Here is a 58,622-nt window from a genome sequence, read left to right on the forward strand (position 1 = left end):
CAGCGTTAGTATTCTTTCAGAACAGGATGTCATATGTCACATAAGCTGGCCTGGAACCCTGTGGTAGAATATTATTTTAAGGTGCTTTACTTTTGTTTATGCTGCATTTGTTTAACTCTGTGAAGCTCTGAGTCTTTGCCTGTCTAAAACACCTGATGGTCTAATAAAGACTAATGGCCAGGAGTGAGGCAGGAGCGAGGATAGGCAGGGCTGGCAGGCAGAGAATGGGCACAAGGAGAACAGAGGGAGAGGAGCAAAGAGAGAGCAAGAGGGAGGAGGACCACAGGGCTCAGCCACCCAGGCACCCAGCCACCAGCCAGCCGCAGAGTAAGAGTGGAAGAAAGAAGAAAAGGGAAAATCTCAGAGACAGAAACGTAGTCAGGATAACTTTAGAAAAGCTGGCAAGAAAAAAGCCAAACTTATGCCAGGCATTCATAACTAAGAATAAGCCTTCATGTGTGATTTATTTGGGAGCTCAGTGGTGGGTACCTCAAAAAGAGCAAAACAGTAAAAAACATCACACTACCACAACAGAACCCCAATCTTCCTGCCTTACCTCCCCAGTGCTGGAGTGGTTGCAGGTATTCGCAACCAAGCCTAACTAACTGAAGTACCGACCTTTCCTTAAAAATCATCTTGTAGCTCATGGAAGCAGAAGCAGACACCCACAGCTAAGCACTGAGCCGAACTCTGGAATCCAGTTGCAGAGAGGGAGGAGTGATAAGCAATGGGGTCAAGACCAGGCTGGAGAAACCCACAGAAACAGCTCACCTGAACAAGAGAGAGCTCAAGGACCCCAGACTGATAGCTGGGAAACCAGCATAGGACTGACCCAGACCCCCTGAACGTGGGTGTCGTTTAGGAGGCCTGGGAAGTCTACGGGGCCTCTGGTAGTGGATCAGTGTTTATTTCTAGTGTATGAATGGACTGTGGGAGCCCACTCTACATAGAGGGCTACTTTCTCAGCCTAGACACACAGGGGAGGGTCTAGGCCCTGCTCCAAATGAAGATTCCCCCATGAAAGGCCTCATCCTCCCTGGGGAGCAGAAAGGGGAAGGGAGGGGGCAGGGGTGGAGGGGAGGGAGAGGGAACTGGGAATGACATGTAAAACAAGATTTTTTCTAATTTAAATTTAAAAATTGTATAAAAAATCATCTTGCAGTGTGCCACTCAGGTGGTTCAGTCAGCAAAGGCACTTTTGGTTAGTCCTCCTTGTTGGAACCCGGCATTATGCCATAGAAACCTCAAAATGTTCCCTCTCAGCACTGACCAATGAAAATAATTGGTACACAGGTATTTCATGTCAAAATATGACTTTGAAAAATCCTCCTAATTGTTCCCAAATGTCAACCAATCAGAAACCAACCCGTACCTACTGATGTAATCCTGTAACTTTTGTCTTTAAAACCCAGCAGTAGACAGGGTACTTCACTCCCTCTGGAGGCTGCTGCCTCAGCTTGCTAGACGGGGGTCCCTGTCATGGTTGGATGAACAATCAATACAATTCAAACGTTGCTTTTATAGTTTGGTGGGTCTGTCTTCCTGGTGGTCTCTGTGGATCTTTGCAACTTGGGCACAACATTTGGCTACTCAGTAATATTAAGCAAATATTGTTGACTTTGGAGTATGATAATATTGTGGTATGTTTAGAAAAATAATTCTTGTTTTAAATGGACAGTGTTCTATATTCAGATGCAAAGGTATTGTTACATACAGGGGGACCCACCCATAGATAACTCTCCCATCCCTTAAATCCCTTTTCTGTTCTATAAAATCCCAAGGTCTCTATGCCTTTTGCATAGTCTCACTTCCAGAGAGAGACTGCAGTCCTTCAGTTGTTCTGATTAAAGATCAATTCTCCTTCTGGAGTTGCCCCTCTTCCCTATATTTCCACGTCGCCCCCATCAATCCCTATTTGTATTTGTATTTGTATTTGCAATCAGCCAGACAACTCAAGGCCAGTGCTTAACATCCAGATGTTCACGCTGTCAAGAGTTTGCTCTTTGAGATGTGGTTTGGTGAAGAGTTTGAATGCCTTTATGTGCCAGTGAGCGATGTCAAATTCACCTTAATTATTTTCCTGCATAATTGTGCACTAAGCACACTACGACTACCGTTTCATTAATGTCTATGTACTAAAGGTCTATGTATTTTGACGGTATTCTGCTAACAGTAACCCATGAAAATTATTTGAGTACATGTACATTTTTAGCAAGGGCTTATCACTTTTTCCTTTTCATACCAAAATATTTTGGGAGACATTTCCGTTAGATAGCATTATGTTACACCTAGCAGTTTAAGTTCACATTTAGACCTTCTACTGTTGTTAATCCTACAATTGCACGGTTTAAATGAAACCTTATGTCATTAGTGTGCCCGACAGCTAGGATGTAATTGTTCATGCAATAAAGTCTATTTCACCATGAATTCTGGATTCCAGCCAAGAATCTAAATCGTTCTTCCAAGATGGAACCACACCCCTCCCTTTGACCCTAGCTCTACCAACAATCGAGACTCTACTTTCCAAAGTGATTCCTCTGGATTGGCAATATAGCTCAACGGGTGGAGTGCTTATCTAGATGTATGAGTCCCTGGGTTCAACCTCAACACCACAAGCCTGGAATTCCAGAACTTGGGAGTGGAGGCAGGAGGATCAGAAGTTCAAAGTCATCCTCAGTTACCTAGGGAGTTTGAGGTCAGCCAAGGCTACAGCCTGTCTCAAAAACACCACCACCAAAAGAAAAAAAAAATGTTTCTCTCCAAATGTGTGTCTGTCCTAGTGTGCTTTCTGCTGTTGCCATAATCAAAAAAGCAGATTGAGCCAGGAGGCGGTGGGGCATGCCTTTAATCCCAGCAGAGGCAGGCTGATCTCTGAGTTCCAGGTCTACAAAGTGATTTCTGAGATCTCTGGCCTACAAATCAAGTTCCAGGACAGCTAGAGCTGTTACACAGAGAAATCATCCCTGTCTTGAAAAGCCAAAAGAAAAGAAAGGAAAAAAAAAACCTACTTGGGGGATGGAAGGACTTAACTTGGCTGCTTATAGGCTATAAACATCACCCCCAAAGCCGAGGACAGTAACATGATGCAGGAGTCTGGAGTCAGGAACTGAAATAGAAGTCACTGAAGAGAACAAATGACAGCTTGCTCTCTGCCTCAAGTTCAGCTACCTCAAGAAAGCCAATGCTCACATGACCAGAGGCAGTAGGGTGCACAGTAGGCTGGTCCCTTTTATATCAGTTAGTAGCCAAGAAAATGCTTCACACATATGGCCACAAGCCCACCTGAACTGGGCAGTGTTTTTCAGTTTGAGGGTTTCTCTTCTTAGATATGTCAAGTTGATAACCAATACTGAATTTAAAACGTGAACACACTTGACATTTAATGCCAAATAAATTCTAGCACACACAATACAATTGTTACATATAAAAAAACAGACAGGCAAAACCAGAACAAAGAACTTTACAGGGAGCCGGGCGTTGGTGGTGCACGCCTTTAATCCCAGCACTCGGGAGGCAGAGGCAGGCGGATCCCTGTGAGTTTGAGGCCAGCCTGGTCTACCGAGTGAGTTCCAGGACAGCCTCCAAAACAATACAGAGAAACCCTGTCTCGAAAAACAAAACAAAACAAAACAAAAAAAAAAAAGAAAAAGAAAAAGAAAAAGAAAAAAAGAACTTTACAGGGACAGGGCTGGTTTTCAATCACCTTGAGTTCCTTATGATGGCATTCAAATTAAGGAAATGTCGGACCACAGAATTCTCTGAGTTCTTTGCAAAGACAAGACAATAGTTATCTAAGAGTGTTAAAACTTGACACATTTCAGCAGGGCGTTGGTGGTGCACGCCTTTAATCCCAGCACTCGGGAGGCAGAGGCAGGCGGATCTCTGTGAGTTCGAGGCCAGCCTGGTCTACAGAGCAGCCTCCAAAACAATACAGAGAAACCCTGTCTCAAAAAACAAACAAAAAACTTGACACATTCCATCAGGACACATTTATAAACATTTAGCTAAGTCTTTAATACAACATGATACCTTATGCCTTACAAATTATTCTCCCTAATTTATTTTCCTTCTTGGACCTTCAAACCATATTGTGGTAAATGTGAAAAAATTTAAGTGCAAAACTGGGTCATGCATGATTTTAACACTTTGGAGACAGAAATCAGAAATAAGTAAATATTTTCTTGTGACTTAAAAAAATTGTCAGTCTTGTATATTTCTGGCTTTAGCCCATAACAAATATATTGTAGCATATTTTTACCTTATTTTGAAAGCATCATATATAGTTGTCCAAAATCTATTTTCCCCCCTGGAGACAGGGTTTCTCTGAGTAGTTTTGTAGACCAGGCTGGCCTCGAACTCAGGATCTGCCTCCCTCTGCCTCCAGAGTGCTGGGATTAAAGATGTGCGCCACCAATGCCCAGTTTGCAGTAAATTATCTGTTAAGCCCAGAGCTGACTTGATGGAAGTTTGGTCTCTGGCATTCAGAAAATGGCTGACCTAGTGACTACTGAGTTGTGCTGTGAGCCCTGGGGCCTGAGCTTCTGAAAAGCAGTGACTACTGTTGCTTTAGACTCCTGGCTCTGTAGACCATGTAGGAAAAAACAAAGAGCTATAAACTATAGCTTGGACTTAGAATTTCCTAATGTGAATACTTTTGATGGGTTACATTGGAGTCAGGAGGACTACTGAAAATTGTTGCACTGGATTGTTTTAAGACTCCAAGTTTTCTTTACTGAATAGTAGAATCAGATTTACTTTTCTCTGATCATAAAGAACAAACGTATCTCCTATGCTGGTGGGAAAAAAGGAGTTAATGCAAATAAACTTCACAATATTAAAAAAGTGTTAAAACTACTAGTGAGTCAGGCTGCAGGTTATCATTGGAACAGATGATCATGCTCTGTGAATTCCAGTTTCCTTCAGGCTAGATTCCTTCCTTCTTCCTTTCCTGACCCCATCCCTCCATTGCTTATTCTTTTTGAGACAGGGTCTCATGTAGGACAGGCTGCAACTCTGGTGTATTACATATATGTATTTTCCTTAGGCTGCATGCATGGCTTGGCATATTTAAGGGTCAAATAAAGTTTTTCCTTTTTCTTTTTTAAGATAGGATCTCACTATGTAGCTCTGGCTGGCCTGGAATTGAGAGATCTGCCTGTCACTCATTTAAGGAGTGCACCACACCACTAAGCTCAATTTCAAATTTAGGTCTGAACCCCAACTGGAGGCCCACATCCTGTCTGTGTAAACCGGCAACAAACCATTATAAACCCCTTATATAACACTGAACTATGAAAAACACTTGATGGTAAATCACAAAGTGGCAGCTATCAACTATATGTATTTTCTGGTTAATATGGCAATATGAATCTAACCATTTCACCATCAGTTCTATTCTTAACACATAAACTGGTTCAATGTATTGGAAATGACCGTATTTTTACTTTTCTTTCAATATTTAATGTAGTTACCCAAAAGGTAATGCACAAACATTAAGTGTCAGACACTTAAAGCAGTCTTTAATTTTCAGTTTAGGTTTTAAGATGACACATACCCACACACACACAAGTTCAAGGAAATCAACAATGTGGAGCATAAACGTGTACAGTAGGTACTACTTTTTGTATTTTACCCTTTTGTTTACAAAAAAAAAAAAAGTCACTTCCAATTGAAGCATTTTTACCAGAAACATTTCCTGGAACTTCAACACAAGATTGTTACTGGTAAGGGCTATGATCATTACTGTAGAATCTGGCAATACTATGAAGTCCTCTTAATTGTGTAGAGTAGCCATTTGCCAGATGAATGTAACAAAACAGACCCTGAACTTGAGATTACAGCTAGGCTCTGGAACCACAGTACTTACTATTCACAATATACTGGGACTTGATCACATACATGCCTTGGCAATGAGTGAGGACGGATGTTAAGTGTGGATAGTGAAGCATTGCCCTCAGTGGGCACAAAGAGCAAAATGAAGGCTGTGGGCTACTGCAAATGACTGGTGGCACCTACTTTTAAGGTTTTCTTCCAGTAGCCTGCATTTTTCCTGATTCAGTAACCACATTACTTCTATCAGGAACATGATTTCTATAGTACAGGAGTGGTACTCACTATTATCTACTTAGATACCAAAGCTCAAGCAAGCAAATAGCGTCTTTTTTCTTTTTTTTTGGTTTTTCCAAGGCAGGGTTTCTCTGTATTGTTTTGGAGGCTGTCCTGGAACTCGCTCGGTAGACCAGGCTGGCCTCGAACTCACAGAGATCCGCCTGCCTCTGCCTCCCGAGTGCTGGGATTAAAGGCGTGCGCCACCAACGCCCGGCGCAAATAGTGTCTTTAGACACAGCATTTCACATACAACAGGCTGGCTAAGTTAGTTACATAACTGAGGATGACCTTAGATCTCTGATCTCTCTATACCACTATGCCTGCTGTGCTGGGGAGCAAACTCAGGGCTTTCTGTTTGCTAGGCAAGTACTCTACTCATTGAACTGTATTCCCAGTCTCCTCCCTCCCCACACAAGTAAATTTTATAACACATCTGCCAACTTCTTGCATTGAAGAACTCAGCTTAAAATTCTTTAAATTCTTCTTAGATGGATTTTTTGGATGTTATCACAGGTATTGCTGTATTTACAGATGCAACATACTTGACTAAAGAGCAGTATCAGTTTATATGCACAGGTAAATTTATAAAGCAAAGTGACTTTTGGCACCATACATACAACCTCAATAGATGCAGTTTTTCAGTAATTTATGGAATTTTGACAGCACCTTTCCTCTCCCCAAAAGAACAAATACATATTTATGGACTATGTGGTAGTAAAGAGTGCTGTTTAGTAAGAACCAAGGACCTACAGATCTGTACTCTTCAAGTGCTAGACTGGCATGAAAAGACAGTAAACTTTTAAAGCATAAAGTGGAATGTCATTTTTCAAAGTTTCAACTTCCATTTATAACATTTTAAAACAAAGCCTGTTCATCTGACATGAGCATGAACTAGGGAAATGAAACATTTCAGATTATTGAAAGTTAAAATTTATTAAGCCATGTGCCAAATACTCAGGTTCAAATTAATTTCAAAATATATACAGGCATGTAATTAACTTAAAAATGAGAAAAATGGATCAGAAACTGCACAAAACTACTAATGACTGATGAAACCAAGCATTAAAAATCAAGGTCATCATCTATTACAAACTATTTTCCCTCAGTACCAACATTCAATTGGTTCAAAATTATCTTGACTTTTAAAGAGAAAAAATTATAATAAAAAGCACTTGGTATTCAACAGTGCTCATAACCCTAACAAATTTGTTCATAAATTGAAACATTAACCGAATCCATTGTTTTCTACAAAATAAGTTAATTTTAAGCAAAATAACCTCAGTGACAAACGCATTTCATTCTTTATTTAGATGTTGAAGCTCTTGCACTAAGTTTTTACAAGCTGGTGAACACTGACAAATTATTTCTCCCACAGAACTATAACCACACATTCCCAGACAGTATAAATATATGGTTGAACTAACATTAACACACATCACCATTTTATCGATTACATAATAAAACAAATGATCAAGTATCCAATTATTAAGTTACATAGCTGAAAAGGCATATAAAATATGTCTGCTCAGTTTGTCAGCAGATCCACGTCTTTTTTTTTTCAAGGTTGGGAAGAGAAGGGGAAAACCATAATTCAAGCAAGTTGGAAAACAACTTCTGATAGGTATGAAAAAAAAAAAACAAGAATTTCAGAAATTTTGATTAAGAATTGGTTAGCTACAACAATGTATCTCTACCTTTAAAAAATTTTACTAAATCAAAGAGCATATTCTACATGTTCTGCACAAGACAAAGACAACATTATACTAAAAATATTTAATAGCCTCCTCCCATTCTTTTATCAGGCCCTCCCTGTTAAGTTGCACCTTTGAGTGCAAACATTAAATTAACTATAAGGCTTTTTGTCTGGAGACATTATTGAAGATATGTGCTTCTGTAACAAAGTCGATTTTCAAATGGAGGTTTCCCATAACAGCACAAAACAATATAGACATTAAATAATCCACACAAGACTTGCTAAATAAAAAAAGTTGATGGCTAATCAAACCTGATGTTTACTGGTATGTGTGGGAGATGTAAACATAGAGTGAGCAGGCAGATAACGACAAAAGCCCTGCAGTGTTTGAAATGATTGAAGGAATACACCATGGAAGGTCTAGAGTGTTCTTAGTTCCTGGAATTTTGGTTCTGTACGATGCTAAAAATATATAGGTATTGTGCTGGGTATTTTGGCACCTAAATCATTCTAAATTCCTTATACACTAATACTCTGGCACAGGAGTATATTTAAGGACATAACTCAATACCGTGTTTTAGGAAAGGTCAATTGGTACAAGTAAAAGCACATTTTAAATGCTGGCCAGCAAAGATCTTTTGCTAAGTATCCAAACGTGTTGATCATAACTCAAATATAAGGTTTCAATTCTGTCAAGCTTGTGGCCTGGTAAAACAGGTTTTTCAATATTACTGCAGAAGCTTCAGTAGACTTATACAATAAGCCGCCATGTTGGCTAGCAAATTATGTATGACAAATCAGGTCCCATCTGAGTTCCACTCCCAAGGCGATGGTATCAGGCACCCCAGTTTTATTGAATACAACAGTTGTTTCTATGCCCATTGGAATCCTTGAAGCGCAGCCGCATTTTAGGACGGTACTTCTCCAGATACAAAAGTTGCTTGCTGTTAAAAGCTCCTCGCCGCTTTCTGGAAGGAAAAAGACAATAATTTAATTGAAGGATGTTCTTTCTGGTAGCAACAAAGATGCCAACAAAGACCAAAGCACCTATATAGAGCACTGAGATTTCTAAATATGCCAGGTTTTTGTTTTATTTAACTTTTATTCTATGAATGATATGAGACTACCACCACCCACCAACTGGGCGGGCGTTGGTGATGCATGCCGACATCTGAGTTCGAGGCCAGCATGGTCTACAAGAACCAGTTCCGGACGGCCTCCAAAGCTACAGAGAAACCCTGTCTTGAAAAGCCAAAAGTCGGGCATTGGTGGCTCATGCCTTTTATATCTCAGCAAAATACAAATTAACGGCACACTGAGTCAACAAAGCAGAACAAATCATCCAGCAATTATTTGCATAAATGCAGAAAGGTTGGATAATGTCCTTTTTTCCTGACCTCAATATAATATTTCAAAAATACAACAGGATGGGGGTAAAGGTAAGAGCACTTGTGGCTCTTCCAGAGGACCTGGGTTCAGTTCCCAACACTGACATGGTGGTTTATATAACCACCTATAACTTCAGTTCCAGGGTTCTAATGCCTTCTTCTGACCTCTAAGGACAACAGGCACACACAGTCAGACAATACCAAAGCAAACAAAGCAAAGACATGATCTGGATTTTACTTAATTCAGATATTGAATAAGAAAATACAAGCAGGCATGAAACAGAAGAGTGCATTACTTACTGTCTTATGAATTGTACTGCATCTTCATATTTCATTCCACCTTCAATTAATGCTAGGGCAACAAGCACTGGAGCTCTGGCAAGGTAAAAATTTTGATAACTCACTATTTTTATAAATTAAACCCTGTAAAATTCATTATTCAAATATCCCCTAGACCCAAAAATATAATTATAAATCATCCTGTAATATCACCAAACCAATATTGGCTTTTCACTAAAAATTGTAGGACAGAGTTTTCCAGCTATCTGGAAAGCTGAGGCATGAAGGTTACAATTTCAAAGCCTGCCAGAAAGTGAGGTCAGGACCAGATGGGGCAACTCAAGTGAGGTTCTGCCTCAAAACTGATGCCCAAGAATCAATCAACAGTATTGTGTTAGAGTACATGTCTAGTATGCAGAAGGGTCCAGGTTCAATCCCCCCAAAAAGAGACTCTAGTACTTTCAATTCAAACCTTTAGCTAGAACAGTAGTTCTCAACCTGTGGACTGAGACCTCTTTGGAGGTCACTTACCAGATACACAATCAGATCATGATTCCTAATAGTAGCAAAATGAATTATGCAGTAGAAGTGAAAAACAATTTTATGGATGGAGGTCACCACAACATGAGGAATTGTATTAAAGGGTGGCAGCATTAGGAAGGTTGAGAACCACTGGTCTAGAAAGTGATTTTCTTACCTGCCAAGGCCTGCAACACAATGGACAGCAATACAGCAGCCAGGTTCTTCACGAAATTTGATCTTTACAAGACTTAACCAGTCATCTACAATCTGGTTGGATGGTGGTGCACCATCATCAAAAGGCCAGTCCTGAATCAAAAGAAGAACTATTTTAGACCTTTAAATTAACTAGGTACACTGTTCTAGTCCTGTATTCTCAAAAACCCAGGAGGAAGGGAGTGGACTGATGAGTTCACAGCTAGCTACAGGCTAGCTTAAAATTGAACTTTTTTTTTGTTTTTTGTTTTTTTTTTTTTTGAGACAGGGAGGGTTTCCCTGTACCTTTGGAGGCTGGCCTCAAACTCACAGAGATCCACCTGCCTCTGCCTCCTGAATGCTGAGATTAAAGGCGTGCACTACCACCACCCAGAAAAATTGAACTTGAAGTTGGATTTGAATTAACTTCCATAGCATAACAGAAATGCATAAAAATTCAAGTACTTACAAGAACATGAATGCCTTCTTTCTCCACAAGAGTAGTGTCGTAAGTTGCTTCACATACTCTTACTATTGTGGTAACTCCATACTTCTTAAGTTCCTAGAAAAAAAATACATATATAAAAAAATTCAGGAAGTCCTCAGAACCATATTATTATTGCTGTATCATTTGTCATTTTCACAACTTTTGATCACGACAGTAATTGGAAGAATGGCAGAACTTGTTATGTATATTTAACACAAGAGCAAATCAAATCTGGTTGTCAATAGAACAGTGTGAGAAGAAATGCTTGCGGCTGGAGAGATGGCTCAGCGGTTAAGAGCATGACTGTTCTTCGAGAGGTACAGAGTTCAACTCCCAGCAACCACATGGTGGCTCACAACCATCTGTAATGAGATTTGGTGCCCTCTTCTGCACTGCAGACAGAACACTCTCTACTCATAATAACTAAATAAAAAAAATGCATTTTTACTTAAGTTAGGGTGAAAAAACAAACCCTTAAAACCTGTTTCCACGGATACTTGGGTGCATATAGAGATAAGAGGTCAACTTCTGGTCCTATTTACTCCATTTTGAGAAATGATCTCTCACTGTCTAAAACTTGCCAAGAAGGCTAGGCTGGCTGACAGTGAGTCCAAAGTGTCCCTGCTTCCCCATTGCTGGGCTTTCAAGCATGTGTCACTGCTTATGGCTTTTTAAATGTGGATTCTGAGGGAGACTTGGGTCTGCATACTTGAGCAATAAAGTAATTTATAGACTGATCTACCTCCCCAGGCTAAAAGTCTTAGAAATAATTTCAAAAGTTCAAATTCAGGCTTCAATTTAAAAAAGCCATTTACCATAAAAAACCCCAAAACCAACCAACCAAAACGCCCCAAAAACCTACAGGCTTGAGAATAATTATAATTCAACTCTGCATTAAAAAAAAGTCATTGGAAATAAAAAAAAAAATCATGAGTGGCAGTCTCAGAAAGTACATAGTTCCCAAAGTGTAACACCATAAAGACATTTCATTTCTGAGTACCAAAACTATAGTTAACAACATCTTTCAAGTTAGCCCCACCATTAACTGCAAATTAGGATCTTTAAAAAATGTTACTTACCTCTATAAATTTGTTTAAGGTCGCATTGGTTGGATTGTGTGTAATAAGGAATCTCATGTTCTTGTATGTGACTTCCACAGGAGCAGGGCGGTTCATTCGAGCCATGTTAAGTTAGTTTTTAAAAAACACCCAGTAGGGTTATGAAAGAATTAAAAAATTGAATACAGAAATGACGCAAAAAAAAAAAAATCAAAAACAAACAAAAAAACCTCCAAACAACCTGAAGTCTACTTCAATATTCAATATATACTCCACTTGAAATTCTCAGTGCTTTGAGTATGAAATTGGGAGAAATGGGCAATGAAATGAACCTCCTAACAAGAAGCAGTGATTCTTCAATCCAGTAATACTGAGGCAATACAAAGGAAGTGCACTGAGGTTTACCCCATCCAGGTCTGAGCTCTTGTAAAATGCTCTTGCAGATTTCAATTCAACACGTCTGTGTCCAGGTTATCCACTCTTATGGGGGCTTCTTGGTGGAGTAGTAAAGAATTTCTACAGTTCACTTGTCTGCATAGAGGTCGTGCTGTGCCTGGCAGTAATCTCCACTGCCCTTCAGAAACTCCATAAATGTGTGACCAAGAACACCACAGAACTGCTGTTTAGAAGAAAAAGGAAGAAAGAGAGAAGAAAGTTATTTTCTAATTCAAAAGGAACATGTCATGCTTTCCCAGTAAAGTACACAACTATGCTCATCAAATTGACATCAACTTTTACTAGAATTATAAAATTCAAGGTGACTGCATTTTAAAAATCAATAGGCCTCCAGCATGCAGTCACAAGCGCATTAAAGTTGCTAATCAATCATTAAAAAATGTAAAAAGTCACTGCTACATTTGAAAGAATTCCCATATACACATTTATATACACATACATTTCATTAATTACTCCTCCTTTTAAGTTATTTTTAATGCTTGCTCAACCTATATACATTATTTTCTATATTGACTTACTGTTTACACACTAAATATAAACTTCATGTAGTTTGAAATTCTCAGTTTTTGCATAATTTACTGAACTCATTCAGAAACATTTATTTTAGCTGCTCACTAGTTCTGATTTTATATTGACTGCTTAAGCTACTGTGATAGAAGTAAGGAGATACCTGTTATATGGTCTTTCTACAAAGATAGTATAGGTATTTTTAATGCTATTATTTCAATAATTAGTCTTTACATTTTAGTCACTAATGAAGCCATGCCCACATTTCCCTTCTGTATTTTTTATCATCTCCTTGACATTTAAAAATAACTCATATACAATTATAGCTTTACAAGGCTACACCAGGTTCTAAGTGTAAGTAACCAAGTACTTCTCACAGTATGGAAAGGGACATGTCATTAAACTCTGGTGAAGTGTGTGTGAGGGTGTGATTCTATCCTGATGGGACTCATCTATCTCTAGGAATGCCAGGCCATCTTGTTTCCACAAACCATATCGCACTGAATTGTTGCTCTCTAAGTGAAACCATAAGAAACTTCTTGCTTAAAAACTAGTAACTCCTAAGAGCATTTATTTATACCTTTGTGTCATCTCTCAGGTTTCTAACTAAATTAGCTGTTATAAATACAATTTACTTAAGGGGGTCCTCAACCATAGTCATAAGACAAACTGTTTTCATATAAACACACATTTACCTTCTTCCTATTTTAAACTCCAATTTCGCTTATCTGCTCTAAAACTAAAACCCAGCTCAGATATGAAAAAGGGATTAGAAGAATTTGTTTGGGCTTTTTATAACGGTCTCAAACACAAGGTGACTCTTATTACCGACATAAGTACATTTCATTTTCCCTAAGTTCCTTTCTAAAAATTAAACCAGTTCCATATTGGCACCAAACAGTAAAGCAAATATTCACAGGGCATTTTTCTCAGAGTACGTGCATAAAAGCTTTTCAGAGACACTGATTAGAGACAGATGAACATTAACCAAATGCAGGTCCATCTACTCCAGGCAGTCTGGGTAGGCACTAAGGAATGCGCAAGAACAAGAGCACTCAACGCCAACCACTGACCCAAACATGTAATATGTATCTTTGAGAACAAACTGCCCAAGTAAAATCTTCAGACAAAATCCAAAATCCCAGTCTGTTTTTCTGGAAAAACAAAGAACTAATGCTAAAATTGTATTCCAATCAAGACAACCTACTTCCATGTTTTCTGAAATGTGCCCTCACAAGATACTTAATCTGCCCGGTGGGTTTAAAAACCTGGTGTCTAAATTACCATTAAAGACATTACTTCAGAATGTAGACTTCCAATCATTTGAAATTATTGATAATACATCTTTTTCAGGTATGGTTTCTTGCTCTAAACATTTTTTTGGGGGCATACATAGGACTTAAACAAAGCTTTTCAAGAGTTCCATTGGGAAGCTGAAAAGCAGAAAGAAAACAAAAAACAAAAACAACAAATCTGAATTGGTTTGAAATGAGTGGAGCCACCCAGTGGCTGGAGGACACGTCTATTAAGAGTGGTGACCACGGACATCCTTCCAATATGCCCCTATCCCCTCACAGGAAAAAACAAAACAAAACTGATTAAGATCCGTAGCTCAGACCCACGAGAGATCTCCCTATTTTAACTGCACAAACTAACAGCATGCAAACATAAGAGAAACGAGAGTGTGTATGTGTGTGGCATTTAAGCCAGTTTGTCAGCTTGCAGAAATCAAGCCAATCCATAGAACCATCTACTTTATGCACTTCTGTTCCAAATTACACTCGGATTTCAGGTAACGCAGCCCCATCGAGCGCGTGTCAAACGCGGTTTCTTTCTGGGAAAGGTCTAGCTTTCATGGTTTTCAAACCATTAGCCGGCACGCAGCAAACAGGGGAAGGGGAAGGAGGAAAAAAAAAAAAAAAAAGGCAAGCCAGGAAGCACGATCCCAGAAGCTAGGTGTCCAGTGCACGCACACAACACACACACATATCGTTCCAACACCGAGGGAATCACAGCGCTACAGCAGCGGGCAGGGCCGCTCACTCAACAGGAACCTCGCGGTTCTGGCCAGCTCGCTCCTGTTGCTCCCGGCCCAGGAGCAGGCAGCCCCAGGCGCAGCCCGCCGCGGGGACCCGGGGTAGGGATCCCCCTCCGGCATCCCGCTCGCCCCTACCGACGCCTGGAGGAGGTCGGGCAAGCCCGGGCTTGAGCGGCGCCGCCGCACAGCCGCGAGGTCCGCAATCACGGGTTCGCGGTGGCGAGCGCGGGCGGCCACCGAGGCCATCTTGGGGAGGCCCCGGGCGCCGGGTCCCGGTCCCCGGCGCCCCGCCCCGGCCACGTCCACGACGGCCGCGCGGCTTCTCGGAACAAAGGCCGCAGGGGTCGCACGCGCTCAAGGCGGCTTGTCGGCCCCGCCGACCGCTCCCGGTCCGGGTCCCGTTGCCGGCGCCCCCGCCCGCCCGCCTCCGTCTCCGTCTCTCTCCCTCCCTCCCCACACAGCCGCCCCGCTCTAACAAAGGCCCGGGCCGCGGTACTCACAGGAATATGTCTACTCATTGAAGATTGTGGCCTAATCATACAGCCGGTCCCGAGGCGGCGCAGGCGGCGGCGGCAGGGCAGGCGGCGGTGGGCGTCGCGGGGCGGCGGCGGCGGCGGCGATGCAGGCGGCGGGGGCACCAGACGACCATGCAGTGAGCTGCCCGAGGAGCGTCGCCGAGCCGGCCGCAGCCCAGAGCCAATGCGCGCGCCCAGGCGCCCTTGCGTCACAAGCCCGCCTCTTTATAGCCGGCGCGACGTGCGCACCGGCGGCGGCCAATCACGGGGCGGGACGCCAGCGGCGCGGGGCGGGGCCCGGGGCGCCGACGTCACTCGCGGCGGCTGCCGCCGGTGCGAACCGGTTGATGAATGGCGCGCCGTGCGCGCTGGTCGTCGCTCACTAAAACGCGCTCGCCGCTGTGGCTCCTCGAGTTCGCTTCAACTTGGAACGCGGCTCCGGCAGGCGGAGCCCCCTCCCACCCTCCCCGCACCCCCCCCCCCCCCCCCCGGTCGCCCGAAGCCGTAGCTCGGTCGCGCCGGCCAACGGTTTACCTTGGCACCTGCGCCCCAGGATCTCCGTCATCACCCCATATTGATGTCGCATGACCGCCGGGCGGGTGACTCACCGCTCCAGTGCCCGGCCCGCCCGGCCCCAGGCTGGGATGAGGGATTCTGGTCACCACCCTCCCTCCACGTGGGAAGGCTCTCCGCAGAGTTTAGCCCTTGGGACGCGGGAAGAGTCTGTATTTTTTTTTTTTTTTTTGAGGCTTGTTGCTTCCCGACCCTTTCTCTTAGGTTACACCCCCAAACTGCTGATGCTGGTAACTGCAGTTGGCAAGATTGTGGCATTTCGAAATCACATGCATCCTTTCTTTGTACAGGCTGCTCACTCACAGATAATGAAAGGTTTGCCATCGCTAAGGGAAAGCCTTTTTTTTTTAAAAACTAAGAATCTTCGGCTTTATCAAGGACTGATTTATTTATTTATTGCGTCAAAAGCTAAGCTTCTCATTTTGCTCATCTCCAGTCCTCTGTTCCAGTGTCCTCTCTGAATCTAGGCCTCTAAGTGAAGCTGTAGCACAATTGTTTCTGTGTACACGGGGCAGCTTTCATCATGTGAAAACCCTTTCTGCTCAGCCGTTGAGGACTGGTAAACAGGACCTTTACCTGCTTTGAAGAACACGGCTTTCCAGTAACACTGAAGCCCTTTGCTTCCTGTTTTCCCCGCACTTTAGACTGGAGAAACAAGAATCAAGTTGTGCCCTCTCCCCGTGTACTGCATTTTCGGATGTATTTGGCATTTCTATTTAGAGACTCTGCATAGTTATTCAACTTTCTTATAAACATACACACTGTTAAGTAAAGTAAGTGCTTTTGAAAAAAAAAAACAGGCTAGACCTTGAAAGCAACAACAACAAAAAGTAACTCTTATTAAAACTTGCTTGCTTGGGGATCCATTTAACTCAAGGCAGCTTGAGACATATCTCCCTTTACAAATATAGGTAAAATGGGGTGATGTTTAAATTATGTAAGTCCTGAGAAAATACAGGAAGATTAAAAGTCTTGGAATGGGAAAGTAAAGTGGATCAGACCAGGAAACCCAACAGAAGACAGATTCAGTATTATGGAATTAAAACCTTTCATATGACCAGTGACTTCGGGTAAGTATTAACCTCAGCTTGGGGAAAAATACGGGCAGAATCAATTAGTGAATAGCTTGGCCACTTTGTATAATAACATACTTAGACATATTAAATTGGCCCCTCTTACTCCAAAGGTTGGTCAACACAGTGAAACAGGATAATGAAACCTTTTGGAAAGGGGAATTTGGTGAGCTAAAATAGCTCAACAAATAGTAAGCAAAGGTAAGTCAGTGTTTTAGGTAGTTTTCTTGTGGAACTAGTGATGAAATTATGAGCTGAGTAGTCCACAGATCCTGTAATTACTGCAGGTAGTGCCAATGTGTCTATTCAGTTAGCTGTCATTGAACACCAGAAGCAGGGCTCGGACTCATGGGAGGACTAACAACTCTTGGGGTCTTATCCTTTGACAAGGAAGTACCTACCACCTCATCCTATCTTCAGCTGAAAGACTGCATCTTAAACCAGATAGAGACTTGTTGGCCCATCCAGTAAATTCTCAGAAGGCCTGTCCTTTTGGCAGCTGCTCACTTGGTTTTCTGTGCTGCAGTGGTTATCAGTGTGCAGAGGGTGACTGTTCTAGTCATGGGGTAGTTTGAAGCCTGCTGATTCTCAGGAATAATCCATCCCAGCATTGAGCAAGGAGATCCCCGTGGAACAAATTAATATAGGCCTTCCCCATTTGTTCTTGGAGCATTAAGTACCTCTATGTAACAGGCTCGTAAATACTGGGCCAGACTTTAAGAGAAGAAAGAAAATAACATTGAAAAACTAGTGTTTAGACTCCAGAATCCCTAAATGGAAGACAACCACTTCTGCAAAACAAGATGCCCACTGGAAGCTACTTAACAAAGCTCATCCTTTGAGCTTTTATCAGCATATTCCAAATGTAAACAACAATACCTATAAGATCATTGAGATAAAACTGGGCATTTGTGGCATACGCCTTTAATCTCAGCACTCCAGAGGCAGAGGCAGGTGGATCTCTGTGAGTTCGAGACCACCATGGTCTACAAGTACTAGTTCCAGGACAGCCTCCAAAGCCACAGAGAAACTCTGCCTTGGAAACAACAACAACAACAACAAAAAGATAATGGGGATAGGAATATAAAAGGTACGTATGGAAGATTAAGGACCTCAGAAGGCAACAGATCAAATCCAGCGATAAAGGGACAACACATCCACAAACAATGAATTCCATTTGTGCCAAGTATATGAAAGGAAGATTTCACAGTTGTCAGATCATGTGAGGCCATGAAAGAGACTGACAGCACTCACATAGCAAGATTGTTGCACTGAAAGTTCACACATCACGCTATCAACCTAGAACACTAAGGTATGCACGAATCAAGTATATTTGGTATGGGAAAATGGATAAAGCTGATAAGTGTTTGAATATTTGGGCAGAGGATGAGCTCCCATTGCTGTTTTTAAGAAAGGTTTAAAAAAACCTGGATAAACAGCAATGGGCACTATCTGTATTGTTTAGAGTAACATATTAAGGTGAAAAACATAGTACACTTAAATTTTTAATGAACATATGTTAACTAAAAGTTAAAACATGCCCTATGGTAACCATTAGGGTTTTTTTTCTTTTTCACACTGGGCCTGTAACCTCAATTATTTGGAGATTTAGGCCAGAGGATTCAGAGGTCATACTGTCTTTAAACCCAGAAACAGCCCTTAATTCCAGCATTCAGGAGACAGAGGCAGGCAGATCTTTGTTAATTCAAGGCCAGCCTGGTTTGTAGATCCGAGTTCAAGGACAGGCTCCAAAGCTACAGAGAAACCCTGTCTGGAAAAACAAAAAATGAAACCAAAACAGCACAGCAAAAGAACTATGTTGGAGAGATGGTTCAGTGGTTATGAGTTAGTGCTGGGGGCTAGAGAGATGGCTCAATGGTTAAGAGCACTGGCTTCTCTTCCAGAGGACCTGAGTTCAATTCCCATCACCCACATGGCACCTCACAGCTGTCTGTAACTCCAGTTCCAACAGATCTGGCATTCTCACAGATATATGCACCAATGCACATAAAATAAAAAAATAAAAATATTATATATATATACATACATATACATATACATATACATATACATATATATATATATATATATATATATAATAGTAAGTGCTGCCCATCTAGAGGACCTGGATTTGGTTCCCAGCATGTGTTAGACAGCTTACCATCTTTTTTTTTTTTTTTCCGAGACAGGGTTTGTATTGTTTTGGAGGCTGTCCTGGAACAGAGACCAGGCTGGCCTGGAACTCACAGAGATCCGCCTGCATCTGCTGGGATTAAAGGCGTGCACCACCAACGCCCAGCTGCTTACCATCTTCTTTAACTATGGATTCAGAAGACTCCCTCTTCTAGCTTCTGCAAGTGTCACACAAATACACACAAATACACAAAAGAAAAGCTGGGAATATGGCTCGGTGGACAGCAAGGCATTGGGTTCTACCCCCAGTACTGCAAAAAGGAAAAAAGAAAAGGAAATAGGACTAGTCAAAGATGTTTTGATAGATTAAAAACAATACTATGTCAAAATTTCTGTAGGAATTTTAGCAACTTCCAGCGAGGAGCTAAAGTTTGTTGCAATAAACTTTTCAAGAGATCTCACCTTAAGAGAAAGTCTAGAGGCTAATAGGTATATGTAGGCTATTGTGTTTTATATAGAGTCAGACAACACAGAAACTTGCAGTCATATAGAAGATCATTATAGGTACAAATATTCATGAATGAGCTCTGGTGGATCATTATTAAATATCTTTTTGGGTTTTATGGCTTCTGTATTGTTTGTTTTTGAGATAAGGTCTTCTCATATGATGAAGACTGGCCTCAAACTCACTCTGTAGCTGAGAATGGCCTTGAGCTCCTGCTCTTTCTTGTTCTACCTCCCAAGTAGTAATATTCCAGGTATGCCTCAGCAAGCCTGGCTGCAGAAAAGATATTAACTTGTCAGATACAGTCACTAGAGGTAATAGTTTCTCTCTAAAATTAAACTGAGTCAGAGATTCAAAGTTTTTAAAAAAGTTAAAATTCTCTTTAATTTGTATGATAGGCATTTTTTTCTCCTCTCAAATTTAAATGTCTTGGGTAATCTTCAAACCAGATGAAAATATGTTTTAATTTTAACAGCTTCCTTGGGAGTTCAGTGTGCACATTAAGAAGTGACAGGACAGATTGGTCAACAGAATAGTATTTTTCACTTTGTGACCAAATAATTTCCTTCAGGCTGAATAAGGACTTATTATGGCCCCAAATAATTCAGCATTTTCATATCCTGTGGTTCACATTCTGGTACCTGAGGAAATCTAGTTTGAGAAGTCTTATTTTTAGAAAACCTGGCAAAATTTTTCCTTGTGGTTCTGTAGCCTGAATACAAATCATTTGGGAATTGGAACTCTGTAGGGCTATAGTTTCCATGTGACTGTCTAGAGCATGTTGAATTATGCCAGTTTGAAAGGAAGCAAAAAATAGCTTAGAAAAGGAGAATTTAATCTGTCTGGAGGAAAGAAACGAAGTATAACTAAATGTTAAAGGTTGTCTGTGCGTGCTCTGGCCAGGCTGGCACTTGACATATTTAATCGACAGAGTTGGCATTTAGGCTGTAGATAATCCAGACAGACACTGACCGAAGCACCATCAACAGCCTTACATAAGAACATCACACTGTTCTTGATCTGTTTCCTGCAGACACAGGAATGTTCAGGCTTTTGAAAGCTACAGAGACCATACTTTTCTCTGACTAACACAGGTGCCATTTGCTTGGGCAGGATGAGAAAACATTGCTACCTGGGTACTCTGTTAATTACTGTAGGACACTGAGTAAGGGAAACCAGTGCAAATACCTCTGAAGGTTTTGAAAATGTAAAGAAAGTTCTCATGTTGTGAACTTCTTTCTTTTGAGACAGGTTCTCACTGTGTAGCCCTGACTTATTTGAAACTGATCTACCTACCTCTGCCTTCCAAGTGCTGGGATTAAAGGTATGTGCTACAACACTGGTTAATTATTGATTTCTTAAATTCTTAAATTGTTAATTCACATAGCAAATACTAAATATTTAGATATTATCAAGTAATTTTCCACCTAAAATCCTTTTTTGTACACCCATTTTTTTTGTTTTCCCAAATATCCTTTGCACACCTTTAATCCCAGCACTTGGGAGGCAGAGGCAGGCAGATCTTTGTTAATTCAAGGGCAGCCTGGTGTGTAGATCCGAGTTCAAGGACAGGCTCCAAAGCTACAGAGAAACCCTGTCTGGAAAAACAAAAAACGAAACCAAAACAGCACAGCAAAAGAACCATGCTGGAGAGATGGTTCAGTGGTTATGAATCTCTGAGTTCGAGGCCAGCCTGGTCTACAGAGCGAGTTCCAGGATAGCCTCCAAAACAATACAGAGAAACCCTGTCTTGAAAAACAAAAACAAAGCAAACAAACAAAAAAAAAACCCCAAATGTCCTTTGCAGCCTTCCTCTTTAACAGGGTGTTCATCAGGGTTTGATCATAGCTAGGCCCTCTGGCTTCATCCTCTGCTCAAGATAGAATTTTCATCCCTTTGGCTATCAAACATTTCCCACCCCAACCCTGCTAAAGAGTCTGGACTTCATCTGGAGTTGATGGAGTTATTGGAAGATTCTGAGTAATAGTGAAAGATCAGATATTTTTAGAATATTGCAAAAACAAAAGTCACTAAGCTAAACAATTACATTTATAACAGTAAATATGATAGGAGGGAGAGGGAGCAGAACATTCAGAAGTGGAATGAAAGGGGCAGTTTCTGCCTTCTGAGTTCTGGCTTAAAGGCATGTACCACTATGCCTGGCTTGGCTTCGGTTTGGCTCTATGCCGGGGATGGGAAGTTGCTCCCTAGAGAGCTTTTTAGCATATACAAGTTTAGTTGGGTCTCCAGCAACAAAACCAAATTATAACTCTGTAAAGCCCTCAGTAGGGCCAGGTGTGGTGGAACATACCTTTAATCCTAGCACTCAGGAAGCAGAGGCAAGCAGACCTCTCTGAGCCCTAGGCTAGCCAGTAACTACATAGTGAGGCCCTGTTTAAAATTATCTCAGAACTGGGGAGGCAGAAGCAGATGGACCTCTGTGAGTTTGAGGCCAACCTGTTTATAGAGCGAGTTAAGGACAACCAGAGCTGTTACAGAGAAACCCTGTCTTGAAAAACAGAACAAAGCAAAACAACAACAATAAAAAAAGAAACCCAACTCAAAGGTGTGGGAAAAAAAATCATCCAATTTTATACTTTTGGAAACAACGCAGGAAGAACAAGAGAAACATTTCATCCAAAGGGTCACAGAAAAGTGTCACTCTTCTCAGACAGACCCTGGGGGCAAACCTTAGGGGAAGTCCTCAATTGGAATGTACCTTGCTTTCCCAAGCAATTTTATAACCCAAGTGATTGCCTTTATATCATCGGATTGCATTTTACTGACACAGAGTTCCATCCAAGAGTTACCCCCAATTTATAAAGGACAGGTAGGAAGAAACACAGTTTTTGAAATGAGCAAGTCAAAACTGAAAACTGCGTTCTTGGACACATTTTTCCGTTCATAAAATTGGGATCTGCAGGTGCAAGAGCACACAATCTCCTGGATCACCAGGATGGTTCTGAGATGCAGGATGGTGCCTGAGAATGTCCCAAGACCCCAGACTCTGTCCTTTGAAGGAAATTCATCACTGGAGGCAGAGTGAATGCACATGTTATGCCTTTGGTAGCATAAAATAGGTGTGCCACACAGAGAGACAAGACCTGTTTCTAGTCCAGTGCATCAACGCATTCCTACTCCTAGAAAAACTGCTGTTCATGTCTAGTAACGAGATCTCATTGGCTCTGACCACCAAAAAAAAAAGTCTCTGAATTCCTGGAGACTGCTGAGTTTGCAAATCCTACATTATGAACATCATAAAAGACCCAGGACAGTTGGGAAGATGCCCTGGAAGTCAGAGCATTTAACAATCAATTAAAAAAAAAACCCATGATGGCATAGGCCTGTATCCCAGAAAGTTAAGGATTGTAGGAATGCGCAGAGCATTTGCTTAGTTCTCCTCTTCTATCAGCCGTGTGCAGAGATCCTACCATGTGCTTCAGGACACCTGATACTGCCACTCCAATGACCATTTGGTTACAAGATGTGGATATTGGGCCAAGTGGTGCTGCAGACTTTTAATTTCTGTGCTCAGGAGGCAGAGGCTAGCAGATCTTTGTGAGTTTGAGATCAGAGTTGTCTACATAGTGGATCCCAGGCCAGCTGGAGTTACATTGTGAGACCCTATCTCTAAAAAACAAAGAACCAAACAAAAACAACACCAAACAAAAGATATGGGTGTATAGGCATGAATAAGACTTCCCAAATATGATGTAAATGTACATAAGTAAAATATTGTTTGTTGACAGCGCATAATTAAATGTTTCCTGTGGGTGCCCTTGGAACACTGCAGAAGAATGCTTAATTCTGCTTGGGGACTTGGCATGCTGTAAAGGAAGTGAGGTCAAGAAGGGAAGGACTAGAGTGTAGGATAAAGAGTATGAAAATTTCCCATCCCTGAGACAGACACTCCCAGTATTATCTCGGAATGAAAAGAATAAGATTCTTTTCTTGTGCTTTGACATTTTCAAGAGAGATCAGAAACTTGAGAAGAATAGAAAAAGATTCTTCCATAATGCAGTGCATTTAAAAAAAGGACTGAAGAACTGAATTGTAACTAAATACACTCCTGGTGAGAATTGTAAAGTCTTTTTATTGCTTTGGCTGAGAGCAGTCAACCATCTGTTAATTTGAATATTTGTGCTTTTAGTCTTCTTCATTTAAAAAAATGCATAAAGCACTAAATAGAATAAAGGGAAAGAAATGTCTATGACATTTTCTGGTTTGGTAATGGAATTTCCCACTGTTCCTATAAGTTTATTGAAATAAGACCTGACTACTGATTCAGATGCTTTGCTAGGATCTTTTCCTACTTTCTGTTGTCAGCAACTATAGCAATTACCTCTTAAATGACCCAAGTCAAGTTAACTGTATCCTGTTACAGTTGCAGACCCTGGCTGGTCAATAGTTTAGTAGAGCTGTGCTCACACCATCATTTCCTGAACACTTTTAGTCTGTTTATAAAATTTCATCATGATTTACCTTCCCTGCCCTTGTATACAAAAATACCAATTTCCAGTTTTCTCCTGACCCAATCAGTGATGATGCAATTCATTCCTTGCTAGTAAACTACATGTTCTCCAGCTGTCACTCTTTGAGGCCCCAAGATCTAGAATATTTGCTGACATCCGGGGAAGATTGACAAACCTAGCTCTATTGAGACACTAAAATAGTTATACCATGTGACAGGATTCTAGGCCAGCTTCAATTCCCTCTCTTGGGTGACAATTCTATTTTTAGGTCACCCTTGTAAATGTTTATAAGAAGGAAACACCATAACCTTTGGCATTCCATCTTGAGCACAGACACAGAGGTTTGCAAATCATGTGAAAATTATTCAATCATCACAAAAAATCACAATAGCCAAAGATGTCTTATTACTTTATGACCTTAAAATACATATGTTTTGAAAGCAAAAATTTAACCTTATGTTGAAAGGAGATCCATGGATTCAGCAGATGGAATCCCTAAGCAATAGGAACAAGTTACTGGGAACTTGTTGATTAGGAAAAAAAAAAAAAAAAGGAAGGTTGAACTTGAATAGCATGTACTGAGGAACAAGATCTGAACTTAAGCAATATACGTAGCTATACCTTCTGTTTTGCAATTTATAGAACCAGTTAAATATAATTCTGGTCCACCCAGAACGATTCCTATGCAACTATTAACATCATAGTTCCCAAGAACATTTGATTTATGGTCTGGGAGATTACCATAAGGGATAAAGACAAAAGGTACAAACCCAATGGATTAAGGTCAGTCTTTGGGTCCTAGAGTTCAAGGAGAGAATTCACCTGTACAAATCCTCTGAGCTCTATCTATACTCTGAGGCACACACTACCATACACAACCACAGAAATTCTGACTAGAAAATGAACTATAGCCAGGCTCTCCAGGGCTATATAGTGAGCCATTGTCACAAACAAAATACAATAAAATAAAAAAGGTTGGGTGTGGTGGCAAATGCTTTTAATTCAGCACTTAAGAGGCAGAGGCAGGAGGATCTCTTCCAACTCAACCATAGCCTGGTATCTACAGCCAGACCCAGACCAGTCAGGGCTGCATAGTAAGACCCTGTCTCCAAAAATAAATAATGCGATATGTACATTTTACCTAACCAGTTAAAGGTGTTAATAAAGAAAAAGAATGAGACACAAAAACCAAATACACAATTTTAAAGAGAACATTATTTAAAAGGAAACCCACTTATAGGTGAATGTTTTATTCTAGTCCTGGGAAAGAACCTGCAACTTCCTTAAGAGACTTTCGGGCTATTTGGGGCCTGTTGGTGTGGTTCACTCACCTCTGTGAAGGTCTTCTCTCTGGGCAGATTGAGAAGAGAGCCCTTTTTTGTAGTGGTAGCTTGCCTCAGCTCGCTAAAGTGTGCTGTCCAAGTCTCTTCCAACTACTTTTATAAGCCAGAGGACCTCCTCTCCCTGGATAAGCCTATTGTCTCTGATAATTACATCATTTTTTCACACCACAAATAGTTACAATACAGGAAGGGATAGCAAAGAAAGCAATGTTTGGGATCTATGATATAAATGCCACAAGATAATACTGGGGATATGCGGATAATTTGATGTGATCCAGAGTCATCAGACTGCAAGCCTCATTTTCAAAAGTCTTCAAATCTTGTAAACAGTTTACATAATTAAATAAGAGTGTTTTGTTTGTTTGTTTGTTTTAAAGATAGGGCTTCTCTGTAGTCCTGATTGTCTTGGAACTCTCTGTAGACCAGGCTGGCCTCAAACTCAGAGATCCTCCTGCTTCTGCCTCCCAAGTGCTAGGACTAGAGGATTTGAGACCATGCCTGTCTGCGTTTGTTTTTATATTGACTCAACAAACCATTTCTCAACTTCTCCTATTACATGGAAAAAAATCTAAAACAAAGTTTGGTCACAATTCACAAGATTCTATGACTGTAACAAAGAAACAGGCACCATAGAAGGGTGTCACAAAAGACAGCTGCTAACTGTGTGTTTATTGCTGGGTGTCTAGCACAGGGCTGCCCATGCGCTAAGCAAGCCCCTTGCCACTATTACACACTTGGAGTCAGCTTTGAAGTATTTTAACAAAGAAAATAAATTGTATGAGTACTAGAAAGTCTTAAGAGCTGGGCAGTGGTGGTACACGCCTTTAATCACAACAGTAGGGAGGCAGAGGCAGGTGGGTCTCTGTGGGTTCAAGGCCAGCCTGGTCTAAAGAGCTAGTTCCAGGATAGGCTTCAAAACTACACAGAGAAGCCCTGTCTCGAAAACCAAACCAAACCAAAACACAACAAAAGGGCATTGAGATAACAGGTTTATTGTTTAAGAAATTTGTGCCTGTCATCCAGTTCTCTTAGAATGAAACTCTGCATCCCATTCTAAGCTCCATTTCAGTGTCTGTCAGGGTGGAGCCAGGAAAAAGGTTTTTTGGTTTTGGTTTTGTTCTTTCCTTTGAGACTATGTCATATTATATAGACCTGGAACTTGCTATATAAGCCAGAATTTATATAGCTGGCCTCAGAATCATAGATTTGCCTGCCGATGCCTACCAAGTACTGAGATAAAAATCCATGTACCACCTTACACAGCTCAGAGAAGTTTTTATGCAAGAAGTGTGCCCACTTTCTAAATGAAAACCAACTATCATCAGTTCTATTGGTCAGGGTTCTCTATAGAAACAACTTATAGAATGAATCTCTGTATGTATAGAAAGAGGAGTTACTAGAATGACTTACAGGCTGCTGTCCAGCTAGTCCAATGACTTGCTATGAATGGTAAATTCAAGAATCCAGAAGTTGCTCAGTCCACAAGGTGGGGTATCTCAGATGGTCTTCAGTAGATGCTGGAATCCTGAAAAAGTAGGCTCTACTGCCAGTGAAATAATGGACTTGTTGACAAGGCAATAGCAAGCAGGCAAAAAAGCAAAAGCTTCCTTCTTCCATGTCCTTACATAGGATTCCAGCAGAAGGTGTGGCCCAGATTAGAGGTGAGTGCCTTCCTGCCTCAAGATGTGGATTAGAAATGGGTCTTCCTATTTCAAATTAAGGAAACATTTCTCTCAAGTATGCCCTCTACTATTAGATTTTAGTTGATTCCAGATGTAGTCAAATTAACAACTAAGAATAGCCATCAGAATCACTTTCAAGAGATGGGGAGGTTTTGTTCTAGTCTCAAGCTTCGGGGCTATGTGATAATACCGCCTCAGGCTCTAATATACTGTTTGCTTGTTCTGCGCTTCAGAAAGTGTTCACTTCAACATGTAAATTGCATTGGTTGGAACTTTCAGAGACCCTCTTGTCTCTGTTTCCAGAGTACTAGAATTAAATGTGTGTGCCACCACACCCAACCTGCAACCTTCAGAATAGCTGTGAATGAGGGCACATAGCTATGCATCTGGCTAATCCAGCCAGGCATTGGTGGTGCATGCCTTTCATTCCAGCACTTGGGAGGCAGAGGCAGGCAGATATCTGAGTTCGAGGCCAGCCTGGTCTACAAAGGGAGTTCCAGAACAGCTTCCAAGAAAATACAGAGAAACCCTGTCTCGAAAAAAAAAAACAAAAAAATGTTTTAATAACAGATTTTTATGACAATAAGACATGTCTGCTCCTGGGAGCACCAATGTATTTCAGAGAAGATGATGGGCACTGAAGAAATGCCACATGGAGTTTACTTTCTTTGTGGCAAAAGTAAGCCACTGGGCAAGAAAGTGCCCTTGCCATGACTGTTGGCAGTATGTTGTCTAAAATGGACAAACAGGACACAAAAGAGTGACTATAAAACCTTGCCAAGACAAGGTGGGACAATCCTTCAGAATTTTGCTTTACAGAAAAGTCTGTCAGAGATGCTAGGCCTACAGGCTGAAGATGGATGCCCCAGTGTTGTAGAAGAACCTTGGGTAACTGTCTAGATAGCCAGCTGTTATCATTTCTCACATGTTTTGAAGTTGCTTGCTCACATTTCCTGCTTACTCAGTTAACAATAGTTCCTTCTTGGGTCTCTGAGGGAGTTGAAGACTAGTTTAGTTGTTTGCATTGTTTACCAGACTCAGAAAAGAAACTCACTAAAGAGGTGTAAAGAGTAAAAGTTTGAGAGACATTAAAAGATAATTTGATAATGCAAATTAGAATAGAAAGTAAATTAGGTACAAGACTTTGGACTCAACAAGATAGGGTAGCTAATGAGGTATTTTCTATGAATTTGTCAAATGTGAATGGACTAGGTATTTTCTCATTTGTTAAATGCAAATGGCTAGACATTGTTGCTGAACTTATTGCCTATATAAATTGTATATATTTATTGTACATAGTTTCTTTTATTTTAGTAGTTTCTTTGGGTTAGACAAAAAGTGAAATTGTGATGATATATTATTTATGATTTATTAAAGCTTGCCTGAGGATTCAGAAAGCAAAGTCAGCCTCAAGCTACAGCAATCTGGCAGTAGTGGCACACATCTTTAATCCCAGGACTCAGAAGACAAAGGCAGATGAATCTCTTTGAGTTCAAGGTCACTCAGGGCTATAAGAGATTGAATCAATCTAAAAGAGTAGAGGAACAGAGCTCATGCCATTAGTCCCAGCACTAGAGAGTTATCAAAGATAGAGCAAGGTCTTCAGTAGTCAGTCTCAGGAGTCTATCCATGTTAAGGAGAGAATAGCAGCTTGAGTCAATCTGAAGAGCCATGAAGTCGAGAGCAGTTTGAGCATCTCCCCTTTGATCTGAGCTGAGGTAGAGGTAAGAGCTAGTGGCTGACTGCTTTGCTTTTCTGATCTTCAGCTTGAAGCTTGAACCCCAATATCTGTCTCTGGGTCATTTATTTATCATGCTACATGACTCTAATTATGAGAATGTATCAGAAAAACATAAGCTAATGGACATTGTAATTAGCTTGTACTAACCAGAAATATCAAGATTATAGTGGCCAGGCATTGGTGGCGCACGCCTTTAATCCCAGCACTTGGGAGGCAGAGGCAGGCGGATCTCTGTGAGTTCGAGGCCAGCCTGGTCTACAGAGCTAGTTCCAGGACAGCCTCCAAAGCCACAGAGAAACCCTGTCTCGAAAAACCAAAAAAAAAAAAAAAAAAAAAAAAGATTATAGTGAATACTAAACTACTGAGCCAGGCATGGTAAGACATATCTGTAATCCCAACACTTGATGGGTAGACATGGGAGAATCAGGAGTTCAAGGTCACCCTTGGCTACATAGGAAGTTTGAAGTTAGCTTAGTCTACAAGAGTGATGATGGACCTCAAAACAACCAAGGGGGAGACTGAACTACTGTTCTTTTTTAAAGGTTCATTTATTACATATACAGTGTTCTGCCTACATGCCAGAAGAGGGCACCAGATTGAATTGTAGATGGCTGTGAGCCACCATGAGGTTGCTGGGAATTGAACTCAGGACCTCTGGAAGAGCAGTCAGTGCTCTTAACCTCTGAGCCATCTCTCCACCTCCCTGAACTACTGTTGATGAAAGTAGATAGGACTTTCCAACCTGATCCAGAATATCTTTCTCTATATAAGCATTACTCGAAAAATTGAGGAGAATCGCATGTCTGTCTGTGGCTGAGCAGAGAGAGTTATACTGATGCTATTTTCTTGATTTTCATAAATGTACTGCAGTTAGACAACAGAATGTTCTCATTTACACATTGAAGGTTATGGGCCTTTCAGGAAATCGAAGGGCCCAAGTGACAGCTGTCACTTACTTGTGACTGGTTAAGTGGACATGATAGTGTATCATATAGAAATAGAGATACATGAAACATGTAGCAGAAAGCTATTAATCTGGGGAAACTAGGTGAAAAGCATGTGGCAACCATTTATATTTTTCTTACAACATAGATCTAAAATACCAATACTTATTAAAAATAAAAATCTTTATAACAAGGCTACTGACATTGTTCTTGGGATAGAAACATTTTTAATACCGCACCATTAAGTGGGCTAGTGTGTTTAACACCTAGAAGAGTCTCCTTTGTGAAATAGGCACAGTTGGTGGGAGTGTTGGTGGGAAGGCAGCTTACTAAGGAAGAAGAGACTAGAGAGTTGAAATACAAAAAAAAAGTTAAACTCTAGACTTAAATTTGATTATGTAAAGGAGTTAACGTAGTCATCTAAAAATTGAATAACGAAGAACTGCTGATGTCTGTGTATACAAACAGTACTTTGAAGAGTGGAATTGGATCTACCTTGTTTGAGCATCCGAGAGAAGCCTGCTTTGTTTTGCACTCTTGAGTGGTGGGCGAATCAGCTAGAAATGGAAGTAGATGGAGTTAGGCAGGAGAATGTTGTTGTTCTTATTATTTTGCTTGTTTTTTGAGACAGGTTTTCTCTGTGTAGCCCTGGCTATCCTGGAACTTGATCTATAGATCAGGCTGGCCTGCTTCTGCCTCCAGAGTGCTGAGATTAAAGGCACGTGCCACCAGGTCCAGCTGAGCATGCTATTATTAATCTCATTTCCCTTGCAGCTATTGCATGACTTGCCTGACATCTTGTAGGAAAGCTTTGGGTTTGTTCCCTAAATCTTGTACTCTTGCTGTGGAACCAGTCTAGTGAATGGGCACAGTGTGTAATACCTCTCTCAAGCTCCATGGTCAAAGATAGCCTTCTGAATGCATAATGCCTTGGTTGAATGGACAGCTCTTATTGTCCCTGGCATCTCCTGTTCACAGTGTGATGCATATGGATGATGTATTTGGTGACTGTCGGATCACTTATCACAAAGAGTTGATTTTTAGTGTGAAGATTAGACTGTAAACAAGGAACCAGTTACTTTAACATTGCAATTCTATCCTGTAATAAATTCCAAGAAGTAAACACAGTATGATAGGAAGAAAGGCTTTCTACCAGTAGGAGTTTCATTGTTTTCAGCACCCAACTGATAAGAAAAGAGAGTGGGACTGGGGTGGAGAGGTTTTCTGAGATGTGAAACTTGCAGTTTATTCAGGATGCTCTTGGGCTAATGGAGACTCTAGCATAACATAAAAACAATTCTTTCATTCCTTTATTTTTGAGACAGGATCATTAACTTAGGCTGGCTTCTAACTTCCTATGTTGCCAAAGATAACATTGAACTCCTGATTCTTCTGCATTCATGGTCCCAGTGCTGGGATTATAGGCATTTGGTTTTAGGAGTTGCTGAAGATTGAAGCCAGCAAAGCAGAGGCAGGAGGTTCAAAGTTGAGTTATCCTCAACTCCATTGGGAATTTGGTAAAGAGTGGTAGCATTTCAGAGTAACAGGAAATAATCAACAAATATTGGACTTCAGTTACTACTTGTTTGAAGTAAAGTGGGATTACCAAGAATTGACTTTCTGAGGACTTCTAGTTGTTCAATGAAGCATACAGTCAGATCAGCAACTTCAAGGTGACAGGTAGGAAATGGCTAACAATAAAACTAATATTTGACATGCCAACACTAGTGCTGGGTTCCTTTGTGTCTGGAATTTGAATCTACCAGTACATATCAAGGATTGAAAATCTGAAAAGTTGTCAAAAGAAAAGTGATCATTAAATGTGCCTAGGCTATGGAGATAGAAAGCAGAGAGACTAAAGGACTGAGAGTTGACTGCTGACTGCTGTGCAGGATGTGCAGTAGATTTCTTTGAAATGGAGTGGACTCAGGTCAAGTTTCTTGTTCTCAGGGTGTGGCCCACTGTTCACCCACTGTTGATTAGTTTCTTTTGTATTCTTTTCAATGCCTATTTCAAAACTTCCATTTCTCAATACTTTTAGTATACTTGCTGTATATCTTTGGAATACATGTTTTTGAAATTACATAATGGTATTTTGATAGGAGGATTGTTTTGTATTTAATGTCTTTTTTTGACACAGGTTCTCTCTATTGTATAACTCTGTTCTAGAACTTGCTCTCTCAGAGAACCACCTGCCCGTCTTCCAACTGCTGGGATTAAAGGTGTGTGTCACTAGGCCTAGAGATTTTAGATGCATGAGTGGATTTTGAAAAATGTATCTTATGTTTCCATATGAGTTGTTTCCTGCTTCTGCCAATTGCTTGATGGCTAGTAGCTCAAGGAGAAAGCACATGCCCATTTTATCCATCTACTCCCTTCATGGACAAAAGACTTCCTCCAGCTTCTACTGTTAGCTTCAAGAAAATACGAAGTTAATGCATGGTGGTGTATACATTTAATCCAAACTCTTGAGAGGCAGAGAGGTAAGAGGATTTCTGTGAGTTTGAGGGTAGCCTGTTCTACATAGTGAGTTCCAGGACCGCCAGGGTTTCATGGAGAGACCTTGTTTCAAAACAAAACTAAACAAAACCCAACTCCCTTCCCCAAAATAAAAATCCTTAGGAGTCACATTGAGCAAACAGATTAAATGTCCTTGAAATGTCTTTTGGGAACAAACATCAGAGGAACAGTGTATAACTGTATTGATTTGATCAAGCAATTCTATATTATTTTCTAGGACATGTGTGAATGTACCCTCCCCTCCCAACAGGTGTGACTGTTCTGTGTCTTCCTTCTCCAACACTTGACATTGTACAATACCTTAATTGTTTACCATCCACACCTACAAATCCTGTGTCCCTGGGATTACTAACAGGTTTGAACTTGCCTTCACATATATTGATTTTCTTTAGAATTTTCCCTAATCATGTCCTTGATTTCCTGGTTCTTGTTGACTTGTAGTACTTTCTTGCAAACCACAGAGCAAAGCAGAGATCAAACATGAAAGACAGTGATTGCCATAGTTGTTAGAAATGGAGTGAAATACATTGTGAATTGAAATTCTTCAGGTTGGGTAGTGGGCCAATAATACTCATTACATCATTCCTTGTTTCTATTGTTAATCTTATGTGCTCTCTAATTTTAAAAAGGTTCTACATGCTAGAATGTGCTCAGTCTTCAAAGTTTGTTCTTCTCACATAGAGGTCCACATAGCGGGGAGACTAGCTTCTCAGAGAACTTGTTATAGGGTAACATCCACTGGCACTTCAGATGTCTGGGCTCAAAGCTCTGGGAAAGGGGCTCATGTGTATTTAGCTTCTCATGCAACCTTGGACAGCAAAAGTTTTTGAATTATTGTAAGGAAATATTCTTTAGCATGTCTTTTAGTCTATCTAAAAGTAATACTGTTGAATTGCCTTCCAAATATGTTCTCCATCTTTTAGTGTTTAAATATATTTTTAGCAATAGGGTCTCGCAAATCCCAGGCTGGTCTTTTACTGTGTAGCTGAGAATGACCTTGAATTGCCGTTCCTTCTGCTGGACTCAAAGGTGAGTGCCACCACTCAGCTCTTCATTTTTTACCTCATGCTGTTTCTTGGTGTCTGCAGTATTTTATCTGTCTGAGCCAAATTTCAACATCTTATTAATTATTCATTGTTTATGCAACACTACCCTTAAATACTAGCATACATAACTTCAGCACCAAGTATCTTCAATTGAAGGTTTAATCTAATTTCTATTGCATTTTTAATGGAATATGTGACATCCATCATTTATAATCCAATTTCTGAATTATTCAGCTTCATTTTTTTTCCATATCTGTCTTTTTTCATGGAGACTAGAAACCAATGAACGGTATTTGAAGGGTTTTGAAACAAAACTTTGAAGCTAGAGGAGCTACAGTAAGAGCCTTACATTTCCCTCTCTGATTTGGGCGCTGACAAGAAAGAAACCTTGGAAACGCCCTCCTTAGAACAACCTGCCATTCCCGACCAACTTAGATTCCAGAGAACTTTACAGGTGATGATTAAGTGCTTGAAAATTTGCATGTGTGTTTGTCAGCAAACTGAAAAGTTCCCCTCTATTTTGCAAAAGCATTCCAGAGATAATTTACTTTTCCATTTCACTAATCTCTGTTTAGCCGAATAAGACTGGTTCTGATGGAAGTGAAATGTATCTGTGACATCATATCTGCTTTCCTGTTTTACAATCCTTGTCTGGACCTGCCTGTATCCCAATGGCAGGCCTCTTCTCAGATTCCTGGCTACTGAAGTGTCCTCAAAGTGCAGAAAGGTCAGGATGGTCAGTCATTGTCCCTTTCTTCTGTCTAAGCAACCAGTATTGAGGGTCCCTATTCCCTTAGGGCTTTCATCCACAGACAGAGATGTTAACAGAGTTTAGGAGAATTAACTAAACTTCTCTTTCACTGAAAAAGAAGTGAACACCATTGGTTGGTTTCAAGTCCTCTGATTGAAGATGGATTAGCTTTGGAGCCCAGCCATTGGCTCTTTTCTTTGGAGGTGGGGAGGTCCTCTAAAACAGTGGCTTTTCACCTGGAGATCACTGAAAACAGTATCTCAAGATCCCATTCTGAGAGATGCAGATCTTTTTGACCTATGCCTGGAAATCGTCATCTTTGTCGTTGTCACCAAATAAAACTTTAGGCATTAGTTAACCGAAGATACTAGCTTCTTGACATAGAGAAACATTGGCGAGGAAAACCGGGGCTGGTGAAGCCCTTCCTAATAACTAGAATCTTTTGAGTAAATATACCGTGCTTGGAGGAGACTTTCAGGTGTGGGTGGTTTAGAGCAAATTTCAGGTTAAAGCAAGACTGTGAGATGCTAAGACTGAAATATTGCTTGTTTTCTGAGGGGGGTTGGGCCTAGAATTCCCTCAGATACCAAAGTCTGGATGTGTAAGGCTTGCCAAGAATGGTGTGTTTGTGTGGCACCTTCACGGACCATCCTACTCTCTTTAGGTAACCTTTAGCATGCTTAATCAGTGTAAGTGCTATGCTGATGATTTAGAAAATTGTTTGTATATTTCAATGTAGATGTATTCCCCCCAATTTTGTATCAATGATTGGCTGAATCCATGGATGCAGAATCCTTACATGGAAGGTTGACTGTACTGAAAAAAATCACAAACAGTAAATCATAATCAGGCTTGCCTTTCCTTATAGTGGTGTTTCTTTTCTATAAAGTAGGAATTGCTTCTGTGAATTATTACTCTTGTGATTAAAACCCAGTGAACATTAGTGTTACAGAGGAGACTATAAGCCATCTCTAGGTCTGGGTTAAATTATAGATAAAATACAGAAGGTTCATTTCCTGGGAGGTCCCTGGGATCAGATATTTTTAACATGATTATTTTAATCCAATACTTTTCTGTAATCCACCCTTTGTGACATTAATGAGATATCTTAAACCTTTGTGGCTGGCAAAACAAGTGCCAGCAAAACAGAGTGACAACGTGACCTGTGCCCCAAATAAACATAGCTATTGACTTTTAACTAGTCCAAATGTTCTGGAAGGCTATCAGCTTCCTGGTCTTTGATACACGTGGGCACAGTCATTGTGACTAAATCATCTGAGGCTATTATGCTTTTGGGTTGCTCTAGGGACCCTATTTTTAAAAACAGTTCTATTCTTATGCCACTAATGTTAGTTACAAACACAATTTTCTTGCCATTTAATTAAGACACCAAGAAAGCCACATTATTGTTCTGGTTTCAATACTACCAAACCTTTCTTTACTCACAGGGGACCATGGAAAAACTTGTTTCAATGTTACATATATAACTTTTTTTTTTTGAGACAAGTTCTCATCTTGCAGCCTTGGCTGACCTGGAACTTGCTGTGTAAGCCAGGCTGGCCTTGAACACAGATAACCACCTATCTTTGACACTTCAATGCTGGGATTAAAGACATGTACCACCATAGCCAACCATATATAAGAGTGTTTTGTAAGTAGTAGGTGTATTGACTTAAACCAATCCCAGTTTTGAGAATGTGTGTAAGGGTGGCTTGTGTGTTATTCCATTCACTGTAGCAATCTCTGAGGTACAGAAGTTCAGGGGCCAAATGCCCTCTGCAGACCACTTTCTCCCAGTTCTGAACTGTGGCTTGGAAGAGACTGCTCAGTAGCACGGAGACACACTGTCTCCTCTGTATTTCCAGTCCCATTGTGGTTACCTGAGCCCTGAAGTATAACTTCTTAACAGAATTGCTCTGCTCACTGGTGGGCATCCAATTCATGCTGGATGGCGATTTCTTCATCTAAAAATGTTTGCTCAACAGTTCACTGCAGTTTGTGTGGTTTAAAAAACCGAATTATGAACCCCACACGTTTCTCAATCCAGTTGCTCGTCAGCCTATTTAGCACAGGTCTTTCAGCTGCACAAGGTCATTGAAAATCTGAGTCCAATTCTAGAATGTAAGACTCAGTTTTTCTGCCTTCCTACTCTTTGTAAACCATGCACTCCAGTCCATCAACCATACAACAGATGAAAATGCTAAATAACCTCAGATCTAAGTAGAAACATATACCATAGTTTTGTAGGCACTATTCCTTGAAAACCCTCAGTATGAGATTAAGATGCTATTCATGCCACAAAGTATATTTTTCCTGTCTTCTTTTTAATCTATTAAGTACTTTAAGGTAGAAAATAGAGGACAGTTACTTTGATGCCTTTGCCTTTTTTGTTCTTGTCCCTCTTCCTTTTCCTATCCTTCCTCTTCCTCTTTCCTTTTTCTTTTTCTTTTCAGGGTCTCACATCGGTCCTATGATTTCCACCTCTTGAGGGCTGTATTACAGTCATGGGCCACCATATCTATTCCACTAGGTCAGAAGTTCTATAAAGACAGCATTGGTGGCATCTTTCTTTCAAGGCTTTGACACCCCCTGGCTCCCCAGAATGTAGGAGGCACACATCAGGTGTGCGATGTACTAATTATTTCTTAATAAGCAACTATCGTTTCATCATTAAAAGAAAAATCCATTTTATGTTTTTTCCCCTCAGAGAATTTGCTTTGGAGGCAGGGTCTTACTACACACACCTTGAATTTGAGATGCTCCTGTGCCCGCTACATGAGTGTGTGATTACAGCTCTATGCCTGCAAGCCTGGTTCCAGTTCCACTCAAGGCTTTTAAAAAATATCCAAATTTCAGGAATTATGATGTAAACATCTTTAATTATAATTAACTACCTGTGTGTAAGTGTGTCTGTGTACCCTCCCACACTCATGCATGCCCATGGGTGTGTGAAATCAGAGGGCAATTTGTGGGTGTCAGTTATCTTCTACAATGTGAATTCTATTGACCAGGCTATCAAGCTTGGCAGCTGGGGTACGGCTTCCTCAAGGGGCCATTTGTGTCCAGGCACCTGCGGCTTCCAGGTTACCTGGAGCATCTTGGACCAAACTACAGACTTGGAAGTGCAAAGCCAGGTCCACCTTTTCTGGATGTCTTCCAGTATCGCCCTATGAGTTCAACATAGAGCTTCTGGGCCCTTTTCTCAGGCTGCCTTTGTCCGTAGCTGTGTCCCACGGCTCTCCTCTGACAAGGTCCAACTTCTACCTTTGCTTCACCTTGGGATACATTTGCTGACTCCAGGAGATGAAAACCAGTGTTAAGTAATTAACCCCGTGACCCTTTTAATGATCCTGTTTCATCATTACATCACTTTGCATGGCTCCAGTTTGACTTCTGTCTGCCAGTTTGTTTGATTGATTTTTTTTATTTGCTCATTTTTAGGAATCCATACTGTTGTTGATTATCTTTGTGTTATCTCAAGAACAGCTAATCTTCATGATGCTAATTTTCTTTTTGTCAAAAAAATTGAAACATTGCTCATAGTCCTGTAAAGTTACCAAAATCATGGTGAGCTGCCAGATAACCTAATAATTTATAACAGCAAAATATCCTATTTCTCTAATAGTGAAATACTAACTTACTGGTCAGTGCTGACTATTTTTTTTTTTCATCTCACAATGTAGGTCAGACTGACCTGGAACTTGTAGCAATCCTCTTGTCTCAGTAAAGGAGTATAGGTATAAGCCTATATAGTAGGTTTATATGTATAAACCATAATGCCTGACTTTATATTTAAAATCAGCTAGTTTTTAGGCCTTTGACAGTTTCTGCCAACTCCTAATAAGTACATATTTTTCTGACATACGACGTGGGTGGGTGAGACATTTCTCAGAAAAACTGAACCTAATACTCTGCTGTTAGAGTAACATTAGGAAGCAACAAAATGGATAACTCATTTAGCCTTGGTTCTAAAAATTCACTTTCTGATTTTTATTTTATGCAAGCCGGGGGTAAACCGTTCATATTAAGTTGGAGAACAGATGTAACAAACAAATCAGTTCATTAAATGGTTAGACTGCTTCTCCACAAAAGGAAAAAAGGGAGGAGAATTAGAGCAGAGAGAGGTAGAAAGGGCTGCTCAGACTGTCAACAAAAAGGGGAAGAGAGGTGGGGGAGGAAGGGATGCAGTGGAGAAAGATGGAACCATTGTGGTCAATACCTTTGCTTAAAAGTTTGGGCAATGGTAGTAACTTTAACTGATGAAGAAAATTCTTTTTTAGGCCTTTGTCCTAATCCAATATTTGTCTTGTAAGTATTTATCTTGTGCGTATTGTATGAAGAGACAGGTCCTGGAAATTCAACTGAGGGCCTTCCATATGCTCCTCCACACAGATATATCTCCAGCCTTTTTTAACTTTTAGTACTGAGACAGGATCTCCCTAAATTACCCTTGAACTTCCCATCCTTCCGCCTCAGCTTTCTTAGCTGTGATGACAAACTTATAAACCACCAGGGCTGGATTAATACTATATTTGAAACTCTGGAGAAACTCGGTATCTGTCTGAAGTATATGAATGCTCTGTAGAGTTCTTAATTTTTTTTATTATAAGTCAACAGTCCAGGCTATAAATCCTCTGTAGAAAGTGCCACTAACCTCAGTGTTTTTTTAGGGTGAGAAGGGGAAGAGAGTGAGCCACACCTACCTCTCACTTGCTGTCCTTCCTCCTCTGGTAGCCATGCTCCTAGCTGGGGAGAAGGGCAGGGAGAGATGCTGCAGGAGTTCCAGTACAACAAACAGCCCTCAGCAGTGTTGTTTCCCTTTATGACCCTTGGATCCTTTCCTAAATCCAGCAGACATCTGACTCCCTGGTGTGATCATCACACTCATGGTCAGAATTGCAGCACACAGGCTGGCACTGTGGTTGGGAATTGTGAGTCACTCCTCCAGGTTCTTTCTGGTGTGGAAGTGAGTGTCCGAAAGGGAAAAGAGCAGTCTGTCAGGTGAGCTCATCATTGTCATCATCACCAGCTTCCTGAGGGACTACGCAGTGTAAGTGAAAAGAGCACCTGTCAGACTTCCAGGAAGTCACTGTCTCATGTGACCATGGGAAGGTGAGTAAAGCTCTCAGAGTCTCAGTTTTCTCAGAGAAAGGTGAAAAATCAACCCCTTGGTAGCACTAAATGGATATGCCTAACGTGTGGGCAGTATTCTGCTGTGGTTGGTTTGGAAATGCAATGTCTTCCACAGCCTCCACGAGTTAAATGCCATAACCCCCAACTGGTTACACTCTAGAACTTTTTATTTATTTACTTAGATGTGGTCTTTACCTGCTTCTGACTCCAAAGTAGTAATCCCCCATGCCTGACTTCTGGTGGTACTTTTTGGGACTCGTGGAAACATGAGGAGGTGGGGTTTGGTTGGAGGGAGTAAATTACCTCGGGCATGTTTGGAGACTGACTCCTGCCTGCCCCTCTTTCTTTGGTTCCTGTCTGCCATGAGATGAGACATTGCTCATGTCCCATCTCTGTTATCTTTGGCCCCAATTTAGGGCCAAGAATCTGAACAGAAGCACTGGAAACCTTGAGCTAAAACAGGTCTTCTTTAAGATGTTTGTGTTGGCCATTCTGTCATACATTCCACATATGCAGGTCAAGACAAAGTAAAATTTTATAACACTGTATACATCATATAAGCATTTTAGATGTTATAGCCTCCATACTTGTAGAAAAACTGGACATGACTGCAATATAACAGACAGACAAAGAAGGAACGACCTATGAACTAGATGACTATTCATTAGGCCATTTATTCATTTTTAAAAGTTTGTTAGTTACTTTTATGCAAGTTCTGTGACTTGCAATAAGGATACTAGGATATATAATGTACATTGTGTGCCCTCAAGGAATTTATTATCTAGAAGGAAGGATTGTACATAAAGTTGGATGTGAAATGTGTGCATAAAAGAAATGCCATGGCCATTCACAACAGACTGATCCTGAAGGAAAGCTTACTAGAAGGAAGGCAAGGCAAGCCAGTTCCAACATGTGTTGAGTCCCCATTATGAGACAGCTCCAGATATTTGCATATTCAACAAGGATCTGCAGACAGAAGAGGCTGAGTCAAAGTGGAGAGGCCGGAACCTGTAGATAAGGCATGGATGGAAACAAATACCTCAAGTGGAAGCCACATCCTAACAAAGATGGAAGTCATTTTCAAGACGTGCCTGATGTGATATCATGGGCATTCACACATATAAAGCTAAAGTTTATTGTTTTTTTCTCTTGCAGATAATTCATGCCATACATCCCATGGAAATAGTTAAGTTGAAGAAAATTCTTTTGAGAATGTATTTCTCTGAAGACTCATACAGAGTCTTCTAAGGATGACCACAGAATCCTTCAGTTCTTTTACTCCTTCATCTTTCATTTTCAACAATACAACTTAACTCTGTAACAAGCTCATTTGGAGCTGGAAGCTCTTAGAAAAATGTTAATGTAATAAAACTCAGTGACTTATGTTACTTTATCAGTCTTATTTACTGGTACCAAAGCAGGAATTCCAACAGTTGATAACTGAGGGAGACCATGGGGGAAATGTATCCTTAATCCTCCAAGTCATTAGCACTCAAAATGTTAGTGTCTGTTAGCTCTTTCTCCCTCCCTCCCTCCCTCCCTCCCTCCCTCCCTCCCTCCCTCCCTCCCTCCCTCCCTCCCTCCCTCCCTCCCTCCCTCCCTCCCTTTCCCCTTCTCTCTCACATCAGTGATCTCAATGGAGGATTTACTTGGAGTATTAAGTATCAGAGAGCTGATAGGGCACAGGGAGCATTCACACTGCAAAAGGTCTGAAGAAACAGTCCCCACACAGAACGAGGGCAGAAGTGTATGGGCCTCAGAAAAGGAGGGCTTTATCTATGAATCAGGAGTGCAAGGCACTGAGGAGAGGCAGCTGCCTGGAAGTGCGGCTTCCTCAGGAGGGCAGAGCCCAGTGGAGCTGGGATCCAGACTTGGATGATGCTGGTGTCTGACGGCCATCATGCTGCCTGGCAGAGACAGAAGGACGTAGCAGCCAGAACTCACTGCTGTTAGAAACAACCAGAATTTGGGGGAGTGGCGAGGTACAGCTGGTGATACTTCCTGGGACAACAGGCACATGAGGAGGGGACCTAGCCTGTTCTGTCTCCCTCCTGCCACCATCCAGTCTCTCACTAGTGTCCCCTGCTGACAGAAACTAACCAAGGTCCTTATGGCAATGGCAGTGTGACTGCAGATCTAGCCTGAGTATCTCCAGGATAGAGGGGTGCATGGGTCCCGAAAGTGTAAATAGCCAGCATCATATGTATACAATTCCTACAGTGTAGTTTCAGATCCACGACTCAAGTCCTCTTTTAGAGACTCTGGAATAGGCCCCGAAACCTTCACTTTTGAAAAATAGCATCAGATAATAATTTAATGGTGTCTTCAAACACCCTTTCAGAAACGCTGATTCTTTGTCTCTGTATGTGTGTTTGCACGCGTGTGTGCTTGCATACACAAGTGTTTGGGTTCATATTTATGCAGATGTCTGTAAACATGGAAGCCCAAGGATGACACCGGGGATCATCCCTAATTTCTCTCCATTTTATTTTCTAAGATCCTAGGGCACGTTCTCTCTGAAACTGAAGCCCACAGGTTTGCCCAGTGTTTCTAGCCACCATGCCCAGTGAGTACCTGACTTTGCCTCCTGTAGGCTGACCACTTTGTGTACTTGACTTTTACATGGGTGCTGAGTCCCTAAACTAGGCCTTCTCATTTGCTCGGAAAGCTTTTTATTCACTGAGCTGTTGGCCTAGTTTTGTTCTGGTGTCTTTAAGCTGAGTTCCTGAATCAAGTTACAAGAGTCTATGAAGAATGCAACAGTAGCTCAAACAGCCCCATGACAATACACTTTACAAACTTCCATAAGAAATACTTGAAATGTGGACTCCAACACTCAGGAAGCATGTCACAGCTTTGAGGGCAGCCTGATCTATTTAGTCAGTTCCAGGACAGTCAGGGCTACTTACCAAGACTGTTAAAAATACAAAACTTGAAAAAAATGCCTCCAAAGCGGCTTCAAAACAGTTGAGCATTTTGATCCTGTTAATATCCAATATCTGTTATTTTCCCATTCACATATACTTTCTACAGTGATTTAGTATCAGGAAAAGTATTTAGCTTTCACAAGAACTTGTATGATTCCCTTTATCAGAACATAATAAAAGAATATATTGATTTCTATTTGTTTGAGCTGCTGGGTAGCTCAGAACCATTCATTGTAATCCCAGCCAAGCCTTCCCTTTTAACCATTATTTTATATTTTTTGATTAATGACATAAATATATACATATATGAAATTAATGCTATTATAGTTTTCAAAGTGTTTTTGGATATAGTACCTTAAGGCTTATCACCAATTGACTCAAATTATTGACAAGGTCAAAGCTGCTGTTCTGTAGGGGAGGCGCCTGCTGCAACAGCCATGGACAATCTCTGTTCTTAACTATGAACTATTGTTTCACAAAACTGGGCATAACTAATATGTTCCCAGGCTTCTGCATATTTCATAATTCACATGGAAAGTCCATTTGAAACTTTCTATCTTAAAAGTTCCTCTATTTAAGTTGATTCATTCTCCCTCTTTCTGTATTTGTGTGCGAGTGCACACATGTCGCTCTGTGCATATAGAGGTCTGAGGACACACTTCAGAGGCAATCCTCTCTTTCTCGGATGTGGGTCCTGGGAGTTGAACACAGGCTGCCAGGCTTTGTGGCAAGTGCCTTTGCTCACTGAGGTATCTCGTTGGCTCTACAAAGTCCTTTTATGCATCTACATTATTTCTGCTGCTTTAAAACTCAAGTCTTGGAAACTTGGGATCCATGGCAAGACATTATTCTTTTCTGAGAGTTGGTGATCACAGAAGATTTCTGGCATAGACTTATCTATAAACACATTGCTTTGTCTTGTTTTAAGTAGGTTTGCTGCAGACACATTCATTTATCTTTCTGTCTTAGTGGAATTTAATTTGTAAGCACATATTGTGTACAGTATTCAAGAATGCACTTAAACATTGAAAAAAACCACCCAGGACATTTGCTTTATAATTGTTTTCTGATGATCCTTAAAAGTGGTCATCTTTAGTAAGGAAGTTCATGTAATTGCTTCTGCATCTAAGCTGTCTCCCGTAGTAACTGCAATGGACCCACTCACCATGTGACAGTTTTATGTTTTTGCCAATAGAACAGCCAACAGGAAATACACGCATCAGCATAGGCTGTGTGCTTTTAATTGACACAAATAGTGTAATTTAGGATGATATGTATCTTCCAGAGTAGCTTGTGACCCTCAAAGAGAAACTGCTTCCTACTTATGACATTCTGCTGCTTTCTACCTGTCATGGAAGCAGTTTGGTGAGTGCGGCTGATGGTCTGAACAGTCAGCTTGATTAGATTGACAAGAACCCAGAGGATTAGTAAAGCACTCATCTTTCATTAAATAAAGTTGCATTTTTTCTTCTAATTAACTCAGAAATGAAAACATCACATCACTAGTTAAGGGAACCGCTCTAACACTGCCCAGTCTTATTTCTATGTAGTTAGAATGGCTATCTTTGCACAACGGCTGTTCCAATAGGGTTTTACACCTGCACTATCAATTACATTTAAAAAAATTTAAAATTACATTTGTGTTCATGTGTATGTGTGTCTGTGCATGTACAAGTGAAGTTGCCGAAAGGGCATTGGATTCCCTGGAGCTGGAGCTACAGGTGGTTGTGAGTTAACCAATGTGGATGCCAGGAACCTAACTCTGGTCCTCGGCAAGAGGGTAGTAAGTGCTTTTAACTGCTGAGCAATCTATCCAGTCCTTCAATTGCATTTTAAAAAATTCATCCACCATGATAAAGAAAAAATTATGAGAGGGTTGAAACTAGAAGAAAAACATTAGTTTTATATCCTTTTTTTTGTCACTCATATCTCTATTTGCCTACTTCTGGCCTTCCTCATCACCTGATTGTGGTAGCTGAATGTAATTGGCCCCCATAACCTCATAGTGAGTGGCCTATTAGGAAGTGAGGCTTTTTTGGAGTGAGCATGACCTTGTTGGAGGAAACATGTCACTGTGGGGGCGGGCTTTGAGGTTTCCTATGCTCAGGATACCACCCAGCCAACTTCCTGTTGCCTGCAAGATATAGGACACTCAGCTACTACTCCAGTGCCACATCAGCCTGTATGCCCCCCTCATCGTGATAATTGACTGAACCTCTAAAACTGTAAGTGAGCCACCCAATTAAATGTTTCTTTTATAACAGTTGCTGTGGTCCTGGTGTCTTTTCATAGTCACAGAAATCCTAAGTAAACTAATAATGTCCTTTCTTGTTCCCCTTTTATATTTCAAATTATACCTTGAGTTATACCTGTTTGTGTATGCATATGTTATGTTGGTTAGTTTTGTTCCCACTCAGACTGCATTCTCTGCCTCCCACTCTTCCACAGGAAGAGAAGAATGATCATCAATGACAAGTAGAAGCTGCAGGAAGCAACACTAAGAGCTGTCTTCATGCTCAGGAGAGAATGCTACGTCTCCTCCTCATGGTTTTGGGTGCTCTACTAGTAATGGACTATAAAACTGATCCCTGAAAGTATAGTCTTAGGTTTTTTTATTCGTCAGCTTGACATAAACTAAAGTCATTTGAGAAGAAGGAACCTCAATTGAGAAAGCACCCCATCAGATTAGCCTATAGGCAAGCCTGTGGGGGTATTTTCTTGGTTAATGTTGATGTAGAATGACCCAGTCCAATTTGGGTGGTATTATCCCTGGTCCGGTGGTCCTGGGTTGTATAAGAAAGCACATCGTGGGAGGCTGGAGAGATGGCTCAGAGGTTGAGAGCTCCGGCTGCTCTTCCAGAGATCCTGAGTTCAATTCCCAGCAACCACATGGTGGCTCACAGCCATCTGTAACAAGACCTGGTGCCCTCTTCTGGCCTGCAGGCAGAACACTGTATACTTAATAATAAATAAATAAATTAAAAAAAAGAAAGCACATAATTAGAACAAACCTAATGGAATTCTTCCATGATCGAGGTTTCTGCTTCCTGCTTTGAGTTCCTGCTCTAACTTCTCTTAATGATGGAGTGTTACTTAGAAGTGTACAATTAAGTAAACCCATTCCTGCCCAAGTTGCTTTTTGGTCATGGTGTTTTAACACAGTAAGAGAAGCCTAAGACACATGTATACATTATGGGTTAGGACCAACATATGAGAAAGAACATGTGATTTATTTATTTATTTTGAGTTCTGATAACCTTATAAAGCACACACTGAGTATGTGCCTGGGAAGAAAGTTCCAGAATCAGTTAGATTATGACCCAGTCTATTCCTATTAGCCCATTGATAGAGATGTCTATTGGGAGATGGTAGAAACGTGCAGGGTAGGGCCAAACCAGAGGCTGTGTCTCTGGGAAATGTCTTGAATGGTACACCTAGGCTCTGGTCTCTTCCTGTTCCTGTTTTCTCATTCTGTTTCCTGGCTGCCACGAAGTGAGAAACCTTACCCCTCCCTCATGACTCAGCCTAACTATCCCACAGAAGACAATGCAGCTGGCCACCCAGGGAAAGTATGAGTGCCAACTAATCTTTCCCCCTTCAAAGGTGTTCTCTCAGGAATCTGGTGACGACAATGAAGAGTCTACCAGTGAGGATTGCATCTGAGGATGTGTTGACCTGTTTTATTCATTGTGAGTAAGCTTCCCTGAAATTCCCTAAATGATCAACTGTTGGACTATCTATTTGCTGTCATCAGCTTGACTTCTCTCACTAGAGTCTTCTTAGCAGGTGTGTGTGTGTGTGTGTGTGTGTGTGTGTGTGTGTGTGTGTGAGATCCTATTTATATTTGCATATGTATTCTGGAACTCTTATTACTATAATTATGCAAACTACTTAGCTAAAGTCAGATGGCAGAGGTAATATTTGAAATTGGTAATAGAGCTTTTGAAAACTTGGAGTAATTAGGGTATAAAATCCTAAAAAATAAAAAAGGCGTAAACATACAGTGATTAAAAAGGCCTTTGGATCCAGCTGCCTGCTGAGGAACAGTCTACACATGAATCCAGCATATGAGCATGATCTGAGGTGGGCGAGGAAGCGATGGAGGCAGAGACAGTTCTGGTCTGGACTGTGCCACTGGATGAGTGTATGATCCTCAATAAATAAGCACTTGAATTTATTTTATTTTACTTGAGTGTGTGTCCCTGAGTGCATGTTTGTGTACCATCTGTGTGTGGAAGCTCATGGAGGTCAGGAGAGGTCATTGGGTCCTCTGAAACTAGAGTTACAGGTGGTTGGTTATGAGTCACCAGGTGGGTGCTGGGAATAGAACCCAGGTCCTCTGCAAGATTAGCAAGTGCTCTTAGCAACTGAGCCATCTCTCCAGCTCCCCCAAGTCAACACTCATTGGCTATCAACTGTGTTGTCTGTGGGCTGAGATAGTTGGATTCACATATTTTATACGATTCCCATTTCTCTAGCAGTTTAAGTGTTCTATCAGTTATCCAAGAATATATGATTATTCAACTAAGGAAAAGTGGATTGACAAATACTTGGAATTTATTCTGTGTAGGAATACTGGACAAGGCAGTATGGAGCTGAGACAGAAACAGGTGAGATGGCTAAGTAATACAGTACTTATTGTGCAAGCACGGAGATCCAATTTAAAGAGCTGGGGTAGGACCGTGGAGATGGCTAAGTGGTCAAGTGTACTTCCTGCTCTTCAAGAGATAGACACATAGACAGAGACACATACACATGTCAAAATAAAACAGAAAAGAAAGCGAGTAAGTTTAATTCCAACTGTAAATAACATACTGATATTGAGAAAAGTGTATTGAATGTGTTTACTTTGCAGTATGTATAGGTCAAAAAATAGAGATTTCCTTCCTCCCTCCCTCCTTCCCTCCCATAAAATACTGATATTGAGAAAAGTGTAAAAGTGTACTGAATGGCCGGGCGTTGGTGGCACATGCCTTTAATCCCAGCACTCGGGAGGCAGAGGCAGGCGGATCACTGTGAGTTTGAGGCCAGCTTGATCTACGGAGTGAGTTCCAGGACAGCCTCCAAAGCCACAGAGAAACCCTGTCTCGAAAAACCAAAAAAAAAAAAAAAAAAACCCAAAAAAGTGTACTGAATGTGTTTACTTTGCAATATGTATAGGTCAAGAAATAGATATTTCCTCCCTCCCTCCCTCCCTCCCTCCCTCCCTCCCTCCCTCCCTCCCTTCCTCCCTCCCTCCTCCGCCTCTTTTGTTCTGTTTTTACAGGTTCACCTAAATGTATCTTTTTTGTTTCCAAACTATGCTACTTTAGGAAATACATGTATTTCCTTTTTCTATATTCTGGTTAATGATAATTATCCATCCATCATCACTTATGCTTTAAAGGTATTATGCACTTTTTGTTTTGTTTGTTTTGCTGTAATTAGCTACTTTGATGAATCCCACACAAAGGATATATAACACAGGATCTTCTGAAATAATTAGAGTAGGGGTAAAGTTAAATGAATGAAAACTGATTCTCGTCTGTTTTTTTTTTCCCTTGAGACAAGGTCTTGCTATGTAGCTTTTTGGGGCCTGGAGCCTGCTATTTGTAGACCTAACTCAGAGATCTGCCGGCTGCCTCTGCCTCTGCCTCTGCCTCTGCCTCTGCCTCTGCCTCCTCTGCCTCTGCTTCTGCCTCCTCTTGCCTCCTCTGCCTCTGCCTTCAGAGCACTGAGTTTAAAGGCATGTGCTGCTGTATCTGGCTTGAGACCTGATTCTTTTAAAGCAGTGTTGGAAGTTGCTACAGGGCCAGAACCTTTCCCTTTTCTTTTCTGTGTTTTGGATGTTGACTAGAGCCCAAGGATGGTTTCCCTGGTGTTTTGGCTTCCCTCTTTCTCAAGCTCCTCTCCCTGCAATGTGGCTGCTTGTCTGCCAAGTAGCAGAGCATGCCAGCTAAACTCAAATGACATAGCTTTTGAAATTTCTCTTCTTCATTTTCCTCTTCTGGGCATACCTAGGGTTTTTCTTTTAAACTCTAATAGAGTGTCTTCAAAGTTAAAGACAAAACAACAAAATTGATTGTGACTCATTTTATATTAGAGTATGATGAGTGGGATTTATTCTCTGTATAGCATTAGGATCATTTGCAATTTTCCTGTTCTTGCTGGAATTTAAGAACTGATCATTGGGTTGGTGAGATGGCTTAGCAGGTAAGTCATCATGGCCTGAGTTCAGTCCCCAGAACCAGAGTGAAAGGGACGAACTGATCCCCCAAAGCTGTCCTCTGACTTATGTGTGTGCTTCTGCCCCTTGTGATTTTCGTGTGTGTGTGTGTGTGTGTGTGTGTGTGTGTGTGTGCATCCTTATAAAATAGGATCTAATCAAATGGCTCCTTTGGACTAGGTACAAGGCATCCATTTAGAAAGAGCAGTAGCCTTTTCCCAAATCATGTTGACAAGGCGATAATGAACATAGGCCACCGATCCTAAAATGTTGCTTTCAGATGTATAATTTCAGTTCCCATGCTTTACTATTTTTCCTAGCTATTAGAAATACTAATTGGTAAATCTCCCAAAAGCTGAGGCCAACATGTCTGAACATTTGCAAATAAAAATTACATAAGCCAAATAGGAAAACACTCCCAGATGTCTTATGAAACAAAGGAAGACTGAAGATTAAACACACATACATACACACACACACACACACACACACACACACACACACACACGCCGCATGCACGCACGCACGCATGTGGGCATACACACACACAGAGACAGACAGACAGACACAGACAGACACACACAGACAGACAGACACACACAGACAGACAGACAGACACACACACACACACACGCACACGCACATGCGCGTGCACACACACACAGAAAAGGGCAGGAAAGAATTGCTGCAGTGCTAAAGTAACAGGGCGAGAACAACGGCGTAATTTTTATTTGACAACTGTAAAGGTATTTATAGATAATCTGTTTGAAAATATGCTGGACTGCCAGGCAATGGTGGCAGATCTCTGTGAGTTTGGGTCAGACTGGTCTACAGAGTGAGTTCCACGACAGCCAGAGCTACACAAAGAAGCCCTCTCTCCCAAACCAAACCAAAACTAACAAACAAAAAGTATGCTAAACTCAGATGGGAAGTCTCTAGAACAGATCTTGGGTGGATTACAAATTGACTCATCCCACAGGTTTATATAAGGAAAGGAAGAAAGAATGCCCACTGAGTTTTCATATGTTGAGTGTTCGTTTCAAGTTCACTTGTTACAGTGAGCTGTGGTCACAGAGGTCTTTAACATGAAATGGTTGTGCCTTGATGACATATTGACATCTGATTTTCAGGACTGTGAATAATTCGTTCATAGCATTTTCTAATTTTCTCATTTGTTTTCAAGTTAAGTGTGGCATTTGGAAATTAATCATAGTTTCAGCATTAAGAACGGTCAGACCTGCAATTACTTAATGGCCAAGTTGGATTTTAGTAGACTGACCTGTATTTCACTCTCAGGGCCTACACTGTAGCTCAACTGAATCACATAATGGAGTATAATTATGTGCCACACAGCAGCAGTCAATGTGTGCCAAGGATGTGGGACAAAGTTGGCTGTGCGGAGTCTTCAGCCTGTTAATGGAAAGTCAGTTCTGGTAAGTCAATAAGCTAGTCAGTTTACTATCAGTGTTGCTCTCACCTAGTGAGAAAGAACATGGTGTAGGGCCATCGTACCCGCCGTTGTGAAATCCCAACGACTACGAAAACCGGAAGTTTAAAATCTGACCTGACCCTGCTCAACACAAACCGGTTAGCAGTGGAAACTGTACTGAACTGACACGTGATTTTTGTATTTTTTTCAATGTTGGTATCTTTTTGTGTTTATTGTCTCTTGTGGTGTGTTTGATAATAGTTATCAGTTTTTTTCTTTTTCCTTTTTTTTTTTTAAAACAGGGTTTCTCTGTGTAGCCCTTGCTTTCCTGGAACTCAGTTGGTAGGCCAGGCTGGCCTTGAACTCAAGAGATCCACCTGCCTCTGCCTCCTCTGAGTGCTGGGATTAAAGATGTTCACCATTACCTGAGTGAATTTTCAATTTTAAGTGACTCTAGACACTATTTGGTGAGAAATTATATATTGTCTATATACATAACATACATAATAGTCCTTGTTTTGAACTATTAGAGTGCATTCCCTTTTCTAAAAATTTTGAATATATACAATATATAGTTACATTCTTGTTAGTCAAAACCATCATGGAAAAGGAAAGTCAACACACACACACACACACACACAGCTTTATTTTCTATTTTAAAATTCTCATTACCATTCAGATCCTTCACACTGAGAACACTAGACAACACTTGGTGAAGGAAGCATGGTTGCCATGGGGATTAGGAGCTATTCCAGGTCCATTCTAACTTCTTTCCTTGACTGCAGGTAATTTATTATTACACTTTGTGCTGGCAAGTTTTGTGTCAACTTGACACAAGCTAGAGCCATTTGAAAGGAGGGAACCTCAACTAAGAAAATGTCTTCAGAAGATCTGACTCTAGGGCATTTTCTTAATTAGTGATTGTATGAGGAGGAAGCCAGTAAGCAGCTGCCCACCCTGCCCCATGGCCTCTGCATCAACTCCTGTCTCCAGGTTCCTGTCCTGCTTGGGTTCCATCCTTGACTTTTCTCAGCGATGGACTATTACCTGGGAGTGTAAGCCAAATAAACCCTTTTCCTCCCTGAGTTGCTTGTGGTCATGGTGTTTCATTACAGCGATGATTAAGACATGCTTGAAGTTGCTTTCCAGGACAGAGTCAATGCCTTGATATATGCTTTTATAATTCCTCAATGCCGCTAGCCTCCGAAGGAAATGCTATCTTATTCCTGTAAGTTGTCTCAACTACTGTGCTACACAGCTAGTGTCCAGAATCATCTATTACTTGCTTACTGTATAGCTAGCACAGGATCTGTTTTGCTCTCAAAGACTTTCTTTGGCGGTAGTGTTACCAATGAAGATTCATTGACTGAGAGGGAGTTTAAATTCTCCTACCTGACAGCTCTGCTTAGTTTATCTCTTTCCTATTTAAGGAGTCCAGAAATCAGTTCAGGCTTGATGCCAACGGGTAAGCAGAGATTCAGCATCTTTCAGTTCCCCTGGTACCTGTGGCTTTCATTCCCAAGGCTATCTCAGAGACAAAGGAGGCTGTTGAGCTCTTGCTGTTGTGCCTGTAATCTAGAGGAAGAGCAAGGAAGCCACATCCTCACTTTAAGTGCACTTCCAAGAAGTAGCAAATGCCATTTTCACTCATGTCCTAGACTCAGTCTGCAACCGTTTTTTTTTTTTTTTTTCCCAACACAGGATTTCTCTGTGAGATAGTCCCAGCTCTCTTGGAACTCACTCTGTAGACTAGGTTGGCCTTGAACTCACAAAGATCCACCTGCCTCTGCCTCTAGAGTGCTGGGATTAAAGGCTTATGCCGCCACCACCCAGCCCTGCAGTCATGCTTATGTCCAGTTAGATTTAAGACCTGTGTTGCTAACAAAGGAGGGAGAGTTGGGTGCTGAATGCTAAGTAGCAGTGTAAGCTGGAGTGCTATCACCCTTGTCTTCCAGTGGGAAGATAGAGTTCTACAGGGTTAAATTGATCTGCTGGTTGCTCAGAACCAGGATTCAAACCCTGGCCATCCCAGCTTCAGGGTACTTAAGTTCTACTTTGAAGTGCTTCTACCTTAAAACAATTATTTCACTCTGCTCTATCTCATCTGCTGCATTAGTGGAAAGAAAGCCTTCCCAAGTTGGTAGGTCACCCTACTGAGACAATGGAGCTCTTTGTTTCACCCAGCCTGCCTGGCAAAGGAAGCAGTGCAGGTATCCACTTGTGCAATGAGGCCTTTACTTTTGCTGACCTTTTTCACAGGTGGATTCATAGAATTACTGACAGGTTTAGAAAACTGGCTGGTAGGCAGATTAAAGTCTTATTTTCAGCTTCTGCTTGTTGAAGGTTGCGACAAGTTTAAACCCCATTGGGACTTGCCATGCTGTCCTCGGGATGGTTTAGATTTTGTACCAGATAATAACCAGACAAAAGTTTGCTTAGGACCAATAAGAATAAGGGGAAAAATAATGTCATCTAGAAAAGGTCACTCTAACCTTGTGATCTTTTTCTTCGAATGATATATTTTACGGCAGCCTAGGACACTGCTGCTAAGTTCTTTGAAAACTATTATTGCTGGTTAACCAATGATTCTCCACTATCACACTTGACTAAAGACCCAACTTGTATAACTCATCATGTACCTCCTCTGCCTCCCTCTTCCCTTTCTCCCCTGTCTTCCTCCTGTCCTTCCTTCTTCCCATCACCCAAGGCTGGGGTCTCACACATGCTCTGCCACTAAGCTGTGTCCCCAGCCTCCCTTTTGCTTTTCTGACACAGGGTCTCGCTAAGTTAACTAGACTGGCCTTAAACTCACCCTGTAGCTCAGGCAGGCTTTAATTTGGAATCCTCCTGCCTCTGTTCCAAGTAGTGGGATTTACAGGCCTGTCTGCTCCTCCAGGTCGTTACCCTTAGCTTTAGTTTTGTCAGGTTCTTGTGTCTGTGAGACTCTGAAGGCTTTTTAGCCTTCACTTGCCTGCTTAGCTCTTTGTTCTTTAGCACTGAAGGAGGACATATGAATGTAATAACCAAGAAGTAAATGTCATGACTTATACATGTCACACAGAAGCTTTATATTTTGCCTAAAATTTCTAACATTTTAAGAGACTTCTGGAAATGTCACAATACCATTCTTATTTGATTAAGAATAATGATGCCTTTCAACTTTTTCACACGTCCTCATTAAGACACAAGTAATCCTGGGAACACACAATGGTTAATGACATGAAGTTCAATGATTTGAAGTTTTACCATTAGATCAATAGATATTTTCAGTGTTGTCACCAAAAAAGTACTTTAAAGCAATGCGGCATAAGACAAGAGAGAGGGACTGCGACACTAAAGACATGCCAGGTCAGAGAGATTTGACCCCTTTATGACGTTGCTTTGTGTCTTTGGTCCTTTGAAAACACTGAGCAAGAACAGGGCCAGGGTCCAAAAGATAATTCCAGAACACAAATGATTAGTCTCTAAGAGCTTGTCTTGGTTCCGTTCCTATTGCTGTGATAAAACACCACACCCACAAGCAACGTGTGGAGGAAATGGTTTATTTGGCTTGTACCTCCCTAGTCTGCTCCATCACTGAGAGTCAGGACACAACTCAAGACAGGATCCCATTGACAGGAACAGAAGCAGAGGCCAGGGAAGAGTGCAATTTACTGGCTGTTCCCCATGCCTTACTCACTGTGCTTTCTTATACAGTCCGCCACCATATGCCCAGGGTGGCAGCACTATAATGGCCTGGGCCCTTCCACGTCAACCATCAATTAAGAAAATGCCCTAAGTACTTGCCTATAGATCATCTTATGAAGGCATTTTTCTCAATTGAGATTCATCTTCCCAGAAAACTCTAGCTTGTGTCAAGTTGACAAAAAACAAAAATCAAAAATGAAAAACAACAACAAAACACAAAATAACAATAAACAGCAACAACAACAAAACCAAGTAGGGACAGAGCTTTCCCACAAATCCTTTTGTTATTAACTTGTATTTAAGTAACTAACGCATTAACACATATCCTATTTTAAAAGGTGCATTTCAAATTTTAACATTTTTTATTATTTATTTACCTGTCAGAGGCAAGAGTATACCATAGGTACGCATTCATGGAGCTCAGAGAACAACTTCCAAGAGTTGGTTTTCTCTTTCTATCATGTGGTTTCAGGGACTGAACATAAGTCCTCAGGCTTGGTGGTAGGTACTTTTACTCATCAGACCATTTCAATAACCTGTATATTTCCAATAATATTTGCTGACTCTTCAGAGATTACAACCCAACCCATTCTCTTCACTTTAAGTTAAAGAATGTTGGCTACTATAGTCTTGAGGTTGAAAATAGAATGGAGATAGATAGCGTAGGTTGCATACATCAGTTTCACTTGTCTTAAGTCTTTTGGTGATGTGGTCTCTTTGGAATCATGTCTAGTGATACAGTAATACTTCACATGGATTACCTCATTTAATCTTTGCAGCAACACCTCAAAGGAATAGGTAATGATGTCTATCTGAATCGAAAGTGAGAAAGTTGTGTTAAAACCTCAACAATTTACTTGGCTAGTAAAAAGTGAGTTAATATTCACTGTAATTGTAGTAACAACCTTACACTAAGGGAAAAACATGTGTACTAGGTGTATACCATAGTGATCTGCATACAATTGATGTTAATGACCAATTTCCACTAACAATTACCTTTTTGTAAAAAGTCATTTGTTATTGCGGTGGGTAGGAACATGCTATGTTGTGAGTAATGTGTCACAGCACACATCTAGAGGTCAGAGGACAGCTTTATGGAGTAGGATCTCTCCTTTACATGAATTCTAGGGATTGACCTCAGGTCACCATGCTTTTGCAGCAAGTGCCTTTGATCTCTGGAAAACTCTCATAGAAGAGCTTCGAGAAATTTATTTTTTTATTTTATTTTATTTTTTTGCTTCAAGGGATTTTAAATTGTTGCCTGGACACTAAAAAGAATTTTCAGAGCCTGCACTTCTGTCAGATTACAGATTCCAAATACATTTTAGAGCTTTTTTTCTGAACCACAAATGATTATTTTATGATTTGGAATTGATCAATGAGACTCAAAACTGAAAAACAGTTTTTATTTAAATAGATCATTTTCCTGTGGCTCATGCAGGTCTCGAATCTGTAATTATAGCTGTTGTCACTTCTGGAGTAACTGGAATTATAGGCTTGCACCACCAGGCCCAGCCTATAATGATTTTTCTTATACATTCTAACAGTTTTCCTGAGTTTGCAGGTGGGAAACTATGTATGTTGTGATTTTTTTCTGTTTGTGAAAACACATTTAAAATCACTTGGAGCTCAAATACTACTTAGAATATTTTTGACAATGAATGAAAAGAAACACAATTAAAAATGGTAATTTTCTAAACAATGCTCTTGGATCACGTGATAAGGAGTAGGGGGTAGTCCTGTTCTGAGAAACAGTTAAAAATGGTAATTGTATACAAAGCTCTTGAGTAATGTGTAAGGAGTAGTGGGGTAGTCCTGTACTGAGAAACATAATTAAACATTGTAACTTTGTAAACCAAGTTCTTGAATCACATAAGATTCAGTCCTTTGTATTATTAAGGTTGTATGCTCCTTTTACTTCCATGGGATTTCAGGCTAGTGTCCTGAATGAGTTTTTAGGCTTCATCCTCCACCGGGACAAGATGGCTGCTGCACCAGAGGCTCGTTTCCATCCATGTAACACCTTTCCTCCTAGTATCTTTCCTAAGGCCCCATCAGAATTAGCCCACTTGGCCAAAATTGCTTCACTATCCTGGTGTAAGTTGTTCAGTTTACTAAGAAACTGAGATTATAACGATTGGTTTCCATCAATCCACACTGAAATTTTGGAGGGCTGGAGAGAGTCTCTTGTTGTGGAATGTTACCTCAACTAGGGAAAGATACGTTACCTTTGTTTATGCTACATGTGTTTAATTATGTAAAGATATGTTGCATTTGTTTCACCTTGCCTGCCCAAGGCACCTGATTGGTCTAATAAAAAGCTGACTGGTCAGTAGTTAGGCAGAAGAGTGAGGGGGAGGGCTGGTGAACAGGGAATAAACAGTAGGAGGAATCAGAATCCAGGGAGACGAGGAGAAGAGGAGGGAGAAAGAGAGAGACATTCCTGGGGTCAGAAGTCAGGTAGCCCCCAGCCAGCCAGTCATGGAGGCAGCAGGAAGATAAGATATACAGAAGGTAAGAAAGGTTAAAATTCCCCAAGGCAAAATGTAGATAAAGAGAAACAGATTAAAGGAAGAGCTAAGATAACTCCGAGCATCCATAACGAATAATAAGTCTCGGTGTCATGATTTGGGAGCTGGTTGGTGGCCCAAGAGAAAGCCTGGTACAGTCATCCTCCTTTGAATGATGTACTCAAGAGCAGACAAGTCAAAGATGTTTGTTACTGTAGAAAAAGCAGTTTGAGATAAAGTTTTAATTTCAGAATTTTCCTTAGAGAAATTATACTCAGATTTAATGCTCAATAAAGTTTTTTTTCTTATCCACAAGTTCATGTATGATGCTTGGTGTTTGAAATCCACTCACCCTTTTCTTTTCAGCTAAATATATTTTTCTACTTGCTTATTGCATGCTAGAGAATTGCTGTTAGTGCTAAAGCTAAGAGCCAAACAGGGCCAAGATGCAAACTGTACAGGGACTGTTTCAGTAACAAGTAATAAGATATGCAATCAACATGTCTTAAGCAATCAGGGCATCCAATATTTATTTCAATTTCCAGAACCTCTTAGCTGATTTCCATAAAGGTCTCATTAGTAGGACAAGCCACCCTGGTACCTTCTGATAAAAAGGAGTGTGTGAAACTACATAACAAAACTTCAGGGTGATGGTGATTCCAAATACACCATGTCTTCTATAGTCTCCTTTTTGGTGTTAATTCTCTGCCTGTATCATGGAAACATAACAACAAATCAAGAGTGTTTCTCATACTCTAGTCTTTGTAAGAATTTAAGAGAAAATTTTATAGTCAGTACTTGTTGGTGTAGGATTTGATACATTCAGACAAAAAAAGTTGCTTACATGAAGTTGACCAGAATTTGGGGCTGAGGTTGGTAGGATTCACTTGGGGTTAGTCTTGTAGGTTGAAGATGTTTCAGAGGGCCAGAATGTAGAAACAGACGCTGTGACAAACGTTGCCTGGGTCCCGGTGCCTGAGTACAGTGCTGATTTCTTCTAGAGCCAAGCAAGCTTCACTGCACCCTAAGTTCATTCTCTGGCTGCTGTTCTCAGTAGTTGGCTTCTTGAAGGAAGAGAGAATATTTATTTCTGACTACTCTGAGGATGGTGCCTGGTCCATAGTGGGGTCTCATTAGAGTTGGAGGCTGGACATGACCTTTCAGAGAATAAAATTTGAGAGAAAAGGTCAACATTTTAAATCAAGTTGCCTTCATATATTTAAGAATAATTTTACAAAGGAAAAGCAGCCAAACAGTAGGCGAGCTAGACACAAGAACTTCCTGAGAGGCTGCTTTGGCTTGTTTGCAATTTTTATCTTCTCCGGGGGACAGTCCCTTTGAGATCATGAGGGATTTGTACAAATCGCTTGGATCTACCTACGTGGCCCAGAAGTGGGCTAAAGTGCAGATGAGGAGGAAATCCGACACGGGCTGGGCTGTCAAAACACTCTGTGATGGAGAGCAGTCGCCCTATGCACGCACTGTGCCATGTACTTAGCACTGCAAGCAGCGACTTTGCTGCGCGCTGGCTGTCTCTGCTTCAGACTGCGAGCGAACCCACATAGTTGCTGTTCTTGTTAATTTCTTTCAAAACCTCCAAAAATCTTTCCCAAATCAATCGTTAGCGGATGCTTTATTATATTGTTATTTATGCTACAAATATCCTTCACGGATGGTGCTCCTTCCTTCTAATCGGACACGCTCAAGTTCTGGATAGTAGAGTAGAGGACTTTCTGTAGCAATGCTCTTCTGGTGGAGGCTGGTTGAAGTGCTGGAAGGAAGACAGAGCTGAGCACTGACTGACCCAACTATCTGGTCTGCTGCTGACTCACCCGGACCTCGGCCTGGTCACTTCCCCGTCAGTTGCTCAGTTTCCATACCTGTGAAAAAGAGGTGTGTGAGAGAATTCCCTATGACATCTCCTAACTTTAAAGTTTTATGACTGTAACATATCAAATGCCTGCTTTTTTATCAGAACTGAAATGGGTTGGGCTAATAATTGCCCCTTAAGTTAATTGCTTCATTTTTTAGAATTAAATTACATGTAAAATATGTAAAAATTATATCATAAACTTAAGAAAACCCGGCTGTTCCTCGGGCAGCATCAGGTAAACAGGCCGGCTTCCCGGCCTGTGCTCCAGTGCCTGCAGATCGCCTGGGAACTGCACAGAGCTCCCAATCCCGGAGGGAGCCAAGCACCCAGACCCCAAGTCTTCTCTCCCACCAACGAGACCAGGAAACCAGAGGACCCAGGGAGACCAGGACCAGCATTCGGACAAGGAATAGAAGAACCACCAGATTATTGGACTTGCTAGCACCCACCAAAAGGGAACTCTGGTCCCCAGACCAGTAAGGGGCTCTTTCTGCACCCACTAGAAGAAGAGATGGGAAAGAGACAATACAAAAACACAGTCAGCCACCGAAAAACAAATATGACACCGCCAGATTCTAGAGACTCCACACCAGCAAGACCCCAACATTCCAATGCGGACGAAGCAGAAGAGAACGACCTTAAAAGCACTTTCATGAAAATGATAGAGGCCCTAAAAGAGGATATTGGAAAATCCCTCAAAGAAATGGAAGAAAGAACAAACCAAAAAATTCATGAAAGGCAACAAACGGACGAACAGATAAACAGAAAATTGCAAGAAGCAATGCAAACACTGCAAGGGTTGAAAACTGAAATAGAGTCATTAAAAAAAACA

General features: G+C 41.0%; 1 protein-coding gene, 1 long non-coding RNA gene and 1 pseudogene across 7 annotated transcripts; 1 reads left to right on the forward strand and 2 right to left on the reverse strand.

Moving 5' to 3' along the window:
* Positions 1-7,386: 7,386 nt before the first annotated feature.
* Ptp4a1 (protein tyrosine phosphatase 4A1) lies at positions 7,387-38,845 on the reverse strand. Of its 6 annotated transcripts, none has more exons than XM_040729196.1 (8): positions 38,730-38,845; positions 30,205-30,266; positions 26,753-26,867; positions 11,749-12,346; positions 10,652-10,744; positions 10,166-10,296; positions 9,490-9,564; positions 7,387-8,769 (listed from the first exon to the last, which is right to left on the reverse strand). In XM_040729196.1, the coding sequence occupies exons 4-8, from the start codon at positions 11,851-11,853 to the stop codon at positions 8,652-8,654; spliced, it is 522 nt and encodes a 173-aa protein (XP_040585130.1). In that variant the 5' UTR covers positions 11,854-12,346; positions 26,753-26,867; positions 30,205-30,266; positions 38,730-38,845; the 3' UTR covers positions 7,387-8,651. The 6 variants fall into 6 exon arrangements, with proteins under 6 accessions (XP_040585130.1, XP_040585129.1, XP_040585131.1 ...); XM_040729195.1 differs by having other exon boundaries at positions 26,753-26,885; XM_040729197.1 differs by lacking the exons at positions 26,753-26,867; positions 30,205-30,266 and having other exon boundaries at positions 38,730-38,818.
* LOC106022305 lies at positions 15,881-40,547 on the forward strand. Its single transcript, XR_005870061.1, has 4 exons — positions 15,881-16,886; positions 33,172-33,258; positions 33,552-39,138; positions 40,315-40,547. It is a non-coding gene; the product is annotated as an uncharacterized LOC106022305 (long non-coding RNA).
* Positions 40,548-44,494: 3,947 nt separating this feature from the next.
* Positions 44,495-44,690, reverse strand: LOC121133394 (annotated as a pseudogene).
* Positions 44,691-58,622: the final 13,932 nt, after the last annotated feature.

Source organism: Mesocricetus auratus, unplaced genomic scaffold (assembly GCF_017639785.1).
Source record: "Mesocricetus auratus isolate SY011 unplaced genomic scaffold, BCM_Maur_2.0 Super-Scaffold_100021, whole genome shotgun sequence".
NCBI classification, from domain to species: domain Eukaryota; kingdom Metazoa; phylum Chordata; class Mammalia; order Rodentia; family Cricetidae; genus Mesocricetus; species Mesocricetus auratus.

Excerpts from the sequence above, each read along its gene's own strand:
- Ptp4a1 (XM_040729196.1), bottom strand. The coding sequence starts at position 11,853 with ATGGCTCGAATGAACCGCCCTGCTCCTGTGGAAGTCACATACAAGAAC. Across the intron at positions 10,745-11,748 it reads CCTTAAACAAATTTATAGAG|GAACTTAAGAAGTATGGAGT; the intron begins GTAAGTAACATT and ends TTTTTTTTCTAG. Across the intron at positions 10,297-10,651 it reads AAGAAGGCATTCATGTTCTT|GACTGGCCTTTTGATGATGG; the intron begins GTAAGTACTTGA and ends CTTTTGATTCAG.